This window comes from Salvelinus fontinalis, chromosome 27 (genome assembly GCF_029448725.1).
Source record: "Salvelinus fontinalis isolate EN_2023a chromosome 27, ASM2944872v1, whole genome shotgun sequence".
Taxonomy (NCBI): Eukaryota; Metazoa; Chordata; class Actinopteri; order Salmoniformes; family Salmonidae; genus Salvelinus; species Salvelinus fontinalis.
Window position 1 is genome coordinate 25874901 of NC_074691.1, and position 72089 is coordinate 25946989.

Consider the following 72089-nt stretch of genomic DNA (forward strand, 5'->3'; position numbering starts at 1 on the left):
TAGCAGTGTGGTTAGGTTTAAGGTTAGGGTTAGGTTTAAGGTTAGGGTTAGGTTCAAGGTTGGGGTTAGGTTTAAGGTTACGGTTAGGTTTAAGGTTAGGGTTAGGGTTAGGTTTAAGGTTAGGGTTAGGTTTAAGGTTACGGTTAGGTTTAAGGTTAGGGTTAGGTTTAAGGTTAGGGTTAGGTTAGGGTTAGGTTTAAGGTTAGGGTTTATGACTTTGTGGCTGTGGTAACTAGGGGCGATCCTGCTAAAGACAGAGGTTAACGTTCCAACTAGGGGTCAGAGGTTAAAGGTGCAAGGGGCTTCCATACCTTCAGATACAGTAAAAGTTACAGCTAGGTGTCAGGGGGTTTAAATACCTAAGATTGTCTCACGCTTGTCGCGTTAGAATGACACCATCTGACGGGAGACAATGCATATTCTACATACAAAAAGAGGCTACAGAGATCATAATCTGATCACAGACGGAGAGGATTATATTTGTTTTATTTACCTTTATTTCAACAGGGAAGTCATATTGAGACTAAAGTCTATTTGGCAAATGAGCCCTTCACAATACAAAAATGAACGCCTCAATAGGCAAGTATAGATAAAATATACACAATAAATACACATTGAGATATCAAACACAGTCAATTAAAACAAATTATAATTGACCATTAGGACCAAGATCAATCTGGGAGATAATCAATTAATTTGACATTGTTTATGTTTGAGTTATCAATTTCATTCAGCTTTACTGCTCGCTGGGATGGTTAGGCTTCAATTTACTCTAACGATCTGTTGGCTCATTCATCCCCCTCCTCTCCCCTGTAACTATTCCCCAGGTCGTTGCTGTAAATGAGAATGTGTCCTCAGTTAACTTACCTGGTAAAATAAATTGTCACAACAGATGGGGAAACTTTAGCTTTTTGAGATGGATCAACAGAGTTGATGATGTTCATTACCGTTTGGAGAACTGTTAGACTGGTTCTTCTGACCCCCTGGTCAAAAGTAGAGCACTATAAAGGGAATAGGGTGCCATTTGGAATCAGGGACAGACTCAATGCAGTGAGACAGACTTTCCACCAGGACAGGGAACCAACCGGCAGCCTGACTCCACTCCAGAGCTCCTCTCAGGTTTACAGCTACAGCGGAGGTATTGTATCTGTCTGTTGTAATAACATTACTGTCCCGGCACAGAGACCATGTCAGGGAGTTAGTTATTGTCTGTGAGACACAGTCTCATGACTGGCAATGAAGTCAACCACGTTACCAACAGCAGCCTCAGAGCCCATCACACTGTGTTTGTGAGGTTAGGAGTAGAGTTGAGTAGGAGTGAGACACATGGGACATGTCTTAACCCCCCCTGGTTTCCCCTTCTCACCTCTAACATTCACACACACTCACCTGGACGCACACACAAGTACACACACCCTCACCAACACACGCATGCACACACAAAACAACCATACACAGACAAGATGTCCTGGTTTCTATGGCAACATTTAAACCTTGTGTCATGTGTTGTGAGCACTCTCTCTCTCTTTGTCTGTGTCTCTCTCCTCCCTCTAACTGTGTTCTGGTGGAGGTGGAGAAAAAGGGTACATTCCAGCCACGCTCATGACAATCCTTAGATATTTTATATAGACCTTTTTCAGATTGAACTTCCATCATTCCTTTAAGTTTGTCCAAGTCAATTTATTAACCAACCAACAGTTCAACAATACTTCATCAGTCTGCTGGCCTACAACAGTATTTTGCTAAAGTATATTTTCACAACCTGTCACCAGTCTTTTATCCTACATCCGATTGATGGATTTTCATTTAAGACGGAACATTTATGTATGTTGATGTACTCTTATTAAGAATGAAGAACATTGTTTGATAAGGGAAATGTTGTGACAGGGAGTTTTTCCCTGGGTGTGGTTTTCCCAGTAGAGGATAGTTCATGCTATGTTGTTGTCTTAGGTCTCTCTTTATGTAGTGTTGTGGTGTCTCTCTTGTCGTGATGTGTGTTTTGTCCTATATTTTTATTTTATTTTTAATTCCAGCCCCCATCCCCGCAGGATGCCTTTTTGCCTTTTGGTCATTGTAAATAATAATTTGTCTTAACTGACTTGCCTAGTTAAATAAAGGTTACATTTAAAAACTAAAAAGGTTTCTGGAAATAAAGGAGTGGCCAAATAAAGAGGGGAATGTATAAAGGAGTACATCAAGTTCCTGCTATAGCTGTCTAGCTGTCACCTCAACATCACAACAACCCACTGGGTCTACAGTTACATCTGACGAGTGCAGCAAATAACAGGTAACATAACATTTTCTGAATTAATTAAACTTTTATTTATCAAGGTTAGTCCCGTTGAGATCCAGAAAATATGTATTGTCCCATTGGTTAGTTAGACATCTGTCAAGGGAGCTCTTACCTTATATTATTGATTTACTCTTAAGCGTGCATCAATTTTAAATAAAGTTGATTTGAATTACTTATACAAACTCAAGCGTTGTGGAATCTTATTCGATGTGACATAGGATATTCTAATTAAATGATGGCTGATCTCTGTGATGGGCTTGCCCCCCATAAAGTTGGTGCTAACTTTTATATTCAATTAGACAATGAAATATCCAGAGCGAAAGACTGAATTGTTGCTTCTCATAGTAGACCACGTGTACAGGTAATCAACTTATTTGGGCATGACTGTGTTTATGATTTGGAGGCCTATTATAAGATAGTATCTTATACTATGTATCCGTATCATAATTGCAGTCATGTTGTACTCTATCACAGGAGGTTGGTGGCACCTTAATTCGGGAGGACAGGCGTGTGGTAATGGCTGGATTGGAATGGTATCAAATACATCAAACACATGGTTTCCTTGTGTTTGATGTCATTCCATTCGCTCCTTTCCAGCCATTATTATGAGCCGTTCTCCCCTCAGCAGCCTCCACTGTACTCTATAAGGTAAAGACAATGCTTCCTCGTCTGAGGGCAGGTAATCAGGTATTTATTTTATTGGTGAGCAGCTATCTGTACAATCTGCTGTGCTAATCTGCTGTGCTACCCTAACCCTAACCCCCCCCAACATTCCGCAGCGCGCGAAATTCAAATTATTTTTTTGAAATATCTAACTTTCATACATTAACAAGTCCAATACAACAAATGAAAGATAAACATCTTGTTAATCTACCCATCGTGTCCGATTTTTAAAATGTTTTACAGTGAAAACACAACATATATTTATGTTAGATCACCACCAAATCCAAACAACACACAGCCATTTTTCCCAGCCAAAGATAGTCACACAAAAGCAGAAATAGAGATACAATTAATCACTAACCTTTGATAATCTTCATCAGATGACACTCATAGGACATCATGTTACACAATACATTTATGTTTTGTTCGATAATGTGCATATTTATATCCACAAATCTCGGTTTACATTGGCGCCTTGTTCAGAAAAGCCTCCAAAATATCTGGAGTAATTACAGAGAGCCACGTCAAATAACAGAAATACTCATCATAAACTTTGATGAAAGATACATGTTTTACATATAATTAAAGATACACTTGTTCTTAATGCAACCGCTGTGTCAGATTTTTTTTAAACTTTAGTAAAAAGCACACCATGCAATAATCTGAGACGGCGCTCAGATTTAACAAAATTTCTCCGCCATGTTGGAGTCAACAGAAATACGAAATTACATCATAAATATTCCCTTACCTTTGATTTTCTTCATCAGAATGCAATGCCAGGAATCCTAGTTCCACAATAAATCGTTGTTTAGTTCAATAATGTCCATGACTTATGTCCAATTAGCAACTTTAGCTAGCATGTGTAGTACACGTGTCCAAACGCTGGCGCTGATGTAGGCAAACGTCGGACGAAAACTTATAAAAGTTATATTACAAGTCGAATAAACTGGTCAAACTTAGTAGAGAATCAATCTTCAGGATGTTGTTATCATTTATATCCAATAACGTTCCAACCGGAGCATTTCTTCATGTCTGTATAAGTAATGGCACACATGGCCATTCCATGACTAGCACGCGTGACCAGGAACTAGCATTCTGCCAGACGACTGAATCAAATAGCTCCCATTCGGCCCCACATCACACTAGAGGCTTCATTCCACGTTCTACTGACTGTTGACATCTAGTGGAAGGCGTAGGAAGTGCAAACAGATCCATATATTACAGGGAATTGAATAGGCGATGACTTTCACATCGACCCTTCTCAGAATTCTCACTTCCTGTTTGGAAGTTTGCCTGCCATATGAGTTCCGTTATACTCACAGACATAACTCAAACAGTTTTAGAAACTTCAGAGTGTTTTATATCCAATAGTAATAATAATATGCATATATTATCATCTGGGACAAAGTAGGAGGGAGTTCACTATGGGCACCAATTCATCCAAAAGTGAAAATGCTGCCCCCTGTCTCAAAGAAGTTTTAAGCTTGTGTGAATTTTGCAGAATGATAACATGCAAAATATTCACTGTTTCATACATACTCCTTACTGAGGACTTTATGGTGCATCATGGACTTAGGGACTGGGGCCATCTGATAGTGGTGAGTTCCTAATGATACTTTTTTCAATTATAGCCTTGAATGATGCTTCCGTTTCTGATGAAGTTGAAAAATGGTAGTGATGCTGTCCTCTCGGTACTTACAGATACTATGGAAGTAAGTACCTCCCGTCCTCTAACCTCTACACGGGCAACTAGCAACTGAGAACTCAGCTCTATAGAAGGAACTGGCTCAGTATTCTTAAATTATTTCTGTTATTAAAGTATTCTGGGATACTTCTTGAATTCTTGAATGTCATGTCTGAATAGGCCTCTATGTATACGCACTGAATGTGTGTGTATGCCTGTTTTTCGTGTGTGTGTGTGTGTGTGTGTGTGTGTGTGTGTGTGTGTGTGTGTGTGTGTGTGTGTGTGTGTGTGTGTGTGTGTGTGTGTGTGTGTGTGTGTGTGTGTGTGTCTTACTGTGTATGTGTGTGTACTTATCTTGTCCCCCCCCCAGCTCTCTGATGCTCTGTGTGGCTGTCCGTCCTCTGGTTCCACCCCCCAGGGAAGCAACAGTATCTGGCCCAGTCAACAGCAACCAGGGGGTCCTGTCTGGCCGACACAGCCCAGCCAACAGCACACCCAACCCCAGTCCCCATCCTGCTGGTCTGAGCAGCCCAGCATCCCCTGCTGGCCTGGTCCTCAACCATCCCAACCATCCCCAGCTCCAGCCCAAAACTGGCCTGGTCTCCAACCACAACCACTCCAACCAGCCCCAGCCCATCCCTGCCAGCCATGCTGGCCTGGACCCCAGTACCAGGCCCAGGCTCTCCAGCCCCAGCCTGCACCCCAGTCTTCTCAATCTCCAGATCCAGCCCCCGCCCCTGCCCCGGGTTCTTCTGAAGTCCTCGACCAGTCTAGTGCCCTTAACCCAGGGTCTGGATGGCCGTTCTGCCCGGGTCAGTCTGGTTGGCCTGGTCAAAACCCAGGCCTTAACCCTGGCCTTAACCGAGGTGGGTCTGGATGGCCTTTCAGTCCTGGTCAGGACCCAGGTGGCTTCAAACCTGCTCCACAGTGGAACTCGACACCAACTCAACATCTGGTGAGAGACAACGAGAAGGATCTGGTGAAGCTGTAGTGTAGCCTCAGTGGAGAGAAAGCGGGAGGGCTGGATAGAGGGCTGGATGGTGAGCTGGATGGAGGGCTGGATAGAGGACTGGATGGTGGGCTGGATGGTGAGCTGCATGGAGGGCTGGATAGAGGGTTGGATGGAGGGATGGATGGAGGGCTGGATGGAGGGATGGATGGATGGAGGGCTGGATGGAGGGATGGATGGAGGGCTGGATGGAGGGCTGGATGGAGGGCTGGATGGAGGGCTGGATGGAGGGCTGGATGGAGGGATGAATGGAGGAATGAATGGAGGGCTGGATGGAGGGATGGATGGAGGGATGGATGGAGGGCTGGATGGAGGGCTGGATGGAGGGATGAATGGAGGGCTGGATAGAGGGCTGGATGGAGGGCTGGATGGAGGGATGAATGGAGGGCTGGATAGAGGGTTGGATGGAGGGATGGATGGAGAGATGAATGGAGGGATGAATGGAGGGCTGGATGGAGGGCTGGATAGAGGGTTGGATGGAGGGATGGATGGAGAGATGAATGGAGGGATGAATGGAGGAATGAATGGAGGGCTGGATGGAGGGCTGGATAGAGGGCTGGATGGAGGGCTGGATGGAGGGCTGGATGGAGGGATGAATGGAGGGCTGGATGGAGGGCTGGATGGAGGGCTGGATGGAGGGATGGATGGAGGGATGGATGGATGGAGGGCTGGATGGAGGGATGGATGGAGGGCTGGATGGAGGGATGGATGGAGGGATGGATGGATGGAGGGCTGGATGGAGGGATGGATGGAGGGCTGGATGGATGGTGGGCTGGATGGAGGAATGAATGGAGGAATGGATGGATGGATGGAGGGATGGAGGGATGGAGGGCTGGATGGAGGGCTGGATGGAGGGATGGATGGAGGGCTGGATGGATGGAGGGCTGGATGGATGGAGGGATGGATGGAGGGATGGATGGATGGAGGGATGGATGGAGGGCTGGATGGATGGAGGGCTGGATGGAGGGATGGATGGAGGGCTGGATGGAGGGCTGGAGGGATGGATGGATGGTGGGCTGGATGGAGGAATGAATGGAGGGATGGATGGATGGTGGGCTGGATGGAGGGATGGATGGAGGAATGGATGGATGGTGGGCTGGATGGAGGAATGAATGGAGGAATGGATGGAGGGATGGATGGAGGGCTGGATGGATGGAGGGATGGATGGATGGAGGGCTGGATGGAGGGATGGATGGAGGGATGGATGGATGGTGGGCTGGATGGAGGAATGAATGGAGGAATGGATGGAAGGCTGGATGGAGGGCTGGATGGAGAGATGGATGAAGGGCTGGATGGAGGGATGGATGGAGGGATGGATGGATGGAGGGGTGGATGGTGGGCTGGATGGAGGGATGAATGGAGGAATGGATGGAGGGCTGGATGGAGGGATGGATGGAGGGATGGATGGAGGGCTGGATGAAGAGATGGATGGAGGGATGGATGGATGGATGGAGGGATGAATGAAGGGCTGGATGCATGTTGGGATGGAGTTAGGGAGGGAGGGAAGAAAATGTCATAATCATTGTGTTGGTGTGAAGATAGTGCCATATACTAAATGTCTGTGTGTTGTGTTGGTGTATAGAATGTGCCCTACAAGCTGAACCTACAAAGAGGCCTCTACGACAAGATGATGCTCACCATCATGGGCCAGATCAAACCAAACGCTAAGCAGTGAGTTCATCAACCACCATAGTCTACTAGGGTCTTTATTGTCTACTGGGATGAAAACGATCCCTGAGATACCCAGTGGAAGCATTGGATGTACAGTACACATTACCAGTATGTTATTTGAATACAACTGATGTAATAAGTCATTTTACTATATTGAATGTCAGCTGCTTTCAATACATCACGTTCCTGGAAGACTGGGCCTATTAACCTGATGACTGTAGTTTTTCACTATCTAATGTCTTGACCTGTGTTTTTATCAACATGATCAATTAAACTGTTTTGATTGATCCTAACTTGTTTAGGTTCACGGTGAACTTCCTGCGAGGTAACGACATCGCCTTCCACCTCAACACTCGGTTCAATGAGGGGGGCAAGCAGGCAGTGGTGAGGAACCACAAGGTGGGAGAGCGTTGGGGGAAGGAGGAGAGGCACACACAGGGAGGCTTCCCCTTCATGGCCGGTCAGTCGTTCGAGGTCAGTGGGAACTTCCATTTAGACAGCGCTACTACTGCAGACTATACTGTCCTGACTAACAAATCAACTGTAATTGACCCTTTTCGGTGTCTGCGGCTAAATTACACTTTATTTCAATCCGCTCTCCCTCTCCTCCCCTCTCTCCTGTTCCCCCCTCTACTGTCTTGCAGATGAAGATTCTGATTATGTTTGAGGAGTATAAGGTGGCTGTAAACGGAGCTCAGGTGTTTGAGTTTAAACACTGTGTCAGAGAATTCAACCAGATCGATCGCATCAACATCCTCCATGATGTCATCCTCACCTCTGTCAACATAGACACGATACCATGACAACCACACACATGACATCCTTATATACATTAAACAACAACCATCATAGGCTACATACATAGAAGTAACTCTTTGGACCTATTTTATGATGATGCTGATGGAGATAAAGATGATGATGATGAGCTGCGCTCTTTCTCTGGTAAACACATAATACTGCATTAATTCCCACTTACTAAAATAACCACCCCATGTGCAAATCCGTGTGGTCTTAGCATGCACGTAGGACAAAAAATGAAGCAATGTTCTTTAATGTAACACATTGCTTTCATCAGAAGAGAGAAGGTTGCAATTTTATTTTTTTATTTTTTTTACGATGCAGAGAATAAAGTTAGGTTACTTCTAAGTAACATTGTGACCTTCCATTAGAGAGCTTTGCTTTTGTGTAGGTTGAGGCCTGTTCATTCATATCACTTGTGTTCCTCCTGTCATGATGTTGCCCTCTTTGGGTACAGCGAGCAACATCCCCCTCTCTATGTCTCCTACACTCAGGCTGCTGCGACCTCAGGTCGTAAATTCCTGGAGGAGATTATCTCCTCATGGCCACAGTATAGAGAGATAGTGAGTTTTCATAGAGAGAACAAATTCATTTCTTCCTCCTCACAGAACTGGAGTTCCGAACAGTATTTATGTCCTGGAGAACGTATAAAAGATCGGTGAAGAATCCAGCTACGAACTGGTCCATTTGGTACAATTTTGTGAAACTCATGAGAGACAATATGGCCACATTACCATAACGCTGTTTATACAATAGCCTCAGATATGAGGCTTACATCTAATTGTTGTATAAGATGAAAGAGTGAGGATGATACTGTTTGTGAAATTGTGTAATTTGATTTTGGACTGTTTAATGAAGGAAACTCCAATTCCCTTTGGAGTTTAACTAAATCTGAGGACCGCCCATGAGCCCAGTTATGGTCTGGCGCCATGGGACAGGCCCTTTTCTGCTCTTCCGAATAAAACCCCCACCCGGGTTTTCTATCACCAGACAAGCTTACCTCGATAACGAGAGGGCCAAGGTTTGAGAGGAAACCATAAACCTAAGGTTTGAGTAGATGGCTGAATCTTTTAACCATACCACGTGGTTAAACTCTTAGACTATTGATACTGACAGAATAAGAACAAGTCTTTGATATTAATTACTAGTCTGCAGCTAGGAATTTGGTATCATTGAACGCGAAGACCGACAACCGCCGAAACATCTATTCTATAACGACATGAATGAATGTCACTCTGAACTATCCATTCTAACCACGACAGAGAGAGAGAGCAGACTCTCCAACAGAAACAAACTTTTCAACAGAGATCCCGACGACACACTGAGAGTAAATATATATATTGATTGCAATTGTTCCCGAATGAGTGAGCGTTCATGTGCAAAGGATTAGCATTTCAATTGTTATAAATATCACTCTGTCTAACAAGCCGCCATACCGGTTTAGCCCACTAGGGCACATCCCCCTATCATTTCTTTGTAAACATATCTATTTTGTTTGTTTGTGTGATGCATTTCTGTGAATTACTTAGTTAGTAAATAAATGATTTTAAGACAATTGATGTATGGATGACTCATAGATGACTCATGGATGACTGGGTTCATGCAGATAACTAACCATTTACAATGTTTGGAATGAGACTAACATGAGGTAAATAATAATTCATTAATCAGAAGACTAAGTGATCAGATATCTAAATATCTGAAAGTTATATTAGGAAAATTATAACTTTATAATCTGAATATTTTCCTTGGTGCTCGACTTCCTAGTTAATTACAGTTACATGATTAATCAGTTTAATCGTGTAATAATAATTACAGAGAGTTATTTGATAAATAAGTCTTCAGTTTTAATGATGCCAAAGACACGACAGTCCTCTATTCACCTTTCCTCATTTCTATTGGGGATAGTTTTTCCACTTGCCGATGAAAGGCCTCCAGACACAGGAAGGACATTTAACTGAACAAACATTTCAGTCACTTCTTTTGTACAGTGATTAAGATCAGATAAGATATTGCTTTATTAATGCCCCAAAGGGGAAATTTGATTGCACCAGCCAATACATTCAACACCAATAGATTCACAATAAAACACAACAAAGGACACACTTATACTAAAACCAGCACCTCATCAGTTACTATAAAAACAAAGTGTTTTCTCTGTTTCATACTTGTAATTACTTTCAATATCACTGTTTAAATGAAGGTTAAATAAAAAATATTGCTGTATTCCATATTGCTTTTGCAGTGGCTCAATCCTACTAGGAGGTCTTTGACATCTAAGCCTAGCCTTGCAGTACACAGTAGGCCTTAGTATCTGACAGTAACGTGTTTGGTTAGTAGTTCCATAACTACCTGCTTGGTTGTGAGTACTTTAGACAGACTTTGTTTGATTTATGTTTGCTGTATTATAAAACATTTAAAACAGCATTACCATACACAGCATTTAACACGTAAATAATTCCAAACCATACATTTGATTTGACCTTTTAGTGAAATTCCTTCTGCTTTAGTATTTGGTCATAATTCAGAGAACAAGAATAGCTCACTTCTATAAGATGTTTGATTACCATCTCATACCATAGCATCTCATTTATTGATGGCTATAGTTAGTATTTTTGCAGCCATTATCAAATGTATAATATGATGACAAATTATACTGTTTTGATGGAGTCAGCTATTTTGTTACATGTATTCTAAGTTTTGTGGGTGTTTGTTTATTTAGCATTTTGGCAAATTATACTATTTTGAAAAAGTTATTTTATTTTGTGGTATGTATTTAAAGTTTTGATGGTGTTAGTGCATTTCGCAAGAAAAATGTGTTGAATGTACACTGAGTATACAAATGAACGCCTGCTCTTTCCATGACAGACTGACCAGGTGAATCCAGGTGAAAGCTATGATCCCTTATTGATGTAATTTGTTAAATCCACTTCAATCAGTGTAGGTGAAGGGGAGGAGACAGGTTAAAGAAGGATTTTTAAGCCTTCAGACAATTGAGACATTGATTGTATGTGTGCCATTCAGAGGGTGAATGGGGAAGACAAAATATTTAAGTGCCTTTGAACAGGGTATGGTAGTAGGTGCCAGGCGCACCGGTTTGAGTGTGTCAAGAACTGCAACTCTGTTGGGTTTCTCACGCTTAACAGTTTCCCGTGTGTATCAAGAATGCTCCACCACTCAAAGGACATCCAGCCAACTTGACTCAACTGTGGGAAACATTGGAGTCAACAAGGGCCAGCGTCCCTGTGGAAAAAGCGGTGCAACTCAATATTAGAAAGGTGTTCCTGATGTTTTGTACGCTCAGTGTTTATGTAATTAAACATATTTACTGTTGAAGGACTGACTGAAGACATCAGTAGATGAAGTGCTCTTATACAAACCTTTAAGTGCACTAATGGGCCCAATACCAAATCGACCCCGAGATCCTATACCCTACACCTCAAACTCAACTCTGGGCATCGAAGCCACGTCTTGCTTGTTTTCATTGTTCCCCTCTAATCAGGGACTGATTTACACCTGGCACACCAGGTGAGTGCAATTCATTATCAGGTAGAACAGAAAACCAGCAGGTTCCGGACCTCGTAGGGTAAGAGTTGAATAACCCTGCTGTATACAGTTGTGGAGCTCTAAGAGGAATTGACTGGTGTAACCAACTTGCTGTCTGATAGGCTAAGTGGAAGTTTCACCATGTTGCTAATAGCAATCAAATCGTCTCAGATGTCTCCAAGCACATAGGGCTTACAGTCTAGGGGTCAGTTTGGGACTGGCCGTCATTGTATTTCACTGAAGGTCTCCATATGACAGGATTTAGCGCCCTCCAGGGGTAGTCTTAAGAATCTAACCAGGTTGGTTAACTTTCATCACTATGAATAGGGAGTAAGTGTGCATGTTGGGATTGTGTGTTGGTTGTGTTGTTGTTACCATGGACATAGTAGAGAGTTAGTTTGACCATGACCCTCCCCCTAAACACCATATAATTTACAAGAATTAGGATTTGGATTAGGAAACACATTTTAGTCGACAGAGGTTAGGTGCAGGGGATATCCCAGATCTGTTTGTGCTGTCTTGCCAACTCCTATTGTCATTGTTTGGCGTGACAACATACGAGTGGCAAGACAGCACAAACAGATCTAGTACCAAGCTAGGTTTCCATATGTACAGGGGTTACAGCTAGAGATCAGGGGTTACAGTTAGAGGTCAGGGGTTACAGCTAGAGGTCAGAGGTTATAGGTGCAAGGAGTTTCGATACCTACAGATAATCTAATCATGGATGGAGAGAAGATTGAAGATAAGTGTTTCCAATGACATCATCAACCAATTAGTAGACAATTAGTTGGCAATGTCTACTCATAATTGGTTAAAATTACACAACGCACACCGATGATGTCATTGACATTTGTTTTTACTACAAAAAATAGAAACGCACAATTTTTACATATTTGATGTTGGGGTGGTGCTGAAGATAATGAATATGTAGTTGAACATATTAAATTAACATTGTTTACATTTGAAATCAAATCAAATTGTCTTTGTCACATGTGCCAAATAGAACAGGTGTAGACATTACCATGAAATGCTCACTTACAAGTCCTTAACCAACAATGCGTTTTTAAGAAAATAGAGTTAAGAAAATATTTACTAAATTAACTGAAGTAAAACATTTAAAGTAACACAATAAAATGACACTAATGAAGCTATATACAGGGGGTACCGGTACAGTCAATGTGTACAGCTTACAGGGGGTACCGGTACAGTCCATGTGTACAGGTTACAGGGGGTACCAATACCGAGTCAATGTGTACAGGTTACAGAGGGTACTGGTACAGTCAATGTGTACAGGTTACAGAGGGTACCGGTACCGAGTCAATGTGTACAGGTTACAGAGGGTACCAATACCGAGTCAATGTGTACAGGTTACAGGGGGTACCGGTACAGTCAATGTGTACAGGTTACAGGGGGTACCGGTACAGTCAATGTGTACAGGTTACAGAGGGTACCAATACCGAGTCAATGTGTACAGGTTACAGAGGGTACCGGTACAGAGTCAATGTGTACAGCTTACAGGGGGTACCGGTTACAGTCAATGTGTACAGGTTACAGAGGGTACCGGTACCGAGTCAATGTGTACAGGTTACAGAGGGTACCGGTACAGTCAATGTGTACAGGTTACAGGGGGTACCGGTACAGTCAATGTGTACAGGTTACAGGGGGTACCGGTACCGAGTCAATGTGTACAGGTTACAGAGGGTACCGGTACAGTCAATGTGTACAGGTTACAGAGGGTACCGGTACAGTCAATGTGTACAGGTTACAGGGGGGTACCGGTACAGTCAATGTGTACAGGTTACAGGGGGTACCGGTACAGAGTCAATGGATACAGGTTACAGGGGGGCTCAATGCAAATAGCCCGGGTGGCCATTGGATTAGTTGTAGTAGTCTTATGGCTTGGGGGTAGAAGCTGTTAAGGAGCTCCGGTACCACTTGCCATGCGGTAACAGTGAGAACAGTCTATGACTTAGGTGACTGTAGTCTTTGACAATTTTTTGGGGCCTTCCTCTGACACCGCCTAGTATATAGGTCCTGGATGGCAGGAAGCTTGGCGCCAGTGATGTACTGGGCTGTACGCACTACCCTCTGTAGCACCTTACGGACGGATGCCGAGCAGTTGCCATACCCGACCGTGATGCAACCGTTCAGGATCCTTTCGATGGTGCAGCTGTAGTACCTTTTGAGGCTCTGGGGATCCATGCCAAATCTTTTCATTTTCCTGAGGGGGAAAGGTGTTGTCGTGCTCTCTTCATGACTTTCTTGGTGAGTTTGGACCATGATAGTTTGTTGGTGATGTGGACACCAAGGAGTTTCAAACTCTCGACCCTTTCCACTACAGCCCCATTGATGTGAATTATGGCGTGTTCTGCCCTCCTTTTCCTGTAGTCCACGATCATCTCCTTTGTCTTCCTCACGTTGAGGGAAAGGTTGTTGTCCTGGCAGTGTGAGGTCTCTGACCTCCTCCCTATAGGCTGTCTCATTGTTGTCGCAGTCGTGGGTGAACAAGGAGTACAGGGGGGGACTAAGCACGCACCCCTGAGAGGCCCCTGTTTTGGGGGTCAGCTGGGCAGATGTGTTGTTACCTACCCTTATCACCTGGGGGCGACCCGTCAGGAAGTCCAGGATCCAGTTGCAGAGGGAGGTGTTTAGTCTCAGGGTCCTTAGCTTAGTGATGAGCTTTGTGGCCACTATGGTGTTGAACGCTAAGCTGTAGTCAATGAAAAGCATTCTCACATAGGTGTTCCTTTTGTCCAGGTGGGAAAGGGCAGTGTGGAGTGCGATTGAGATTGCGGCATTTGTGGATCTGTTGGGGTGGCATGCGAATTGGAGTGGGTGTAGGGTTTCCTGGATGATGGTGTTGATTTGAGCCATGACCGGCCTTTTAAGCACTTCATGGCTACCGACGTGAGTGCTACAGGGCTGTAGTCATTTATGCAGGTTACCTTCACTTTCTTGGGCACAGGGAAAGCTATTGATTTCAGCTAATGATTTCATTCAGTTATTAAAATAAACAATCTCCAGGAATAGCTTTACTGCTTGTTGGGAGGGTTAGGCTACACTTTACTCTAATGCTCTGTCATAAAGGCTACATAACACTGTCTTAACACTGTTATAACACTGTCATAACACTGTCATAGCAGATGGGGAAACTTTGACTTTGAGAGATGGATTAACAGAGTTGATGATGTTTATCACTGTTACCAGGTGAACTGTTAGACTGGCCCCTCTTATGGTGTGTTACAGACTCAATGTTGTGAGACAGACTTTCACCCTGACTGCCATGGGAACCAACCCCAGGTCTGACACAGCGAAGGTATCTGTCTGTTGTAATAACATTACTGTCCCGGCACAGAGACCATGTCAAGGAGTTAGTTATTGTCTGTGAGACACAGTCTCATGACTGGCTGCTGAGCAATGAAGTCAACCACGTTACCAACAGCAGCCCATCACACTGTGTTCGTTGTGTTTGGAAATGCCTGTACATACTCAAATGGGTTGCTTTCGTGCTAAATGAAAACCATGGCTGTCTTGAGAGACACTTTGGGCTTGAGAGTTAGGCACCACCTGGTTACCTCTTCTCACTTGTAACACCCACACACGTACGCATGTGCATACACACACACACACAACACAACCATACACAGACAAGATTCCCTGGTTTCTATGGCAACATTTAAATATTGTGTTTCTCTCACTGTTCTCTCCTCCTCTTCCATCTCTCTCTCTCCCTCTTCCATCTCTCTCTCTCTCTCCCATCTCTCTCTCTCCTCTCTCCCATCTCTCTCTCCCTGTCCCATCTCTCTCTCTCCCTCTTCCATCTCTCTCTCTCCCATCTCTCTCATCTCTCTCTCCCTGTCCCATCTCTCTCCCTTCCTGTTCCATCTGTCTCTCTTTCTCCCTGTCCCATCTCTCTCTCTCCCTGTCCCATCTCTCTCTCTCCTCTCTCCCATCTCTCTCTCCCTGTCCCATCTCTCTCTCTCCCTGTCCCATCTCTCTCTCCCTCTCCCATCTCTCCCATCTCTCCTCTCTCTCTTTCTTTCTCTCTCTCTCCCTCTCTCGTTCTCTCTCTCTCTCCCTCCCTCTCTCCCATTTCTCACTCTCCCTCCCATCTCTCTCTCTCTCTTTCTCTCTCTCTCTCTCCCATCTATCTCTCTCTCTTCCACCTCTCCCATCTCTCCCTCTCCCTCTTTCTCTCTCTCTATCTCTCTTTCAAGCTCTCTCTCGAAAAAAAACTGTTATTGCATTCCAGGAACACCCATGACAGTTTCAGAGCAGAAACACCAGGGAATATGTGTTTTGTTTATGTTATAGGGACAATGCTATATAATCCTCCCTTAGATATTGCAAACTTCCATAATTTGTTCAAGTATATCCAAGTCAATTTATGAACCAACCAACAGTTCAACAATACTACATCAGTCTGCTGGCCTACAACAGTATTTTGCTAAAGTACATTTTCACAACCTGTCACCAGTCTATTATCCTACATCCGATTGATGGATTTTCATTTAAGACGGAACATTTATGTATGTTGATGTACTCTTATTAAGAATGAAGAACATTGTTTGATAAGGGAAATGTTGTGACAGGGAGTTTTTCCCCTGGGTGTGGTTTTCCCAGTAGAGGATAGTTGGGAATAAAGGAGTGGCCAAATAAAGAAGGGAATGTATAAAGGAGTACATAAAGGAGTGTGTGTGAGTTCCTACTGTAGCTGTCTAGCTGTCACCTCAACAACACAACAACAACTGGTAATGTAACGATTTATTCATTTATATATCTCTCATTTATCCAGGTTAGTCCCTGAGATCCAGAAAATATGTATTGTCCCATTGGTGAGTTCGACTTTTCTTTGACAAGGGAGCTTTAACCTTATTTTATTGTTTTACTTTACTGTGTGTTGCAATTTTAAATGCACTTTAAAAAAAGTTCAATTTGATCTATCTAGCTCCAGCTGTCTGGTATCATAGTTGATGAAACATAGAATATTCAAATACAATTTTGGCTGATCTCTGTCATAGGCTTGCTGCTTCCCCCTCCAAAAGCTGGTACTTCCTCTGCTCTGTGGCAGGGCCAATTTAGTCCTGGGCTAAGGTTTGTGTTATGCACTTTAGAGTGTGAAAGTATTAAATGTTTCTTAGCTATGCTGCAGTCTAAAAGAGGTAATTTGGCAAACCAACATTTTGCAGTGTGAAAAGCCCTGGCTTATAGAGTGTATCTTCCACTAACCTACATTTTGGCTGAATAGGATAATTCATTGTACGATGATCCACCTACATTTTATATGAGACAGATTTGACATGTTATGCATACTGCTGGTCTATGGGATGTTCAAAAGTAGGCCACTTACTGAGGGAAAGCTAGATTCAATCCGATCACCACTTTTCGTTAGTCATGGCTAGAAGGGATGCAGCTAATGTCAAAGATGTCAAAAGTAGCATGTTTGAGTCACGTTGGGAGAATTTTACAATCTTAGTTAACCCTAATTATTTTCCTAACCTTAACCTAATTATCCTAATTTGCAACGTTAATTATAGTAACCTGGCATGTAAATTCTCCTAACCTGCTACGAAAAGTTGGTTGGTATGGCAACTGCTCGGCATTGGACCACAACGAGGAGCTACAGAACCTACAGAGGGTACATCACTGGGGCCGAGCTCCCTGCCATCCAGGACCGGTAGCCTGGTGGGTAGATGCGTTGGCCCAGTAACCGAATGGTTGGTGGATTGAATCCCCGAGCTGACAAGGAAAACAATCTGTTGTGGCGTTCTGTCCCTGAACAAGGCAGTTAATCCATTGTTCCCCGGGCGCTGATGACGTAGCTGTCGATTATCGCAGCCCCCGTACCTCTCTGATTCAGAGGGGTTGGGTTAAACGTGGAAGACACATTACAGTTGAATGCATTCAGTTGTACAACTGACTAGGTATCCCCCTTTACCTCTATACCAGGCAGTGTCAGAGGAAGGCCCTACAAATAGTCAAATACTCCAGCCACCCAAGTCATAGACTGTTCTCTCTGCTGGCTGCAATGCTACCTCACGACAAGCGGTACCGATGCACCATGTCTGGAACCAACAAGACCCTGAACAGCTTCTACCCCCAAACCATAAGACTGCTAAATAGTTGACCATATAGCTACCCGGACTATCTGCATTGACCCTTTTTGCACTCACTTTTTTTGACTCATCACACACTGTATGCTTCTGCTGCTGTTTACTCTCTGTCACTTTATTCATAGTTCTCCCTATATAGCCTACATCTCTGCCTCAATTACCCCTGCACATGGACTTGGTACTGGTATTCGTGGTATATAGCCAAGTTATCGTTGCTCATTGTGCCTGCTTTTATTATTACCTGTTTTACTTTTCTATTACGTCTATATTTTCTTTCTCTCTGCATAGTTGAGATGGGCCTGTAAGTAAGCATTTCACTGTTAGTCCACACTTGTTTACAAAGCATGTGACAAATAAAATTTGATTTGATTTGAAAGTCACTTCTGCCATTAGCTGCATCCCATCTAGTCAAACCCCTTTTGGGCTATGCACCTTTTGAAGGTTCTGTCTAGAAGGGATACAGCTTTTGTCAGAACTGACTTTTCTTAGCAGGTTTTAGGAGAACTTACGCAGCAGGTTGGAAGAATTAACATAGCAGGTTACTAGAATTAAATGAAGGTCAGGAAAATGGTTAGGTTTAGGGTTAGCTAAAATGCACACAAAAAACGTTGACAATTGTTGTTTAAGATGGCGCCGACAGATATGGAAGCTCTGCTTCTAGTTCCTAAGCAACTTTGCAGTATTTTCTTTACAAGCATTTCGCACACCCGCAATAACATCAGCTAAATATGTGTATGTGACCAATAACATTTGATTTGACGTTAAATTGGACAAAAGCTGTATCCCATCTAGACATCAACCCCCTTTTGAAGGCAATATTTCCGTGTTCCCGGATTCTGCAATCGAAAATTAGCTTTTAAATGTCAATCACACAACGCAAATCTACCGCAGACCGGACTTAATCTAGGCCTAAGAACTCTTAGACATTATGGCTTGAATATTCCATTCTGAATGACAAAGAAAGAAATATGCAGAGCAAATGTGTTACACCGAATTGTTGCTTTTAATAGTGGGTACTTAGAACATGTATGGTTTGGAGGCCCATTGCAGAGTCATCATGTACTGTCTATAAAGACCATGCACAACATATAGGCTATACAGACTGAGGGCAGGTAATCAGGTAATGATGTTATTGGTGAGTAGCTATCTGTACAATCTGCTGTGCTAAGAGAAGACAGTCACTTGTGTGACTGTGGCAGAATGATTAGACAACAGATTCACAGTTCCATACACATTCCTTACGAAGGGCTTTATTATGCATTATGTTCCATATGACATGGCCTTCTACCGTCTTACTCTGTGTATGAGTACTGAGTAGTGTCGGACTTGGTCTATAATAATCAAGGGAGTGAGCCGATTTTAATTGGCTGAGGTAATTCACTGTTCAGCTGTCCCTCTCTAATGTCCCTCAGTATCAGCTGGTATAATCAGGGATGAAACTGGAGCAAACAAGTTCCTAAAGTGAACAGTGGTGAGTTGCTATAGTGATTTGTGTTTTGTTAGGGGTTCTAATGCTTCCGTTTCTGATGAAGATGAAAAAGCGTAATGATGCTGTTCTCTCTTTACTTACAGATACAATGGAAGTAAGTACCTCCCCTCCTTCAACCTCTACACTGACAACTAGCAACTGAGAACTCAATGACAGGAACTTGCTCAGTAGTCTTGAAGTATTGCGTGGAAATTGACTCTGTATGTGTCTCATTCTGTGTTATTTGTCTGTGTCTGTGTGTATGGGAGTGTGTGCAAACGTGTCGGTGCCAGTGTGCATATATGAATGTGTGTATCTTTGACTGTATGTGTGTGTACTTATTTTGTCCCCCCAGCTCTCTGATGCTCTGTGTGGCTGTCCGTCCTCTGGTTCTACCCCCCAGGGAAGCAACAGTATCTGGCCCAGTCATCAGCAACCAGGGGGTCCTGTCTGGCCGACACAGCCCAGCCAACAGCCCACCCAACCCCAGTCCCCATCCTGCTGGCCTGAGCAGCCCAGCATCCCCTGCTGGCCTGGTCCTCAATCATCCCAACCAGCCCCAGCTCAACCTCAGCCCATGCCTTGCTTTCCTGGACACCCGAACACCCCCTGCTGGCCTGGGCAACAGCCATCCCAACAAGCCCCAGGTCCGGCCCAAAACTGGCCTGGGCCACAGCCATCACAACCATCCCCAGCTCCAGCCCAAAACTGGAACTGGCCTGGTCCTCAACCATTCAAACCATCCCCAGCTCCAGCCCAAAACTGGCCTGGTACTCAACCACAACATACCCAACATACCCAACCAGCCCCAACCCATCCCTGCCAGCCATGCTGGCCTGGACCCCAGCCCCCGCCTCCCCAATTACAGCCCCAGTCTGCACCCCAGCCTTATCAACCTCCAGCCCCAATTCAAGCCCAGGCCCAGGGCCCCAGCCAGCCCAGTCCCCCAGGGTGGCCAGTCCCAGGCTTTAACCCAGGCGTTAACCCAGGGTCTGGATGGCCATTCGGCCCTGGACAGGACCCAGGTGGACAGTCTAGTTGGCCTGATCAGGACCCAGGTGGCTTCACACCTGCTACACAGTGGAATCCGACACCAACTGGACAGGTGAGAGACAGGGAGGGAAGGAGGGTAAGTGGATGGAAGAAATGAATTGGCATAATCATTGTGTTTGTGTGAAGATACTGCCATATACTAAATGTCTGTGTGTTGTGTTGGTGTATAGAATGTGCCCTACAACCTGAACCTACAAAGAGGCCTCTACGACAAGATGATGCTCACCATCATGTGCCAGATCAAACCAAACGCTAAGCAGTGAGTTCATCAACCACCATAGTCTACTAGGGTCTTCATTGTCTACTGGGATGAAAACGATCCCTGAGATACCCAGTGGAAGCATTGGATGTACAGTACACATTACCAGTATGCTATTTGAATACAACTGATGTAATAAGTCATTTTACTATATTGAATGTCAACTGCATTCAATACATCACGTTCCTCGAAGACTGGGCCAATTAACCTGATGACTGTAGTTTGTCACTATCTAATGTCTTGACCTGTGTTTTTATCAACATGATCAATTACACTGTTTTTATCCTAACTTGTTTAGGTTCACGGTGAACTTCCTGCGAGGTAATGACATCGCCTTCCACCTCAACACTCGGTTCAATGAGGGGGGCAAGCAGGCAGTGGTGAGGAACCACAAGGTGGGAGAGCGTTGGGGGAAAGAGGAGAGGCACACACAGGGAGGCTTCCCCTTCATGGCCGGACAGTCCTTCGAGGTCAGTGGGAAAATTCTTTATAGCAGTGCAACTCTAACCTATACTGTACTGACTAGCAACTCTAAACTATACTGTACTGACTAACAACCTATACTGTACTGACTAACAACCTATACTGTACTGACTAACAACCTATATTGTACTGACTAACAACCTATATTGTACTGACTAACAACTCTAAACTATACTGTACTGACTAACAACCTATACTGTACTGACTAACAACCTATACTGTACTGACTAACAACCTATACTGTACTGACTAACAACCTATATTGTACTGACTAACAACCTATATTGTACTGACTAACAACCTATATTGTACTGACTAACAACTCTAAACTATACTGTACTGACTAACAACCTATATTGTACTGACTAACAACCTATATTGTACTGACTAACAACCAATACTGTACTGACTAACAACCTATACTGTACTGACTAACAACTCTAAACTATACTGTACTGACTAACAACCTATACTGTACTGACTAACAACCTATATTGTACTGACTAACAACCTATATTGTACTGACTAACAACCTATATTGTACTGACTAACAACAAATACTGTACTGACTAACAACCTATACTGTATTGACTAACAACTCTAACCTATACTGTATTGACTAACAACCTATACTGTATTGACTAACAACTCTAACCTATACTGTACTGACTAACAACCTATACTGTACTGACTAACAACCTATACTCTACTGACTAACAACTCTAACCTATACTGTATTGACTAACAACTCTAACCTGTACTGACTAAGAACTCTAACCTATACTGTACTGATTAACAACCTATACTGTACTGACTAACAACCTATACTGTATTGACTAACAACTCTAACCTATACTGTACTGACTAACATCTCTAACCTATACTGTACTGACTAACAACCTATATTGTACTGACTAACAACCTATACTGTACTGACTAACAACTCTAACCTATACTCTACTGACTAACAACTCTAACCTATACTGTACTTGCTAACAACCTATACTGTACTGACTAACAACCTATACTGTACTGACTAACAACCTATATTGTACTGACTAACAACCTATACTGTACTGACTAACAACTCTAACCTATACTGTACTGACTAACAACTCTAACCTATACTGTACTGACTAACAACTTTAACCTATACTGTACTGACTAACAACCTATACTGTACTGACTAACAACCTATACTGTACTGACTAACAACTCTAACCTATACTGTACTGACTAACAACTCTAACCTATACTCTACTGACTAACAACTCTAACCTATACTCTACTGACTAACAACTCTAACCTATACTGTACTGACTAACAACCTATACTGTATTGACTTTACAACCTATACTATACTGACTAACAACTCTAACCTATACTGTACTGACTAACAACCTATACTGTATTGACTAACAACTCTAACCTATACTGTACTGACTAGCAACTCTAACCTATACTGTACTGACTAACAACCTATACTGTACTGACTAACAACCTATACTGTACTGACTAACAACATATATTGTACTGACTAGCAATTCTAACCTATACTGTACTGACTAACATCTCTAACCTATACTGTACTGACTAACAACCTATATTGTACTGACTAGCAACTCTAACCTATACTGTACTGACTAGCAACTCTAACCTATACTGTACTGACTAGCAACCTATACTGTACTGACTAACAACCTATAATGGACTGAATAACAACCTTTACTGTACTGACTAACAACTCTAACCTATACTGTACTGACTAACATCTCTAACCTATACTCTACTGACTAACAACCTATATTGTACTGACTAACAACCTATACTGTATTGACTAACAACTCTAACCTATACTGTACTGACTAACATCTCTAACCTATACTGTACTGACTAACAACCTATATTGTACTGACTAACAACCTATACTGTACTGACTAACAACTCTAACCTATACTCTACTGACTAACAACTCTAACCTATATTGTACTGACTAACAACCTATACTGTACTGACTAGCAACCTATACTGTACTGACTAACAACCTATACTATACTGACTAACAACTCTAACCTATACTGTACTGACTAACAACTCTAACCTATATTGTACTGACTAACAACCTATACTGTACTGACTAGCAACCTATACTGTACTGACTAACAACCTATACTGTACTGACTAACAACTCTAACCTATACTTTCCTGACTAGCACCTCTAACCTATACTGTACTGACTAACAACCTATACTGTACTGACTAACAACCTATAATGGACTGAATAACAACCTTTACTGTACTGACTAACAACTCTAACCTATACTGTACTGACTAACAACTCTAACCTATAATGTACTGACTAACAACTCTAACCTATACTGTACTGACTAACAACCTATACTGTACTGACTAACAACCTATATTGTACTGACTAACAACCTATACTGTACTGACTAACAACCTATACTGTACTGACTAACAACCTATACTGTACTGACTAACAACCTATACTGTACTGACTAACAACCTATACTGGTTGGTTTGTGGTCCCGTGTGGCTCAGTTGGTAGAGCATGGCGCTTGCAACGCCAGGGTTGTGGGTTCATTTCCCACGGGGGGACCAGGGTTCAATTCCCACGGGGGGACCAGGATGAAAATGTATGAACTTTCCAATTTGTAAGTCGCTCTGGATAAGAGCGTCTGCTAAATGACTTAAATGTACTGTACTGACTAACAACCTATACTGTACTGAATAACAACCTATATTGTACTGACTAACAACTCTAACCTATACTGTACTGACTAACAACCTATACTGTACTGACTAACAACCTGTACTGACTAACAACCTATATTGGACTGACTAGCAACTCTAACCTAAACTCTACTGACTAACAACTCTAACCTATACTGTACTGACTAACAACCTATACTGTACTGACTAACAACCTGTACTGACTAACAACCTATATTGGACTGACTAGCAACTCTAACCTAAACTCTACTGACTAACATCTCTAACCTATACTGTGCTGACTAACAACCTATATTGTACTGACTAACAATCTATACTGTACTGACTAGCAACTCTAACCTATACTGTACTGACTAACAACTCTAACCTATACTGTACTGACTAACAACCTATACTGTACTGACTAACAACCTGTACTGACTAACAACCTATATTGGACTGACTAGCAACTCTAACCTAAACTCTACTGACTAACATCTCTAACCTATACTGTGCTGACTAACAACCTATACAGTACTGACTAACAACCTATACTGTACTGACTAACAACTCTAACCTATACTGTACTGACTAACAACTTTAACCTATACTGTACTGACTAACAACTCTAACCTATACTGTACTGACTAACAACCTATATTGTACTGACTAACAACTCTAACCTATACTGTATTGACTAACAACTCTAACCTATACTGTACTGACTAACAACTTTAACCTATACTGTACTGACTAACAACTCTAACCTATACTGTACTGGCTAACAACCTATACTGTACTGACTAACAACTCTAACCTATACTGTACTGACTAACAACCTATATTGTACTGACTAACAACTCTAACCTATACTCTACTGACTAACATATCTAACCTATACTGTACTGACTAACAACCTATACTGTACTGACTAAAACCTATACTGTACTGACTAACAACTCTAACCTATACTGTACTGACTAACAGCTCTAACCTATACTGTACTGGCTAACAACCTATACTGTACTGACTAAAACCTATACTGTACTGACTAACAACTCTAACCTATACTGTACTGACTAACAACTCTAACCTATACTGTACTGACTAACAACCTATACTGTACTGACTAAAACCTATACTGTACTGACTAACAACTCTAACCTATACTGTACTGACTAACAACTTTAGCCTATACTGTACTGACTAACAACTTTAACCTGTACTGTACTGACTAACAACTCTAACCTATACTGTACTGACTAACAACTTTAACCTATACTGTACTGACTAACAACTCTAACCTATACTCTACTGACTAACAACCTATACTGTACTGACTAACAACTCTAACCTATACTCTACTGACTAACAACTCTAACCTATACTGTACTGACTAACAACCTATACTGTACTGACCAGCACCTCTAACCTATATTGTACTGACTAAAAACTCTAAACTATACTGTACTGACTAACAACCTATACTGTACCTACTAACAACCTATACTGTACTGACTAACAACCTATACTGTACTGACTAACAACTCTAACCTATACTGTACTGACTAACAACCTATACTGTATTGACTAACAACTCTAACCTATACTGTACTGACTAACATCTCTAACCTATACTGTACTGACTAACAACCTATATTGTACTGACTAACAACCTATACTGTACTGACTAACAACTCTAACCTATACTCTACTGACTAACAACTCTAACCTATACTCTACTGACTAACAACTCTAACCTATACTGTACTGACTAGCAACCTATACTGTACTGACTAACAACCTATACTATACTGACTAACAACTCTAACCTATACTGTACTGACTAACAACTCTAACCTATATTGTACTGACTAACAACCTATTCTGTACTGACTAGCAACCTATACTGTACTGACTAACAACCTATACTGTACTGACTAACAACTCTAACCTATACTTTACTGACTAGCACCTCTAACCTATACTGTACTGACTAACAACCTATACTGTACTGACTAACAACCTATATTGTACTGACTAACAACCTATACTGTACTGACTAACAACCTATACTATACTGACTAACAACCTATACTGTACTGACTAACAACCTATACTGTACTGACTAACAACCTATACTGTACTGACTAACAACCTATACTGGTTGGTTTGTGGTCCCGTGTGGCTCAGTTGGTAGAGCATGGCGCTTGCAACGCCAGGGTTGTGGGTTAATTTCCCACGGGGGGACCAGGGTTCAATTCCCACGGGGGGACCAGGATGAATATGTATGAACTTTCCAATTTGTAAGTCGCTCTGGATAAGAGCGTCTGCTAAATGACTTAAATGTACTGTACTGACTAACAACCTATACTGTACTGAATAACAACCTATATTGTACTGACTAACAACTCTAACCTATGCTGTACTGACTAACAACCTATACTGTACTGACTAACAACCTATATTGTACTGACTAACAACTCTAACCTGTACTGACTAACAACCTATACTTTACTGACTAACAACCTATACTGTACTGACTAGCAACTCTAACCTATACTGTACTAACAACTCTAACCTATACTGTACTGACTAACAACCTATACTGTACTGACTAACAACCTGTACTGACTAACAACCTATATTGGACTGACTAGCAACTCTAACCTAAACTCTACTGACTAACATCTCTAACCTATACTGTGCTGACTAACAACCTATACAGTACTGACTAACAACCTATACTGTACCGACTAACAACTCTAACCTATACTGTACTGACTAACAACTTTAACCTATACTGTACTGACTAACAACTCTAACCTATACTGTACTGACTAACAACCTATATTGTACTGACTAACAACTCTAACCTATACTGTATTGACTAACAACTCTAACCTATACTGTACTGACTAACAACTTTAACCTATACTGTACTGACTAACAACTCTAACCTATACTGTACTGGCTAACAACCTATACTGTACTGACTAACAACTCTAACCTATACTGTACTGACTAACAACCTATATTGTACTGACTAACAACTCTAACCTATACTCTACTGACTAACAAATCTAACCTATACTGTACTGACTAACAACCTATACTGTACTGACTAAAACCTATACTGTACTGACTAACTTCTCTAACCTATACTGTACTGACTAACAGCTCTAACCTATACTGTACTGGCTAACAACCTATGCTGTACTGACTAAAACCTATACTGTACTGACTAACAACTCTAACCTATACTGTACTGACTAACAACTCTAACCTATACTGTACTGACTAACAACCTATACTGTACTGACTAAAACCTATACTGTACTGACTAACAACTCTAACCTATACTGTACTGACTAACAACTCTAACCTATACTGTACTGACTAACAACTTTAACCTGTACTGTACTGACTAACAACTCTAACCTATACTGTACTGACTAACAACTTTAACCTATACTGTACTGACTAACAACTCTAACCTATACTCTACTGACTAACAACCTATACTGTACTGACTAACAACTCTAACCTATACGCTACTGACTAACAACTCTAACCTATACTGTACTGACTAACAACCTATACTGTACTGACTAGCACCTCTAACCTATATTGTACTGACTAACATCTCTAAACTATACTGTACTGACTAACAACCTATACTGTACCTACTAACAACCTATACTGTACTGACTAACAACCTATACTGTACTGACTAACAACCTATACTGTACTGACTAACAACCTATACTGTATTGACTAGCAACTCTAACCTATACTGTACTGACTAACAACCTATACTGTACTGAGTAACAACCTATACTGTACTGACTAACAACTCTAACCTATACTGTACTGACTAACAACTCTAACCTATACTCTCCTGACTAACAACCCTAACCTATACTGTACTGACTAACAACTCTAACCTATACTCTACTGACTAGCAACTCTAACCTATACTTTACTGACTAACAACCTATACTGTACTGACTAACAACCTATACTGTACTGACTAACAACCTATATTGTACTGACTAACAACTCTAACCTATACTGTACTGACTAACAACCTATACTGTACTGACTAACAACCTATATTGTACTGATTAACAACTCTAACCTATACTGTACTGACTAACAACTCTAACCTATACTGTACTGACTAACATCTCTAACCTATATTGTACTGACTAACAACCTATACTGTACTGACTAACAACTCCAACCTATACTGTACTGACTAACAACTTTAACCTATACTGTACTGACTAACAACCTATACTGTACTGACTAACAACCTATACTGTACTGACTAACAACCTATACTGTACTGACTAACAACCTATACTGTACTGACTAACAACTCTAACCTATTCTGTACTGACTAACAACTTTAACCTATACTGTACTGACTAACAACTCTAACCTATACTGTACTGACTAACAACCTATACTGTACTGACTAACAACCTATACTGTACTGACTAACAACCTATACTGTACTGACTAACAACCTATACTGTACTGACTAACAACCTATATTGTACTGACTAACAACCTATATTGTACTGACTAACAACCTATATTGTACTGACTAACAACTCTAAACTATACTGTACTGACTAACAACCTATATTGTACTGACTAACAACCTATATTGTACTGACTAACAACCAATACTGTACTGACTAACAACCTATACTGTACTGACTAACAACTCTAAACTATACTGTACTGACTAACAACCTATACTGTACTGACTAACAACCTATATTGTACTGACTAACAACCTATATTGTACTGACTAACAACCTATATTGTACTGACTAACAACAAATACTGTACTGACTAACAACCTATACTGTATTGACTAACAACTCTAACCTATACTGTATTGACTAACAACCTATACTGTATTGACTAACAACTCTAACCTATACTGTACTGACTAACAACCTATACTGTACTGACTAACAACCTATACTCTACTGACTAACAACTCTAACCTATACTGTATTGACTAACAACTCTAACCTGTACTGACTAAGAACTCTAACCTATACTGTACTGATTAACAACCTATACTGTACTGACTAACAACCTATACTGTATTGACTAACAACTCTAACCTATACTGTACTGACTAACATCTCTAACCTATACTGTACTGACTAACAACCTATATTGTACTGACTAACAACCTATACTGTACTGACTAACAACTCTAACCTATACTCTACTGACTAACAACTCTAACCTATACTGTACTTGCTAACAACCTATACTGTACTGACTAACAACCTATACTGTACTGACTAACAACCTATATTGTACTGACTAACAACCTATACTGTACTGACTAACAACTCTAACCTATACTGTACTGACTAACAACCTATTTTGTACTGACTAACAACCTATATTGTACTGACTAACAAGCTATATTGTACTGACTAACAACCTATACTGTACTGACTAACAACCTATACTGTACTGACTAACAACTCTAACCTATACTGTACTGACTAACAACTCTAACCTATACTGTACTGACTAACAACTTTAACCTATACTGTACTGACTAACAACCTATACTGTACTGACTAACAACCTATACTGTACTGACTAACAACTCTAACCTATACTGTACTGACTAACAACTCTAACCTATACTCTACTGACTAACAACTCTAACCTATACTCTACTGACTAACAACTCTAACCTATACTGTACTGACTAACAACCTATACTGTATTGACTTTACAACCTATACTATACTGACTAACAACTCTAACCTATACTGTACTGACTAACAACCTATACTGTATTGACTAACAACTCTAACCTATACTGTACTGACTAGCAACTCTAACCTATACTGTACTGACTAACAACCTATACTGTACTGACTAACAACCTATACTGTACTGACTAACAACATATATTGTACTGACTAGCAATTCTAACCTATACTGTACTGACTAACATCTCTAACCTATACTGTACTGACTAACAACCTATATTGTACTGACTAGCAACTCTAACCTATACTGTACTGACTAGCAACTCTAACCTATACTGTACTGACTAGCAACCTATACTGTACTGACTAACAACCTATAATGGACTGAATAACAACCTTTACTGTACTGACTAACAACTCTAACCTATACTGTACTGACTAACATCTCTAACCTATACTCTACTGACTAACAACCTATATTGTACTGACTAACAACCTATACTGTATTGACTAACAACTCTAACCTATACTGTACTGACTAACATCTCTAACCTATACTGTACTGACTAACAACCTATATTGTACTGACTAACAACCTATACTGTACTGACTAACAACTCTAACCTATACTCTACTGACTAACAACTCTAACCTATATTGTACTGACTAACAACCTATACTGTACTGACTAGCAACCTATACTGTACTGACTAACAACCTATACTATACTGACTAACAACTCTAACCTATACTGTACTGACTAACAACTCTAACCTATATTGTACTGACTAACAACCTATACTGTACTGACTAGCAACCTATACTGTACTGACTAACAACCTATACTGTACTGACTAACAACTCTAACCTATACTTTCCTGACTAGCACCTCTAACCTATACTGTACTGACTAACAACCTATACTGTACTGACTAACAACCTATAATGGACTGAATAACAACCTTTACTGTACTGACTAACAACTCTAACCTATACTGTACTGACTAACAACTCTAACCTATAATGTACTGACTAACAACTCTAACCTATACTGTACTGACTAACAACCTATACTGTACTGACTAACAACCTATATTGTACTGACTAACAACCTATACTGTACTGACTAACAACCTATACTGTACTGACTAACAACCTATACTGTACTGACTAACAACCTATACTGTACTGACTAACAACCTATACTGGTTGGTTTGTGGTCCCGTGTGGCTCAGTTGGTAGAGCATGGCGCTTGCAACGCCAGGGTTGTGGGTTCATTTCCCACGGGGGGACCAGGGTTCAATTCCCACGGGGGGACCAGGATGAAAATGTATGAACTTTCCAATTTGTAAGTCGCTCTGGATAAGAGCGTCTGCTAAATGACTTAAATGTACTGTACTGACTAACAACCTATACTGTACTGAATAACAACCTATATTGTACTGACTAACAACTCTAACCTATACTGTACTGACTAACAACCTATACTGTACTGACTAACAACCTGTACTGACTAACAACCTATATTGGACTGACTAGCAACTCTAACCTAAACTCTACTGACTAACAACTCTAACCTATACTGTACTGACTAACAACCTATACTGTACTGACTAACAACCTGTACTGACTAACAACCTATATTGGACTGACTAGCAACTCTAACCTAAACTCTACTGACTAACATCTCTAACCTATACTGTGCTGACTAACAACCTATATTGTACTGACTAACAATCTATACTGTACTGACTAGCAACTCTAACCTATACTGTACTGACTAACAACTCTAACCTATACTGTACTGACTAACAACCTATACTGTACTGACTAACAACCTGTACTGACTAACAACCTATATTGGACTGACTAGCAACTCTAACCTAAACTCTACTGACTAACATCTCTAACCTATACTGTGCTGACTAACAACCTATACAGTACTGACTAACAACCTATACTGTACTGACTAACAACTCTAACCTATACTGTACTGACTAACAACTTTAACCTATACTGTACTGACTAACAACTCTAACCTATACTGTACTGACTAACAACCTATATTGTACTGACTAACAACTCTAACCTATACTGTATTGACTAACAACTCTAACCTATACTGTACTGACTAACAACTTTAACCTATACTGTACTGACTAACAACTCTAACCTATACTGTACTGGCTAACAACCTATACTGTACTGACTAACAACTCTAACCTATACTGTACTGACTAACAACCTATATTGTACTGACTAACAACTCTAACCTATACTCTACTGACTAACATATCTAACCTATACTGTACTGACTAACAACCTATACTGTACTGACTAAAACCTATACTGTACTGACTAACAACTCTAACCTATACTGTACTGACTAACAGCTCTAACCTATACTGTACTGGCTAACAACCTATACTGTACTGACTAAAACCTATACTGTACTGACTAACAACTCTAACCTATACTGTACTGACTAACAACTCTAACCTATACTGTACTGACTAACAACCTATACTGTACTGACTAAAACCTATACTGTACTGACTAACAACTCTAACCTATACTGTACTGACTAACAACTTTAGCCTATACTGTACTGACTAACAACTTTAACCTGTACTGTACTGACTAACAACTCTAACCTATACTGTACTGACTAACAACTTTAACCTATACTGTACTGACTAACAACTCTAACCTATACTCTACTGACTAACAACCTATACTGTACTGACTAACAACTCTAACCTATACTCTACTGACTAACAACTCTAACCTATACTGTACTGACTAACAACCTATACTGTACTGACCAGCACCTCTAACCTATATTGTACTGACTAAAAACTCTAAACTATACTGTACTGACTAACAACCTATACTGTACCTACTAACAACCTATACTGTACTGACTAACAACCTATACTGTACTGACTAACAACTCTAACCTATACTGTACTGACTAACAACCTATACTGTATTGACTAACAACTCTAACCTATACTGTACTGACTAACATCTCTAACCTATACTGTACTGACTAACAACCTATATTGTACTGACTAACAACCTATACTGTACTGACTAACAACTCTAACCTATACTCTACTGACTAACAACTCTAACCTATACTCTACTGACTAACAACTCTAACCTATACTGTACTGACTAGCAACCTATACTGTACTGACTAACAACCTATACTATACTGACTAACAACTCTAACCTATACTGTACTGACTAACAACTCTAACCTATATTGTACTGACTAACAACCTATTCTGTACTGACTAGCAACCTATACTGTACTGACTAACAACCTATACTGTACTGACTAACAACTCTAACCTATACTTTACTGACTAGCACCTCTAACCTATACTGTACTGACTAACAACCTATACTGTACTGACTAACAACCTATATTGTACTGACTAACAACCTATACTGTACTGACTAACAACCTATACTATACTGACTAACAACCTATACTGTACTGACTAACAACCTATACTGTACTGACTAACAACCTATACTGTACTGACTAACAACCTATACTGGTTGGTTTGTGGTCCCGTGTGGCTCAGTTGGTAGAGCATGGCGCTTGCAACGCCAGGGTTGTGGGTTAATTTCCCACGGGGGGACCAGGGTTCAATTCCCACGGGGGGACCAGGATGAATATGTATGAACTTTCCAATTTGTAAGTCGCTCTGGATAAGAGCGTCTGCTAAATGACTTAAATGTACTGTACTGACTAACAACCTATACTGTACTGAATAACAACCTATATTGTACTGACTAACAACTCTAACCTATGCTGTACTGACTAACAACCTATACTGTACTGACTAACAACCTATATTGTACTGACTAACAACTCTAACCTGTACTGACTAACAACCTATACTGTACTGACTAACAACCTATACTGTACTGACTAGCAACTCTAACCTATACTGTACTAACAACTCTAACCTATACTGTACTGACTAACAACCTATACTGTACTGACTAACAACCTGTACTGACTAACAACCTATATTGGACTGACTAACAACTCTAACCTAAACTCTACTGACTAACATCTCTAACCTATACTGTGCTGACTAACAACCTATACAGTACTGACTAACAACCTATACTGTACCGACTAACAACTCTAACCTATACTGTACTGACTAACAACTTTAACCTATACTGTACTGACTAACAACTCTAACCTATACTGTACTGACTAACAACCTATATTGTACTGACTAACAACTCTAACCTATACTGTATTGACTAACAACTCTAACCTATACTGTACTGACTAACAACTTTAACCTATACTGTACTGACTAACAACTCTAACCTATACTGTACTGGCTAACAACCTATACTGTACTGACTAACAACTCTAACCTATACTGTACTGACTAACAACCTATATTGTACTGACTAACAACTCTAACCTATACTCTACTGACTAACAAATCTAACCTATACTGTACTGACTAACAACCTATACTGTACTGACTAAAACCTATACTGTACTGACTAACTTCTCTAACCTATACTGTACTGACTAACAGCTCTAACCTATACTGTACTGGCTAACAACCTATGCTGTACTGACTAAAACCTATACTGTACTGACTAACAACTCTAACCTATACTGTACTGACTAACAACTCTAACCTATACTGTACTGACTAACAACCTATACTGTACTGACTAAAACCTATACTGTACTGACTAACAACTCTAACCTATACTGTACTGACTAACAACTCTAACCTATACTGTACTGACTAACAACTTTAACCTGTACTGTACTGACTAACAACTCTAACCTATACTGTACTGACTAACAACTTTAACCTATACTGTACTGACTAACAACTCTAACCTATACTCTACTGACTAACAACCTATACTGTACTGACTAACAACTCTAACCTATACGCTACTGACTAACAACTCTAACCTATACTGTACTGACTAACAACCTATACTGTACTGACTAGCACCTCTAACCTATATTGTACTGACTAACAACTCTAAACTATACTGTACTGACTAACAACCTATACTGTACCTACTAACAACCTATACTGTACTGACTAACAACCTATACTGTACTGACTAACAACCTATACTGTACTGACTAACAACCTATACTGTATTGACTAGCAACTCTAACCTATACTGTACTGACTAACAACCTATACTGTACTGAGTAACAACCTATACTGTACTGACTAACAACTCTAACCTATACTGTACTGACTAACAACTCTAACCTATACTCTCCTGACTAACAACCCTAACCTATACTGTACTGACTAACAACTCTAACCTATACTCTACTGACTAGCAACTCTAACCTATACTTTACTGACTAACAACCTATACTGTACTGACTAACAACCTATACTGTACTGACTAACAACCTATATTGTACTGACTAACAACTCTAACCTATACTGTACTGACTAACAACCTATACTGTACTGACTAACAACCTATATTGTACTGATTAACAACTCTAACCTATACTGTACTGACTAACAACTCTAACCTATACTGTACTGACTAACATCTCTAACCTATATTGTACTGACTAACAACCTATACTGTACTGACTAACAACTCCAACCTATACTGTACTGACTAACAACTTTAACCTATACTGTACTGACTAACAACCTATACTGTACTGACTAACAACCTATACTGTACTGACTAACAACCTATACTGTACTGACTAACAACCTATACTGTACTGACTAACAACTCTAACCTATTCTGTACTGACTAACAACTTTAACCTATACTGTACTGACTAACAACTCTAACCTATACTGTACTGACTAACAACCTATACTGTACTGACTAACAACCTATACTGTACTGACTAACAACCTATATTGTACTGACTAACAACTCTAACCTATACTGTACTGGCTAACAACCTATACTGTACTGACTAACAACTCTAACCTATACTGTACTGACTAACAACCTATATTGTACTGACTAACAACTCTAACCTATACTCTATTGACTAACAAATCTAACCTATACTGTACTGACTAACAACCTATACTGTACTGACTAAAACCTATACTGTACTGACTAACTTCTCTAACCTATACTGTACTGACTAACAGCTCTAACCTATACTGTACTGGCTAACAACCTATGCTGTACTGACTAAAACCTATACTGTACTGACTAACAACTCTAACCTATACTGTACTGACTAACAACTCTAACCTATACTGTACTGACTAACAACCTATACTGTACTGACTAAAACCTATACTGTACTGACTAACAACTCTAACCTATACTGTACTGACTAACAACTCTAACCTATACTGTACTGACTAACAACTTTAACCTGTACTGTACTGACTAACAACTCTAACCTATACTGTACTGACTAACAACTTTAACCTATACTGTACTGACTAACAACTCTAACCTATACTCTACTGACTAACAACCTATACTGTACTGACTAACAACTCTAACCTATACGCTACTGACTAACAACTCTAACCTATACTGTACTGACTAACAACCTATACTGTACTGACTAGCACCTCTAACCTATATTGTACTGACTAACAACTCTAAACTATACTGTACTGACTAACAACCTATACTGTACCTACTAACAACCTATACTGTACTGACTAACAACCTATACTGTACTGACTAACAACCTATACTGTACTGACTAACAACCTATACTGTATTGACTAGCAACTCTAACCTATACTGTACTGACTAACAACCTATACTGTACTGAGTAACAACCTATACTGTACTGACTAACAACTCTAACCTATACTGTACTGACTAACAACTCTAACCTATACTCTCCTGACTAACAACCCTAACCTATACTGTACTGACTAACAACTCTAACCTATACTCTACTGACTAGCAACTCTAACCTATACTTTACTGACTAACAACCTATACTGTACTGACTAACAACCTATACTGTACTGACTAACAACCTATATTGTACTGACTAACAACTCTAACCTATACTGTACTGACTAACAACCTATACTGTACTGACTAACAACCTATATTGTACTGATTAACAACTCTAACCTATACTGTACTGACTAACAACTCTAACCTATACTGTACTGACTAACATCTCTAACCTATATTGTACTGACTAACAACCTATACTGTACTGACTAACAACTCCAACCTATACTGTACTGACTAACAACTTTAACCTATACTGTACTGACTAACAACCTATACTGTACTGACTAACAACCTATACTGTACTGACTAACAACCTATACTGTACTGACTAACAACCTATACTGTACTGACTAACAACTCTAACCTATTCTGTACTGACTAACAACTTTAACCTATACTGTACTGACTAACAACTCTAACCTATACTGTACTGACTAACAACCTATACTGTACTGACTAACAACCTATACTGTACTGACTAACAACCTATATTGTACTGACTAACAACTCTAACCTATACTGTACTGACTAACAACCTATATTGTACTGACTAACAACTCTAACCTATACTGTCCTGACTAGCACCTCTAACCTATACTGTACTGACTAACAACTCAAACCTATACTGTACTGACTAACAACCTATACTGTACTGACTAACAACTCTAACCTATACTGTACTGGCTAACAACCTAAACTGTACTGACTAACAACTTATACTGTACTGACTAACAACCTATACTGTACTGACTAACAACCTATACTGTACTGACTAACAACCTATACTGTACTGACTAACAACCTATACTGTATTGACTAACAACTCTAACCTATACTGTACTGACTAACAACCTATACTGTACTGACTAACAACCTATACTGTACTGACTAACAACCTATACTGTACTGACTAACAACTCTAACCTATACTGTACTGACTAACAACTCTAACCTATACTCTACTGACTAACAACTTTAACCTATACTGTACTGACTAACAACTCTAACCTATACTGTACTGACTAACATCTCTAACCTATACTCTACTGACTAACAACTTTAACCTATACTGTACTGACTAACAACTCTAACCTATACTCTACTGACTAACAACTCTAACCTATACTGTACTGACTAACAACTCTAACCTATACTCTACTGACTAGCAACTCTAACCTATACTGTACTGACTAACAACCTATACTGTACTGACTAACAACCTATACTGTACTGACTAACAACCTATATTGTACTGACTAACAACTCTAACCTATACTGTACTGACTAACAACCTATACTATACTGACTAACAACTCTAACCTATACTGTACTGACTAACAACCTATATTGTACTGACTAACAACCTATACTGTACTGACTAACAACTCTAACCTATACTGTACTGACTATCAATCTATATTGTACTGAGTAACAACTCTAACTTATACTGTACTGACTAACAACCTATACTGTACTGACTAACAAACTATACTGTACTGACTAACAACCTATATTGTACTGACTAACAACTCTAACCTATACTGTACTGACTAAAAACCTGTATTGTACTGACTAACAACTCTAACCTATACTGTACTGACTAACAACTCTAACCTATACTGTACTGACTAACAACTCTAACCTATACTGTACTGACTAACAACCTATACTGTACTGACTAACAACTCTAACCTATACTGTACTGACTAACAACCTATACTGTACTGACTAGCAACCTATACTATACTGACTAACAACTCTAACCTATACTTTACTGACTAACAACCTATATTGTACTGACTAGCAACCTATACTGTACTGACTAACAACCTATACTGTACTGACTAACAACCTATATTGTACTGACTAACAACCTATACTGTACTGACTAAGAACCTATACTGTACTGACTAACAACCTATACTGTACTGACTAACAACTCTAACCTATACTGTACTGACTAACAACCTATACTGTACTGACTAACAACCTATACTGTACTGACTAGCAACCTATACTATACTGACTAACAACTCTAACCTATACTGTACTGACTAACAACTCTAACCTATACTGTACTGACTAACAACTCTAACCTATACTGTACTGACTAACAACCTATACTGTACTGACTAACAACTCTAAACTATACTGTACTGACTAGCAACTCTAACCTATACTGTACTGACTAACAACCTATATTGTACTGACTAACAACCTATACTGTACTGACTAACAACCTATACTGTACTGACTAACAACCTATATTGTACTGACTAACAACCTAAACTGTACTGACTAACAACCTATACTGTACTGACTAACAACCTATACTGTACTGACTAACAACTCTAACCTATACTGTACTGACTAACAACATATATTGTACTGACTAACAACCTATACTGTACTGATTAACAACTCTAACCTATACTGTACTGACTAACAACTCTAACCTATACTGTACTGACTAACAACCTATACTGTACTGACTAACAACCTATACTGTACTGACTAACAACCTATACTGTACTGACTAACATCTCTGACCTATATTGTACTGACTAGCAACTCTAACCTATACTGTACTGACTAACAACCTATACTGTACTGACTAGCAACTCTAAACTATACTGTACTGACTAACAACTCTAACCTATACTGTACTGACTAACAACCTATATTGTACTGACTAACAACTCTAACCTATACTGTACTGACTAACAACTCTAACCTATACTGTACTGACTAACAACCTATATTGTACTGACTAACAACCTATACTGTACTGACTAACAACTCTAACCTATACTGTACTGACTAGCAACTCTAACCTATACTGTACTGACTAACAACCTATACTGTACTGACTAACAACCTATACTGTACTGACTAACAACTCTAACCTATACTGTACTGACTAGCAACTCTAACCTATACTGTACTGACTAACAACCTATACTGTACTGACTAACAACTCTAACCTATACTGTACTGACTAACAACTCTAACCTATACTGTACTGACTAACAACCTATACTGTACTGACTAACAACCTATACTGTACTGACTAACAACCTATACTGTACTGACTAACAACTCTAACCTATACTGTACTGACTAACAACTCTAACCTATACTCTACTGACTAACAACTTTAACCTATACTGTACTGACTAACAACTCTAACCTATACTGTACTGACTAACATCTCTAACCTATACTCTACTGACTAACAACTTTAACCTATACTGTACTGACTAACAACTCTAACCTATACTCTACTGACTAACAACTCTAACCTATACTGTACTGACTAACAACTCTAACCTATACTCTACTGACTAGCAACTCTAACCTATACTGTACTGACTAACAACCTATACTGTACTGACTAACAACCTATACTGTACTGACTAACAACCTATATTGTACTGACTAACAACTCTAACCTATACTGTACTGACTAACAACCTATACTATACTGACTAACAACTCTAACCTATACTGTACTGACTAACAACCTATATTGTACTGACTAACAACCTATACTGTACTGACTAACAACTCTAACCTATACTGTACTGACTATCAATCTATATTGTACTGAGTAACAACTCTAACTTATACTGTACTGACTAACAACCTATACTGTACTGACTAACAAACTATACTGTACTGACTAACAACCTATATTGTACTGACTAACAACTCTAACCTATACTGTACTGACTAAAAACCTGTATTGTACTGACTAACAACTCTAACCTATACTGTACTGACTAACAACTCTAACCTATACTGTACTGACTAACAACTCTAACCTATACTGTACTGACTAACAACCTATACTGTACTGACTAACAACTCTAACCTATACTGTACTGACTAACAACCTATACTGTACTGACTAGCAACCTATACTATACTGACTAACAACTCTAACCTATACTTTACTGACTAACAACCTATATTGTACTGACTAGCAACCTATACTGTACTGACTAACAACCTATACTGTACTGACTAACAACCTATATTGTACTGACTAACAACCTATACTGTACTGACTAAGAACCTATACTGTACTGACTAACAACCTATACTGTACTGACTAACAACTCTAACCTATACTGTACTGACTAACAACCTATACTGTACTGACTAACAACCTATACTGTACTGACTAGCAACCTATACTATACTGACTAACAACTCTAACCTATACTGTACTGACTAACAACTCTAACCTATACTGTACTGACTAACAACTCTAACCTATACTGTACTGACTAACAACCTATACTGTACTGACTAACAACTCTAAACTATACTGTACTGACTAGCAACTCTAACCTATACTGTACTGACTAACAACCTATATTGTACTGACTAACAACCTATACTGTACTGACTAACAACCTATACTGTACTGACTAACAACCTATATTGTACTGACTAACAACCTAAACTGTACTGACTAACAACCTATACTGTACTGACTAACAACCTATACTGTACTGACTAACAACTCTAACCTATACTGTACTGACTAACAACATATATTGTACTGACTAACAACCTATACTGTACTGATTAACAACTCTAACCTATACTGTACTGACTAACAACTCTAACCTATACTGTACTGACTAACAACCTATACTGTACTGACTAACAACCTATACTGTACTGACTAACAACCTATACTGTACTGACTAACATCTCTGACCTATATTGTACTGACTAGCAACTCTAACCTATACTGTACTGACTAACAACCTATACTGTACTGACTAGCAACTCTAAACTATACTGTACTGACTAACAACTCTAACCTATACTGTACTGACTAACAACCTATATTGTACTGACTAACAACTCTAACCTATACTGTACTGACTAACAACTCTAACCTATACTGTACTGACTAACAACCTATATTGTACTGACTAACAACCTATACTGTACTGACTAACAACTCTAACCTATACTGTACTGACTAGCAACTCTAACCTATACTGTACTGACTAACAACCTATACTGTACTGACTAACAACCTATACTGTACTGACTAACAACTCTAACCTATACTGTACTGACTAGCAACTCTAACCTATACTGTACTGACTAACAACCTATACTGTACTGACTAACAACTCTAACCTATACTGTACTGACTAACAACTCTAACCTATACTGTACTGACTAACAACTCTAACCTATACTGTACTGACTAACAACCTATACTGTACTGACTAACAACCTATATTGTACTGACTAACAACCTATACTGTACTGACTAACAACCTATACTATACTGACTAACAACCTATACTGTACTGACTAACAACCTATACTGTACTGACTAACAACCTATACTGTACTGACTAACAACCTATACTGGTTGGTTTGTGGTCCCGTGTGGCTCAGTTGGTAGAGCATGGCGCTTGCAACGCCAGGGTTGTGGGTTAATTTCCCACGGGGGGACCAGGGTTCAATTCCCACGGGGGGACCAGGATGAATATGTATGAACTTTCCAATTTGTAAGTCGCTCTGGATAAGAGCGTCTGCTAAATGACTTAAATGTACTGTACTGACTAACAACCTATACTGTACTGAATAACAACCTATATTGTACTGACTAACAACTCTAACCTATGCTGTACTGACTAACAACCTATACTGTACTGACTAACAACCTATATTGTACTGACTAACAACTCTAACCTGTACTGACTAACAACCTATACTGTACTGACTAACAACCTATACTGTACTGACTAGCAACTCTAACCTATACTGTACTAACAACTCTAACCTATACTGTACTGACTAACAACCTATACTGTACTGACTAACAACCTGTACTGACTAACAACCTATATTGGACTGACTAGCAACTCTAACCTAAACTCTACTGACTAACATCTCTAACCTATACTGTGCTGACTAACAACCTATACAGTACTGACTAACAACCTATACTGTACCGACTAACAACTCTAACCTATACTGTACTGACTAACAACTTTAACCTATACTGTACTGACTAACAACTCTAACCTATACTGTACTGACTAACAACCTATATTGTACTGACTAACAACTCTAACCTATACTGTATTGACTAACAACTCTAACCTATACTGTACTGACTAACAACTTTAACCTATACTGTACTGACTAACAACTCTAACCTATACTGTACTGGCTAACAACCTATACTGTACTGACTAACAACTCTAACCTATACTGTACTGACTAACAACCTATATTGTACTGACTAACAACTCTAACCTATACTCTACTGACTAACAAATCTAACCTATACTGTACTGACTAACAACCTATACTGTACTGACTAAAACCTATACTGTACTGACTAACTTCTCTAACCTATACTGTACTGACTAACAGCTCTAACCTATACTGTACTGGCTAACAACCTATGCTGTACTGACTAAAACCTATACTGTACTGACTAACAACTCTAACCTATACTGTACTGACTAACAACTCTAACCTATACTGTACTGACTAACAACCTATACTGTACTGACTAAAACCTATACTGTACTGACTAACAACTCTAACCTATACGCTACTGACTAACAACTCTAACCTATACTGTACTGACTAACAACCTATACTGTACTGACTAGCACCTCTAACCTATATTGTACTGACTAACAACTCTAAACTATACTGTACTGACTAACAACCTATACTGTACCTACTAACAACCTATACTGTACTGACTAACAACCTATACTGTACTGACTAACAACCTATACTGTACTGACTAACAACCTATACTGTATTGACTAGCAACTCTAACCTATACTGTACTGACTAACAACCTATACTGTACTGAGTAACAACCTATACTGTACTGACTAACAACTCTAACCTATACTGTACTGACTAACAACTCTAACCTATACTCTCCTGACTAACAACCCTAACCTATACTGTACTGACTAACAACTCTAACCTATACTCTACTGACTAGCAACTCTAACCTATACTGTACTGACTAACAACCTATACTGTACTGACTAACAACCTATATTGTACTGACTAACAACTCTAACCTATACTGTACTGACTAACAACCTATACTGTACTGACTAACAACCTATATTGTACTGATTAACAACTCTAACCTATACTGTACTGACTAACAACTCTAACCTATACTGTACTGACTAACATCTCTAACCTATATTGTACTGACTAACAACCTATACTGTACTGACTAACAACTCCAACCTATACTGTACTGACTAACAACTTTAACCTATACTGTACTGACTAACAACCTATACTGTACTGACTAACAACCTATACTGTACTGACTAACAACCTATACTGTACTGACTAACAACCTATACTGTACTGACTAACAACTCTAACCTATTCTGTACTGACTAACAACTTTAACCTATACTGTACTGACTAACAACTCTAACCTATACTGTACTGACTAACAACCTATACTGTACTGACTAACAACCTATACTGTACTGACTAACAACCTATATTGTACTGACTAACAACTCTAACCTATACTGTACTGACTAACAACCTATATTGTACTGACTAACAACTCTAACCTATACTGTCCTGACTAGCACCTCTAACCTATACTGTACTGACTAACAACTCAAACCTATACTGTACTGACTAACAACCTATACTGTACTGACTAACAACTCTAACCTATACTGTACTGGCTAACAACCTAAACTGTACTGACTAACAACTTATACTGTACTGACTAACAACCTATACTGTACTGACTAACAACCTATACTGTACTGACTAACAACCTATACTGTACTGACTAACAACCTATACTGTATTGACTAACAACTCTAACCTATACTGTACTGACTAACAACCTATACTGTACTGACTAACAACCTATACTGTACTGACTAACAACCTATACTGTACTGACTAACAACTCTAACCTATACTGTACTGACTAACAACTCTAACCTATACTCTACTGACTAACAACTTTAACCTATACTGTACTGACTAACAACTCTAACCTATACTGTACTGACTAACAACTCTAACCTATACTGTACTGGCTAACAACCTATACTGTACTGACTAACAACCTATACTGTACTGACTAACAACCTATACTGTACTGACTAACAACTCTAACCTATACTGTACTGACTAGCAACTCTAACCTATACTGTACTGACTAACAACCTATATTGTACTGACTAACAACCTATACTGTACTGACTAACAACTCTAACCTATACTGTACTGACTAGCAACTCTAACCTATACTGTACTGACTAACAACCTATACTGTACTGACTAACAACTCTAACCTATACTGTACTGACTAACAACTCTAACCTATACTGTACTGACTAACAACTCTAACCTATACTGTACTGACTAACAACTCTAACCTATACTGTACTGACTAGCAACTCTAACCTATACTGTACTGACTAACAACCTATACTGTACTGACTAACAACTCTAACCTATATTGTACTGACTAACAACCTATACTGTACTGACTAACAACCTATACTGTACTGACTAACAACCTATATTGTACTGACTAACAACTCTAACCTATACTGTACTGACTAACAACCTATACTGTACTGACTAACAACCTATACTGTACTGACTAACAACCTATATTGTACTGACTAACAACTCTAACCTATACTGTACTGACTAACAACCTATACTATACTGACTAACAACTCTAACCTATACTGTACTGACTAACAACCTATATTGTACTGACTAACAACCTATACTGTACTGACTAACAACTTTAACCTATATTGTACTGACTAACAATCTATATTGTACTGAGTAACAACTCTAACCTATACTGTACTGACTAACAACCTATACTGTACTGACTAACAAACTATACTGTACTGACTAACAACCTATATTGTACTGACTAACAACTCTAACCTATACTGTACTGACTAACAACCTGTATTGTACTGACTAACAACTCTAACCTATACTGTACTGACTAACAACTCTAACCTATACTGTACTGACTAACAACTCTAACCTATACTGTACTGACTAACAACCTATACTGTACTGACTAACAACTCTAACCTATACTGTACTGACTAGCAACTCTAACCTATACTGTACTGACTAACAACCTATATTGTACTGACTAACAACCTATACTGTACTGACTAACAACCTATACTGTACTGACTAACAACCTATATTGTACTGACTAACAACCTATACTGTACTGACTAAGAACCTATACTGTACTGACTAACAACCTATACTGTACTGACTAACAACCTGTACTGACTAACAACCTATATTGGACTGACTAGCAACTCTAACCTAAACTCTACTGACTAACATCTCTAACCTATACTGTGCTGACTAACAACCTATACAGTACTGACTAACAACCTATACTGTACCGACTAACAACTCTAACCTATACTGTACTGACTAACAACTTTAACCTATACTGTACTGACTAACAACTCTAACCTATACTGTACTGACTAACAACCTATATTGTACTGACTAACAACTCTAACCTATACTGTATTGACTAACAACTCTAACCTATACTGTACTGACTAACAACTTTAACCTATACTGTACTGACTAACAACTCTAACCTATACTGTACTGGCTAACAACCTATACTGTACTGACTAACAACTCTAACCTATACTGTACTGACTAACAACCTATATTGTACTGACTAACAACTCTAACCTATACTCTACTGACTAACAAATCTAACCTATACTGTACTGACTAACAACCTATACTGTACTGACTAAAACCTATACTGTACTGACTAACTTCTCTAACCTATACTGTACTGACTAACAGCTCTAACCTATACTGTACTGGCTAACAACCTATGCTGTACTGACTAAAACCTATACTGTACTGACTAACAACTCTAACCTATACTGTACTGACTAACAACTCTAACCTATACTGTACTGACTAACAACCTATACTGTACTGACTAAAACCTATACTGTACTGACTAACAACTCTAACCTATACTGTACTGACTAACAACTCTAACCTATACTGTACTGACTAACAACTTTAACCTGTACTGTACTGACTAACAACTCTAACCTATACTGTACTGACTAACAACTTTAACCTATACTGTACTGACTAACAACTCTAACCTATACTCTACTGACTAACAACCTATACTGTACTGACTAACAACTCTAACCTATACGCTACTGACTAACAACTCTAACCTATACTGTACTGACTAACAACCTATACTGTACTGACTAGCACCTCTAACCTATATTGTACTGACTAACAACTCTAAACTATACTGTACTGACTAACAACCTATACTGTACCTACTAACAACCTATACTGTACTGACTAACAACCTATACTGTACTGACTAACAACCTATACTGTACTGACTAACAACCTATACTGTATTGACTAGCAACTCTAACCTATACTGTACTGACTAACAACCTATACTGTACTGAGTAACAACCTATACTGTACTGACTAACAACTCTAACCTATACTGTACTGACTAACAACTCTAACCTATACTCTCCTGACTAACAACCCTAACCTATACTGTACTGACTAACAACTCTAACCTATACTCTACTGACTAGCAACTCTAACCTATACTGTACTGACTAACAACCTATACTGTACTGACTAACAACCTATATTGTACTGACTAACAACTCTAACCTATACTGTACTGACTAACAACCTATACTGTACTGACTAACAACCTATATTGTACTGATTAACAACTCTAACCTATACTGTACTGACTAACAACTCTAACCTATACTGTACTGACTAACATCTCTAACCTATATTGTACTGACTAACAACCTATACTGTACTGACTAACAACTCCAACCTATACTGTACTGACTAACAACTTTAACCTATACTGTACTGACTAACAACCTATACTGTACTGACTAACAACCTATACTGTACTGACTAACAACCTATACTGTACTGACTAACAACCTATACTGTACTGACTAACAACTCTAACCTATTCTGTACTGACTAACAACTTTAACCTATACTGTACTGACTAACAACTCTAACCTATACTGTACTGACTAACAACCTATACTGTACTGACTAACAACCTATACTGTACTGACTAACAACCTATATTGTACTGACTAACAACTCTAACCTATACTGTACTGACTAACAACCTATATTGTACTGACTAACAACTCTAACCTATACTGTCCTGACTAGCACCTCTAACCTATACTGTACTGACTAACAACTCAAACCTATACTGTACTGACTAACAACCTATACTGTACTGACTAACAACTCTAACCTATACTGTACTGGCTAACAACCTAAACTGTACTGACTAACAACTTATACTGTACTGACTAACAACCTATACTGTACTGACTAACAACCTATACTGTACTGACTAACAACCTATACTGTACTGACTAACAACCTATACTGTATTGACTAACAACTCTAACCTATACTGTACTGACTAACAACCTATACTGTACTGACTAACAACCTATACTGTACTGACTAACAACCTATACTGTACTGACTAACAACTCTAACCTATACTGTACTGACTAACAACTCTAACCTATACTCTACTGACTAACAACTTTAACCTATACTGTACTGACTAACAACTCTAACCTATACTGTACTGACTAACAACTCTAACCTATACTGTACTGGCTAACAACCTATACTGTACTGACTAACAACCTATACTGTACTGACTAACAACCTATACTGTACTGACTAACAACTCTAACCTATACTGTACTGACTAGCAACTCTAACCTATACTGTACTGACTAACAACCTATATTGTACTGACTAACAACCTATACTGTACTGACTAACAACTCTAACCTATACTGTACTGACTAGCAACTCTAACCTATACTGTACTGACTAACAACCTATACTGTACTGACTAACAACTCTAACCTATACTGTACTGACTAACAACTCTAACCTATACTGTACTGACTAACAACTCTAACCTATACTGTACTGACTAACAACTCTAACCTATACTGTACTGACTAGCAACTCTAACCTATACTGTACTGACTAACAACCTATACTGTACTGACTAACAACTCTAACCTATATTGTACTGACTAACAACCTATACTGTACTGACTAACAACCTATACTGTACTGACTAACAACCTATATTGTACTGACTAACAACTCTAACCTATACTGTACTGACTAACAACCTATACTGTACTGACTAACAACCTATACTGTACTGACTAACAACCTATATTGTACTGACTAACAACTCTAACCTATACTGTACTGACTAACAACCTATACTATACTGACTAACAACTCTAACCTATACTGTACTGACTAACAACCTATATTGTACTGACTAACAACCTATACTGTACTGACTAACAACTCTAACCTATATTGTACTGACTAACAATCTATATTGTACTGAGTAACAACTCTAACCTATACTGTACTGACTAACAACCTATACTGTACTGACTAACAAACTATACTGTACTGACTAACAACCTATATTGTACTGACTAACAACTCTAACCTATACTGTACTGACTAACAACCTGTATTGTACTGACTAACAACTCTAACCTATACTGTACTGACTAACAACTCTAACCTATACTGTACTGACTAACAACTCTAACCTATACTGTACTGACTAACAACCTATACTGTACTGACTAACAACTCTAACCTATACTGTACTGACTAGCAACTCTAACCTATACTGTACTGACTAACAACCTATATTGTACTGACTAACAACCTATACTGTACTGACTAACAACCTATACTGTACTGACTAACAACCTATATTGTACTGACTAACAACCTATACTGTACTGACTAAGAACCTATACTGTACTGACTAACAACCTATACTGTACTGACTAACAACTCTAACCTATACTGTACTGACTAACAACCTATACTGTACTGACTAACAACCTATACTGTACTGACTAGCAACCTATACTATACTGACTAACAACTCTAACCTATACTGTACTGACTAACAACTCTAACCTATACTGTACTGACTAACAACTCTAACCTATACTGTACTGACTAACAACCTATACTGTACTGACTAACAACTCTAAACTATACTGTACTGACTAGCAACTCTAACCTATACTGTACTGACTAACAACCTATATTGTACTGACTAACAACCTATACTGTACTGACTAACAACCTATACTGTACTGACTAACAACCTATACTGTACTGACTAACAACTCTAACCTATACTGTACTGACTAACAACATATATTGTACTGACTAACAACCTATACTGTACTGATTAACAACTCTAACCTATACTGTACTGACTAACAACTCTAACCTATACTGTACTGACTAACAACCTATACTGTACTGACTAACAACCTATACTGTACTGACTAACAACCTATACTGTACTGACTAACATCTCTGACCTATACTGTACTGACTAGCAACTCTAACCTATACTGTACTGACTAACAACCTATACTGTACTGACTAGCAACTCTAAACTATACTGTACTGACTAACAACTCTAACCTATACTGTACTGACTAACAACCTATATTGTACTGACTAACAACTCTAACCTATACTGTACTGACTAACAACTCTAACCTATACTGTACTGGCTAACAACCTATACTGTACTGACTAACAACCTATACTGTACTGACTAACAACCTATACTGTACTGACTAACAACTCTAACCTATACTGTACTGACTAGCAACTCTAACCTATACTGTACTGACTAACAACCTATATTGTACTGACTAACAACCTATACTGTACTGACTAACAACTCTAACCTATACTGTACTGACTAGCAACTCTAACCTATACTGTACTGACTAACAACCTATACTGTACTGACTAACAACTCTAACCTATACTGTACTGACTAACAACTCTAACCTATACTGTACTGACTAACAACTCTAACCTATACTGTACTGACTAACAACTCTAACCTATACTGTACTGACTAGCAACTCTAACCTATACTGTACTGACTAACAACCTATACTGTACTGACTAACAACTCTAACCTATATTGTACTGACTAACAACCTATACTGTACTGATTAACAACTCTAACCTATACTGTACTGACTAACAACCTATACTGTACTGACTAACAACTCTAACCTATACTGTACTGACTAGCAACTCTAAACTATACTGTACTGACTAACAACTCTAACCTATACTGTACTGACTAACAACCTATATTGTACTGACTAACAACCTATACTGTACTGACTAACAACCTATATTGTACTGACTAACAACCTATACTGTACTGACTAACAACTCTAACCTATACTGTACTGACTAACAACCTATTTTGTACTGACTAACAACCTATATTGTACTGACTAACAAGCTATATTGTACTGACTAACAACCTATACTGTACTGACTAACAACCTATACTGTACTGACTAACAACTCTAACCTATACTGTACTGACTAACAACTCTAACCTATACTGTACTGACTAACAACCTATACTATACTGACTAACAACTCTAACCTATACTGTACTGACTAACAACCTATATTGTACTGACTAACAACCTATACTGTACTGACTAACAACTCTAACCTATACTGTACTGACTAACAATCTATATTGTACTGAGTAACAACTCTAACCTATACTGTACTGACTAACAACCTATACTGTACTGACTAACAAACTATACTGTACTGACTAACAACCTATATTGTACTGACTAACAACTCTAACCTATACTGTACTGACTAACAACCTGTATTGTACTGACTAACAACTCTAACCTATACTGTACTGACTAACAACTCTAACCTATACTGTACTGACTAACAACTCTAACCTATACTGTACTGACTAACAACCTATACTGTACTGACTAACAACTCTAACCTATACTGTACTGACTAGCAACTCTAACCTATACTGTACTGACTAACAACCTATATTGTACTGACTAACAACCTATACTGTACTGACTAACAACCTATACTGTACTGACTAACAACCTATATTGTACTGACTAACAACCTATACTGTACTGACTAAGAACCTATACTGTACTGACTAACAACCTATACTGTACTGACTAACAACTCTAACCTATACTGTACTGACTAACAACCTATACTGTACTGACTAACAACCTATACTGTACTGACTAGCAACCTATACTATACTGACTAACAACTCTAACCTATACTGTACTGACTAACAACTCTAACCTATACTGTACTGACTAACAACTCTAACCTATACTGTACTGACTAACAACCTATACTGTACTGACTAACAACTCTAAACTATACTGTACTGACTAGCAACTCTAACCTATACTGTACTGACTAACAACCTATATTGTACTAACTAACAACCTATACTGTACTGACTAACAACCTATACTGTATTGACTAACAACTCTAACCTATACTGTACTGACTAACAACTTATTCTGTACTGACTAACAACTCTATTATTAATGTTACCAATGGCCAGTTGTCTTTTTCATTATCTCTACTAGTAATGGTGAATACAGGGATAAAGTAGTTGAATTGGGTTTTTGATCAGCACTGTCGGATATCCTCTACATCAAGCTTTTGTATTTTTCTGATGAAAGCTTTTGTTGAGTCCATGTACATTTGAGTGCCCAAGAGGTGGTCAGATGTAGCTTTCACAGACCTTTATCTAACCAGGTTATTTTGCAAAGACAATCTGGCCACCAGTGTTTGTCTGTCCTGTGTTTCAGATTAAGATTTTGGTTACGTCCGGCGAGTTTAAGGTGGCTGTGAACGGAACTCAGCTGTTTCAGTTTAAACACCGCATCAGAGAACTCAACCAGATCGATCGCATCAATATCCTCCATGATGTCATCCTCACCTCTGTCAACGTAGACACGATACCATGACAACCATACACATGACATCCCTATATTATACAACACTGAGCATAGGCTACATGCATAACATGGTATCAATCTGCAGTTAAAGTCTTTGCAACTTTTTTATGATGATGGTGATAATGGTGATGATGATTATGATAGTGACGAGCTGCAAACATAATACTGCATTAATGCCCACTAACTCCACAAAAAAAACAATCCTTTTGCAAATGTGTGTAATTTACAAGGTATGAAGGACTAAGAACTAAGCAATGCCATTTAATTTAAATGTGTATAATATTTTATATCTATTTTCTGTTGAACGTCTGTGTAAATAAACATACTTTATGTTTATGATGCCTTTCTGACTCAAGGTATCAGTAGATACCGTGCATTACACTGATTCACTGAAGGTCTCCATATGAGGGCATTCAGTGCCCTACAAGGGTAGTAAATAACAAAAATTGAATGAAATAAAATCATTAAATTGAATGAAGTTTTACATCTTTTATTGTATCAGACCTCAATATCAGCAATATCAAGACTGACTTGACCGTCAGGATTCAATGCACACAACTAACATCCCATTACAATCAGAGGGCTAATATTAATACTATGCATACCAGTCTCTCTTGGCTAAGAGTTGAGGAGACTGATCGCGTCACTACTTGTTTTTATAAGAAACATTGTTTTGTAAATTCCTAATTGTTTGCGTAGCCAACTTACACACAGTACTGACATGCACACTTACTCCACCAGACATGCCACCACGGGTCTTCATAGTCCCCAGGTCCAGGACAAATTCAAGGAAATACAATAGTATTATTCAGAGCCATGAGCGCACAGAACTCCGATCTTATATAGCGCAAGTGAACAGCAAACCTGGTTTCAAAAAACAAATAAAGCAACACCTCACGACACAACGCCTGACAGGTATGTGTAACTGGCACACACGCACATACATACGCACGCACGCACGCACGCACACTAATGGCAGGTATGTGTAACTGGTAGATGCACACACACCACATGTTAATGTTTTTACGTTTATGTAAATTGTAGTCTTTTGTCTGTAATGTCTTTTTATTTATGTGTCAGACCTCAGTAAGACTAGCTGTTGCCATTTGCGTTGGCTAATAGGGATCCTAGTAAATCAAATCAGTAAAATCAGGAGAAATAGAAATTCAGCATCCATTCTGAAACACAAGTAGAGTAAGGAAAATAGTACGATCAGTTGAGAAAAGTATCAGTACTCCATTGCACAAAGGTGTCAGTTAATGTAAACTTTCTCCTCTATCACTGGAGGGGTTGGGGGAGCGGGGAGCTACGGGTGTGAGGGGGGAGTCATTGAGAAAGTACAAATACACTGGCTAGATAGAAGTACAATGACTTTACTGCTTACTGTCAATTAAAAAAGGAGTACTGATACTTTTGATACCTTGGAGAAGAGGACCAAGGTGCAGCGTGGTAAGTATTCATAATACTTTTAATAAATACGAAAACACTTGAACAAAAACAACAAAACGACAAACGAACAGTTCTGCAAGGTGCAATACACAAAACAGAAAACAACTACCCACCAAGCACAGGTGGGAATGAGGCTACCTAAGTATGGTTCTCAATCAGAGACAACGAAAGACAGCTGCCTCTGATTGAGAACCACACCAGGCCAAACACCTAGAAATACAAAACATAGAACTAAGCATAGAATGCCCACCCCAACTCACGCCCTGACCAAACAAAAATAGAGACATAAAAAAGGAACTAAGGTCAGGGCGTGACAGTACCCCCCCAAAGTTGCGGACTCCGGCCGCAAAACCTGAACCTATAGGGGAGGGTCTGGGTGGGCATTTTACCGCGGTGGCGGCTCTGGTGCGGGACGTAGACCCCGCTCCACCTCTGGCTTGGCCCACTTAGGTGGCGCCTCTAGAGCAGGGACCCTCGCCACCGACCCCGGACTGGGGACCCTAGCAGCGGGTCCCAGACAGGAGGGCGACTCTGGCAGCTCCGGACAGGAGGGCGACTCTGGCAGCTCCGGACAGGAGGGCGACTCTGGCAGCTCCGGACAGGAGGGCGACTCTGGCAGCTCCGGACAGGAGGGCGACTCTGGCAGCTCCGGACAGGAGGGCGACTCTGGCAGCTCCGGACAGGAGGGCGACTCTGGCAGCTCCGGACAGGAGGGCGACTCTGGCAGCTCCGGACAGGAGGGCGACTCTGGCAGCTCCGGACAGGAGGGCGACTCTGGCAGCTCCGGACAGGAGGGCGACTCTGGCAGCTCCGGACAGGAGGGCGACTCTGGCAGCTCCGGACAGGAGGGCGACTCTGGCAGCTCCGGACAGGAGGGAGACTCTGGCAGCTCCGGACAGGAGGGAGACTCTGGCAGCTCCGGACAGGAGGGAGACTCTGGCAGCTCCGGACAGGAGGGACACTCTGGCTTCCCATGGATGGATCATCACTGGAGGCTTCGTCCCAGGGATCATCACTGGAGGCTTCGTGCCATGGTTCATCACTGGAGGCTTCGTGCCATGGATCATCACTGGAGGCTTCGTGCCATGGATCACCACTGGAGGCTTCGTGCCATGGATCATCACTGGAGGCTTCTTGCAATGGATGATCACTGGAGGCTTCATGCCATGGATCATCACTGGAGGCTTTGTGCCATGGATTATCACTGGAGGTTTTGTGCCATGGATCACCACTTGAGGCTTCTTGCCATGGATCATCACTGGAGGCTTTGTGCCATGGATCATCACTGGAGGCTTCTTGCCATTGATCATCACTGGAGGCTTCTTGCCATGGATCAGCACTGGAGGCTTCGTGCCAGGGATCATCACTGGAGGTTTCGTGCCATGGATCATCACTGGAGGCTTCTTGCCATGGATCATCACTGGAGGCTTCGTGCCATGGATCATCACTGGAGTGGAGAGACACACAGGAGGCCTGGCTCTGGGAGAAGGCACAGTACTTACCAGGCTGGGGAGACATGCAGGAGTGTTAGGGCTTAGCACAGGCACAGGACTCACCAGGCTGGGGAGACATGCAGGAGGCCTTGTCCTTGGCCGAGGCACCGGATACACTGGGCTGTGGAGGCGCACTGGAGGTCTTGAGCAAAGAGCCTGCACAACCCGTCCTGGCTGTATGATGACTTTGGCCCTGCACCTGCGGGGCGCAGGCACAGGACGCACTGGGCTGTGCAGACGCACTGGAGACACAGTGCGCAGAGCTGGTGCAGGATAACCCGGGCCGAGGAGACGCACTGGAGGCCTGGAGAGCAGGGCTGGCACACTCCGTCCTGGCTCGATGCCCACTCTCGCCCGGCCGATGCGAGGAGCTGCGATGTAACGTACCGGGCTGTGAACGTGCACTGGAGACACCGTGCGCTCTGTGCAGACTGGGACTTCTGTAGTCCACGTTTTCTCGGTTCAGAAAGGCTGGAGCTCTGTCCAGGGGGCTTGACATCCTCCACAGGTGAGCCCTAAGAGGCCTCTTCTTCTGGGGTTGGGAACGCAGCATAGGGCCCCTCTCTGGAGTACACACCTCCAGCCTGACACATGGAGGGAAGCTTAAACAATCCATTGTTGTAAATTGCTATTGTTGTTGTTTTAATTGCATTGAGTGCATGTGTGGTGTCGGTCTTGCCCTCCTGTCATCTTGCTGAAAAATGAGAACCACAATGGAAATAAGCCTTTATTGTGTTTTTATCCTAGATAAATTTTATGTATCCAGCTGGAGCAGCTTACTATTTTTAAATATCCAATAAATTCAGTCAATCAAGCAATCAATCACATTTCCTTTGTATAATGCTTTTTTTACAAATATATTATACCTTTTTTACAACAAAACAAATAACCTGTGTAAAGAGTATTTTATCCTCTCTATAGATACTTATTTTCTCCCCTTCTGTCTTCTCCCTGGGGACATGGACCTCTCTCCCTGTCTTCGTGGCCCTTCCCCTGTGCCCCCTCGATCAGGGGCCTCACCTTGGACACCAAAGGCAAACAGAGGAATTCTCCTGTAGAGAGTAGAACATCACCTGGTTACAGTGTACAGTTCTGTACTAGGCAGTGTGAACGCAACTCAAGACAATGAAAAAAAGCATTGTTGGTGTGAAAGTGAAAGTATAAACGCACTTCAAGAAGTATGTGTGATAAAGTCTTAATGTGACACAGCGCATTTTACCCTATCAGTAGACTTCCAGTCACTGCGCTAATGCTAGTTAGCATTGGCTCACGAATCTACCTCTAAATTCCTTCATACTGGACGCAGAGACATAAAAATGTCATCCACGAGTTCATCTGACTCTGGGTAAGTAGGAAAATGCCAGAATCTCGCAGTCTCCCTTTAAAAGATCCCTTGTCTGTCCCATTACATGTTGTTTGAGCTTCTGGCCAGGAATGGTGCTGACATACTGCTACTGAGAGCTCTGCTTTGCTCCGCTGGGGAGGGCGTCAAATCATTTGAACGTTCCCATACAACAGTTTAAGGGGTAAAATATCACCTCTACGTACAACATTTGAGTGTGTGCCTGTGTCCTCTCTTACCCATATTGCTGGGCTCAGCCAGTTTTTCAAAGTGCTGTTTAAGGAAGGCCTCATGGTGACTGTCATCTAGTGGGTCATAGACTTTCCTCATCGCCTCGTCGTTACTAGACACTTCCATCTTCCTCTGTAGGGTAGCACCATGGTGTAGGTAGCCAGAGGACAGCTAGCTGTCCTGAGTACAATGACTTCAATACAAAACCTAGGAAGCTCATAGTTCTCACCCCTTCCATAGACGTAGAGTCATTATGACGTCCTCCAGCCTATCAGAGATCCTGCAGCATGAACTCACATGTTGTCCACCCAATCAAAAGATCAGAGAATAAATCTAGTACTGAAAGAGTAAGCTATAGCTAGCTAGCACTGCATCAAATGTGGTGTGTAGCTCACTCAAGGAGAGAGCAAGACAATAGTTAAACAGCAAGACAGAGAGAGAGAAAGAGAGAGATAGCTATATTTGGTTGTATACATTTTTTAAACGTATCTAGCGAATAAGGCTAGTTAGTTTAGCCTACTCAAACACCCAGCTCAAACAGAGAGGGATGCTATGTTAGCTAGCTGGCTATGGCTATCCAATACTGGAACTCTTCCAAGGCAAGGTAAGCTTTTGGTTTTATTCATTTATTGCCACCGGGGCAGCCGGTGTAACTGATAAACCGCTTTCTGACTGTACACTGTACTGCATGATTGTAGCGGGTTAACTAACGCAATAGTTCTAGTAGCTATGTTGACTATGATGTGACAACAACGTAGGCTTTGCGTAGCAGTTAGCGGTCATGATATGAAGGTTTGGAAAGTTTTTTTCCGCCTGGTCACAGACAGCTGATGTGTTGTGTACTGAAGTCCACAAGCAAAATTATTTCAGCTTAGATCAGCTAGATGCAGGCAAGAGTGTGCAAGGCGGCTGTAACGATGAGAGTCGGGAAGCAAGTTCAGGGAGTGAGTGTTTTAAATAATAAATTAAACATGATACAAAACAAGAGCAGCCTGGTGACCTAGAGGCTGGAGAGGGAGCACACGTGACAGTACCCCCTCCCGACGCATGGCTCCAGCAGCAGGACGCCGACCAAAATGACGATCCCGGGGATCAGGAGCGGACCGGTCACCTCTGCTAAGGTGCGGGAACCTGTCGGTCCGGCTGAGATGCGGGAGCATGACAACCTAGAGCGCTGGAGAGAGAATACGTGACAGTACCCCCTCCCCGGCACCCGGCTCCTGCCGCGGGACGCCTACCACAGGTACAATCCAGGGGATCAGGAGCGGACCGGTCGCCTCCGCTGAGGCGCAGAATCCTGACAAACCGGCTGAGGCGTGAAAGCCAGATGAGCCGGCTGAGACCTCCCCGGTTGCCTCGGTTGAGGTACGGGAGCCTGTCGAGCACGCTGAGGCATGGGAGCCTATCAAAGCCGCTGAGGCATGGGAACCTATCGAACCCGCTGAAGAATGGGAGCCTATCAAACCAGCTGAGGCATTGGAGCCTAGCGAAACCAGCTGAGGCATGGGAGCCTATCAATCCCGCTGAAGTATGGAAACCCCGTCGAGCCAGCTAAGGCAGGGTAACCCGTCGAACCCAGCGAGGCATGGGAATCCGACAAACCGACTGAGGCCTCCCAGGTAGCTCCGGTTCTGATACCGGACCCGGCATCACCTCCAACACAAAAACAAACAAAAAACTTCCTGATGCTTCACTTTGGTGAGTCATCATTCTGTAACGATGTGCGCTGAGAGTCGGGAAGCAAGTTCAGAACGCAAGGGTTTTAATAAATAAATGAAACATAATACAAAACAACAAACACGAACAACACACAGACAGGAAACTGAAACAGAAACAATGACACCGGGGGAAGGAACCTGTAACGGCAGCCTTCCTCCTCTTCACGAGAAGAGTAGGTGTAGCAGGGATCGGACCAACACGCAGCATAGCCAGTGCTCAACATGTTTAATAAACGAAACTGTGAACACTTACAACAATACAAAAATAACAAACGTGGCAAACCGAAACAGTCCTCTCTGGTGAAACGAACACAAAGACAGGAAACAACCACCCACAAACCCCAACACAAAACAAGCCATCTAAATATGATTCCCAATCAGAGACAACACAAAACACCTGCCTTTGATTGAGAACCATATTAGGCCAAACATAGAAACAGACAAACTAGACACACAACATAGAATGCCCACCCAGCTCACGTCCTGACCAACACTAAAACAAGTAAAACACACAAGAACTATGGTCAGAACGTGACAGAACCAAAGGGAGTGACATATATACAGTATATATATATATATATATATATATATATATATATATATATATATATATATATATATATTTCACCTTTATTTAACCAGGTAGGCCATTTGAGAACAAGTTCTCATTTACAACTGTGACCTGGCCAAGATAAAGCAAAGCAGTGCGGCACAAACACAGAGTTACACATGGGATAAACAAACATACAGTCAATAACACAATAGAAAAATCTATATACAGGGTGTGCAAATGTAGTAAGATTAGGGAGGTAAGGCAATAAATAGGCCAAAGTTGCAAAATAATTACAATTTAGCAATTAAACACTGGAGTGATGGTTAGTGCAGAAAATAAATGTGCAAGTAGAGATACTGGGGTGCAAAGGAGCAAAAAAATAAATAACATGGGGATGAGGTAGTTGGGTGGGCTATTTACAGATGGGCTGTGTACATGTCACGCTCGTCGTAACGTTGAAGAGAGGAGGACCAAGGCGCAGCGTGAAATGAATACATTCTTGATTTATTTAACGAAGACGAAAATGAAGAACACTTTACAAACTAATACAAAACAATAAAAGACGAACGTGAAGCTAATGAAAACTGGTGCTGACACAAACACTACACATAGACAATAACCCACAACCCACAATACAAAACAGGCTTCCTAAATATGGTCCCAATCAGAGACAACGCAAAACACCTGTCTCTGATTGAGAACCATATCAGGCCAAACACATAGAAATAGACAAACCAGACATACAACATAGAATGCCCACACAGATCACACCCTGACCAACCAAAACATAAAACATACAAAGCAAACTATGGTCAGGGCGTGACAGTACAGGTGCAATGATCGGTAAGCTGCTCTAACAGCTAATGCTTAAAAGTGAGGGAGATATAAGACTCCAGCTTCAGTGATTTTTGCAATTCGTTCCAGTCATTGGCAGCAGAGAACTGGAAGGAAAGGCGACCAAATGAGAAGTTGGTGTCACGCTCGTGATTAAAGACGGACCAAGGCGCAGCGTGTGTAGAGTTCCACATCTTTATTTCGGTGAAACTTCAAAACAAAACAATAAACCAACAACGAAACGTGAAAGTAGTAGTGCACATGCACAAACACAAAACAATATCCCACAAACACAGGTGGGAAAAATGGCTACCTAAATATGATCCCCAACTAGCGGCAACGATTACCAGCTGCCTCTAATTGGGAACCATACAAAACACCAACATAGAAATATTGAGCTAGAACACCCCCTAGTCACACCCTGACCTACTACACCATAGAGAACCAAGGGCTCTCTATGGTCAGGGTGTGACAGTACCACCCCAGTGTCGGCTCGTGCAGGTCATAGCCCCCCCCCCAGACCCCGGATCCGACCATGGGGCCGGGCTGAACGCCGTGCCTGGACTGGGCACCGGTGCAGAGGAAGGCTCCGGCCTTGGAGCTGGGCTGGCCGCCATGCCTGGACTGGACATCGGCGCAGAGGAAGGCTCAGGCCTTGGAGCGGGACTGGACGGGACTGGACGCCGTGCTTGGACTGGGCATCGGCGCAGAGGAAGGCTCAGGCCTTGGAGCGGGACTGGATGGGACTGGACGCCGTGCTTGGACTGGGCATCGGCGCAGAGGAAGGCTCCGGCCTAGGAGCTGGTTCTGTATGTTCTTCTTGAGGTTTAGCAGAACCACCACACAGCTACAGATCAACACACACACACACACACACACACACACACACACACACACACACACACACACACACACACACACACACACACACACACACACACACACACACACACACATTGACACACACAGTAGTCTTTTCTACTGTAATTACTACACTGTTAACTTTATTCAACCAGAACTTGCCCATGCAGTGTCATTTTCAAAAATTGCCTCACGTGCCTTGTCTAGAATAACTACATGACATAAAGGCAATTTGCATTTCCAAAAAGGCTGTGATTTGGTATTTTATGAATACAGAATGGACAGGACAGTTGGGCTATGTCTGAAGTAACACTAGCAACCCAACAGGTGTGTTAGTTAACTAACAGGATTCCAAAGGGCTGTTTATTCTACTGTTCTGATTCCTGCAACAATGCTTCTCTTAATCCTTAATATGTAATATGTAAAGTAGTATTAATACTTCAAAGCTTCCATTGATCCTAAACAGAATCGCTAAGCCAGGCTGATAATCGTATGAACCTCTTTGAGCTTCTACCTGCCTGCCATTCAAATCTGATACCTGAGTCCCCATCATAATGTATGTCTATCACTCCTTGATATCACCAATTCCTGGTCACAGTTATTGTGGGGTTGCAGACACCCTGGCAGCTCTGAATATTGTAACACAGCGCTACGTGAACCAGGTCCCTGGACTATTAAGTGTACCAGGAGCATGCAGTACACACACACACTCACACAGACACAGACTCACACACACATACAGTCCTTGGCACAGAGCTAGTCCAAGGACCTAATGATCTTGTTGTTCCAGGCATTGGCATGATAATACGGTTATGACAGAGGTTTTAAGGAAGGAGAGCCTACTTACTGCATTTCTGCCTCTGTTTAATGTTTCTGCTTACAGGCAGCGTTAACAGCAACCCTGAGAAACTCTGATTATCCACTAAATACTTAATTTGTCCATCCCTCTAACCCCAGCCAATCTTAGTGTGGACTCATATAACACTGCTACTGTTGAGCCAGGACCTTGCATAGTCTGCATGAGGCAACAGCAACTTTGTGCAGAACACAGCTAAGCAAAACCTCAGAACAGAGGAACAAATGTAGGGAATGAGTCCCGGGATGAAGTCAGAGAATTACAGAGCCATCTTGATGGGTTTAAACATCCGATGAGCACTGTCAGAACAGAGAAGAAAAACTTGGTTCGTCCATGATAGCACACAACACACACAGTTACCACAAACAGTGCACTGTTTCATTGTACAGTGACAGCAATCTCTCTTTTGTTGTTTACAAATACAAGCACGGATCTCTCTCTCAGTCTCATCTCACCCAGCAGGATAGGCCACCAAACCAGAGTGGGGGTCACAGGCCAGACAACTGTTGTCAGATGCTGTAATTCCCAGGACCCTCTCCAGAGTCACATACAGGGGGAGACAGAGAGTTGCCATTTTAACAAACATTTTTTCCATTCCCAAATCGACCCCTAGCCCCCGACCCCTGGCCCCTAGCCTGTAATCATTATGCACTGGTGGAGTTCTGAGAGGGTTTTATAGGTAGGTATTGCATGTTTGTTTATGAACCCAGGAAGATTAGTCCTGGTGGACAAATTGTGATTCTTTAAACAGATGTTGGGGTCTTGACAGGTAAAAAAAACACTTTAATACCTCACTGGAACATTTGGACATTGAATTGCATCTATTATCGATACAGTATGAGAGGAGGCTTGATTGATTAGTTAGCACGCTGTTAGTGTGTGCTGTTCTGTTCTTGATTTTCTGAACAATAGATCACATGATCAGATGGAGGATCCACTGATTCAACCTCATGCAATGGAAAAGAGTCAGCCATGTATCTTTAACACTGAGCTGAGGAAAGATGCGTAAATGCCTAAAAAATATATTTTTATATTTTTTAAGCCTAAAGCCACCTTTCTGAATTGGTGTTTTGTAATGTTCATCTGTCAGAGATCAACAAACTGAGATAAAGTGTATTGAACAGATTTAACCCCTCCAAGCCCTTTAGGTCAGGGACGGTAGCCAGGGAAGGAGACCTGACACTGTCCAGGCTTGGTTTGGCATGTCAAACTGAGATAAAGTGTATTGAACAGATTTAACCCCTCCAAGCCCTTTAGGTCAGGGACGGCAGCCAGGGAAGGAGACCTGACACTGTCCAGGCTTGGTTTGGCAGTTAGTGTCTTCTTTCCTAATAGGCTATGTGATATTCAGCACAAAGGTGAGCAATATATTCAAAGACATATAGACTACAGTACACAATAGACATTTGTATTGTATTAATGGCAAAATAAAACACTAATATATCTTGATTAGATACGTATTCAACCCTCTAAGCCAATACATGTTAGAATCACTTTTGGCAGCGATTACAGCTGTGAGTCTTTCTGGGTACGTTTCTAAGAGCTTTGCACGCCTGGATTGTACAATATTTGCCCAATATTCATTTTCAAGCTCTATCAAGTTGGTTGTTGATCATTGCTAGACAGCCATTTTCGAGTCTTGCCACAAAGTGTCAAGCCGATTTAAGTCAAAACTGTAACTAGGCCACTCAGGAACATGTATATTTGGCCTTGTGTTTAGGGTAATTGTCCTGCTGAAAGGTGAATTTGTCTCCATGTGTCTGTTGGAAAGCAGACTGAACCAAGTTTTCCTCTAGGAGTTTACCTGTGCTTAACTCTTTTCCATTTCTTTCTACCCAAGCATACCCATAACACGATGCAGCCACCACCAAGCTTGAAAAGATGAAGAGTGTTACTCAGTAATGTGTTGTGTTGGATTTGCCCCAAACATTCAGGACAAAAATATAATTTATTTGCCACACTTCTTGCAGTAATGCCTTATTGCAAACAAATGCATGTTTTTGAATATTTGTATTCTGTACAGGCTTCCTTCTTTTCACTCTGTCATTAAGGTTAGTATTGTGGAGTAACTACAATGTTGTTGATCAATTTTCAGTTATTTCCAATCACAGCCATTGTTTCTTGCTTACCAAGAAGACAGTGAATGTTCCTGAGTGGCCGAGTTATACTTTTGACTTAAATCTGCTTGATAATCGATGGCAAGACCTGAACATGGTTGTCTAGCAATGATCAACAATCAATTATCAGACAGAGCTTGAATCTTTTTTAAATAATAATGGACAAATATTGTACAATCCAGATGTGCAAAGTTCTTAGAGACTTACCCAGAAAGACACAGCTGTAATCACTGCAAATGTGATTCTAACATGTATTGACTCAGGGGTGTGAATACTTATTTAAATTCGAAATGTCGGTATTTTATTTTCAGTAAATGTGCATGTTTTCTAATGATGGTGTATATGTCATTATGGGGCATATTGTGTAGACGGTTGAGAAAACAAATCAATCAAATGTATTTATATAGCCCTTCTTACATCAGCTGATATCTCAAAGTCCTGTACAGAAACCCAGCCTAAAACCCCAAACAGAAAGCAATGCAGGTGTAGAAGCACGGTGGCTAGGAAAAACTCCCTAGAAAGAACCTAGGAAGAAACCTAGAGAGGAACCAGGCTATGAGGGGTGACCAGTCTTCTTCTGGCTGTGCCGGGTGGAGATTATAACAGAATACGGCCAAGATGTTCAAATGTTCATAAATGACCAGCAGGGTCAAATAATAATAATCACAGTGGTTGTAGAGGGTGCAACAGGTCAGCACCTCAGGAGTAAATATCATTTGGCTTTTCATAGCCGATCATTGAGAGTATCTCTACCGCTCCTGCTGTCTCTAGAGAGTTGAAAACAGCAGGTCTGGGACAGGTAGGACATCCGGTGAACAGGTCAGGGTTCCACAGCCACATGCAGAACAGTTGAAACTGTAACAGCAGCACGACCAGGTGGACTAGGGACAGCAAGGAGTCTTCAGGCCAGGTAGTCCTGAGGCATGGTCCTTGGGCTCAGGTCCTCCGAGAGAAAGAAAGAAAGAATTAGAGAGAGCAGAATCATAAAACACGGGACGAGATGTTAAAACTGTCCATTGTGCCAATAGATGGTATGCACTCACATGAGATTTGCCGTGATATTGACAGAGTGGCATGGGAGGTTTATTTCTTAGACTGGGTTAAGATGTCAATTTTGGACACATCCTCAGTAGTGTGCCTTCGAATCAGTGGGTGTTTCGGCCTTTAATCACTAAACACCCTCATCAAAGGTGGCCAGCTAAAGGGTGATCAAGCCTTAGCTTGTGTCCCATGCCCAATTAAGATTTCCCACGGGACTATGCAAGGCAGGGGTGTCCTCTTCCCTGAGCCAGCCCTACAGCTGACCACATACCTCATATGCCCTCCTCAAGTTGGATGGATCTGAATTGGGTTCTCAGGTGGGGGTGGGGGGTCATGAAGTTATAGCCCAGCAAGGGTCCTTCCGTTTGATCCAGATCCACTGGCTGCCTCTTTCAGCTGCTTGAGAAACTGCTCTGACGGTCTGCCGCAGAGCCTGTCCATGGATTCCAAGTTCTTTCAGCAACCTGATGGTGGAAGAAGCCACGAATCCTCTGCATCCCACTTCAACTGGCCAGACTTTTGCATTCCAGACACGCTGAGTTGCGTCTGCTGCCAACTCTGTGTAACGCAGTTTCTTACGCTCGTAGGCCTCTTCAACAGAGTTTTCCCACGGGACTGTGAGCTCTATGATGTACACAGCCTTTCGTGAAGGGGACCAGAGTACCATGTCTGGCCTAAGGTTGGTAGAAGCAATCTCAGGTGGAAAAATTAGTTGCCTGCCAATATCGACAAGCATCTTCCAGTCCCGGGCCATGCCTAGGTGTCCAGTTTCTGGCTTTGTAGGAGGATGCTTGGGCCTTTTCTGTCCCTCCCGGATGAATGTTGTTGTTTTGGCGGGATTGCTTGTTTTTGGAGGTAATGAATTGGTTGCACAACTCTTGGTCTCAAGTGCTGCAGCCAGGCTCTTGAGGACCTGATTGTGCCTCCAGGTGTAGCGGCCTTGTGAGAGGCTGGTCTTGCAACCTGTCATTATATGCCTGTGAGTCGCTGGAGCTGGGCAGAGGGGGCAGGTCAGGTCCTCGCCATACCATTGATGTAGGTTTTTTGGTGATGGAAGCACATCGTAAACAGCTCTTATGATGAAGCTGATGTTGCTTGCCTCCATTTGCCAAAGCTCACTACAGTTGATCTTTCTCCTCTCCAGGCCTTCCCACCGCGTCCATTGCCCTTGTTTAGCAAGAGAGACAGCCTTTGCACTTCTTGCAGACTCCTCCTGTCTGCGCACCTCCTCGACCACCAGCTTCCTGCATTCAGATGTTGTTGCCTTATGGAACGTTGGTTTGCTTGCTGCCAGGCCAAAGCCTCCTCTTCCATGCTGGATATTCCCCACAATGTCTTGGTGTCTCAGGGCTGATGTTGCTTGCTGCACAGCCTTGGATGATGTCCATTTCCGTCTAGTTTGTAGGGGAGGTGCAGCCTTGCTAATGGTCTGGTCTTTGGAGTCCTTCAATGTCATTTGAAGTCTTACTTTAGAGCACTTGTACTCCTCCGTTAGACTTGTAAGAGGTAGTTCAAGGACCCCTTTGCCATAGAGGCCGATGTTACTCAGGCATCGTGGGACACCCAGCCATTTCTTCACGTATGAGGTAATGGTTCGCTCCATCTTCTCCACTGTTGTTATTGGGACCTCATAGACGGTGAGTGGCCACATTACCCGGGGGAGAAGTCCAAACTGTAGGCACCAAAGCTTGACCTTCCCAGGCAGTAGGGTCTTGTTGATGTTCTCAAGACTGTCGGCGATGTCCTGTCTTACTTGCTGCACTTGATCTTTATCCCGGAGGCTTTCGTTGTACCATCTACCCAGGCTCTTGACGGGTTGCTCAGACACCGTTGGTATCGGGTCATCTCCAATGCAGAACCTCACATCTTAAAGCTGTCCCTTGACTATGGAGATGCTTCGAGATTTGCTTGGCTTGATTTTCATCCGGGCCCACTTGATGTTATCCTGCAGTTTTGCAAGTAGCCGCCTGGTGCATGCTGCAGTGGTGGTCAGTGTAGTCATGTCATCCATGTATGCTCGGATAGGTGGGAGACGGAGCCCTTCCTTAGTTCTCTCACCGCCGACCACCCATCTCGATGCCCTGATGATGACTTCCATGGCCATAGTGAAGGCCAGAGGTGAAATTGTACAGCCGGCCATTATGCCCACTTCCAAGCGCTGCCATGTTGTTGTGAAGTCAGGTGTTGTGAAACACAATTGCAGGTCTTGGAAATAGGCCTTTACCTGTGTAGTGATGGGTTCTGGTACGTGGAAAAAGTTGAATGATTCCCAGAGGAGTTCATGGGGAACTGAGCCAAAGGCATTGGCCAGGTCGAGGAGGATGACATAGAGGTCTCTCTTGTCCTTCTTAGCTGTTTGGATCTGGTGCCAAATCATACTAGTATGTTCCAGGCAACCAGGGAAACCAGGAATGCCTGCTTTCTGTACAGATGTATCAATGTACTTGTTCCTTTCCAGGTAAGTGGACAGCCTCTGTGCTATTATACTGAAAAAGATCTTCCCTTCGACGTTAAGAAGGGAGATTGGTCGGAATTGACTGATGTCTGTCGCATCCTTCTCTTTCGGGATTAGCACACCACCAGCCCTTTGCCATGCCTTTGGTATTATTTCCCTCTGCCACACTATCCTCATGAGCCTCCAAAGAAAGCGTAGAACATCCGGGCGTTCTTGTAGAGGTTATATGGTACTCCATTAGGCCCAGGAGCCGAGGCCGCTCTTGCTCGTCGGACAACGTTCTCTACTTCCTTCCATTTTGGAGGGTCAGTGTCCAGATTGAATTCTGGTGGTTGAATAGGTGGGATGTCATGTGGGATGATTATCTGCTCATGCCTTTTCGTGTCCTGGTGGACCTTTTCCAGATGTTCTTCCAGTTCTGGCTTTGGAGTTTTAAGGATTCCGCACTTTTCCTTTGCGAAGAGGTCTTTGACAAACTTAAAGGGGTTTTTATAGAACTGTGTTCTTGAGTGTTCCTTCTTCCTACGAAGTTTCCTTAAGTTTTCCGCTCTTCGCAAGGTTGCCAGCCGACATTTGATGTCTGCTTGGAGTAGCATGAGACCTTCTCTCTCTGCATCAGAGGCCTTCTTCCACTGCTTTTTCAGCTGCCTTCTCTCTCTGACAAGTATCTCGATCTCTTGCTGCCTCCTAGATTTGGCTGGCGCGGGTGGTGTCTTGCCACTTCTCCTTTCGTTTACTCCAAAGCGCTCTTCTCCGTAGTGTTAGATAATGTCTCACATCCTTTCAAGCTTTTTCTCTGCTGTTCCTACCTGTTGTTCCAAGATTTTTGTCAGGTCGTTGTTGATTGTTTCCCACTCTCTCTTTTCAACAGGTTTGGGCCACTTCACACTCGGTCTGTGCCCTTTGACCTTTTCCTCTTTTAGAGGTCTCTGTGGTTGGGTGAGTTCATCCACCGGCATTTCTGTGCTTGTGTTATCCTCCTCCGTTACAGGGGTGCTGATGCTCTGCGAACTTTGGTTTGCGTCCCGTCGCTGTGCTTCATTTGACTGATTTGACTGGCTGCTTCGTAAGAAGTACTGGTCAATGCGAGGTCCCTGTCTCTGCTCTCCCAAGCACCTTTTCCTCCCTTGATGGATCCTTAACCCCCTTGCCGATGTTACTCTCTCCCAACCACAGCTGCACACCTGAAGTGTGTGTCCTGCTGCTGTTATGGTTGTCTCATGTGCTGTGTTCCTACTCGTAGTCGTTTCCATTCCTGGGTCCGTAGCCGTGTGATCAGTCGTTGATCAGTATGTTCCTTTGTTGACTTTCAGTAGGTGTCTCCAACATACTGAAGCAGCGTCGGAGACTGCCAACATGGGTAGCTAGCCCATTACAGCCCCATTGGGGTCTATTCCCTCCGGTCAGCTGTCTCTCCAAGCTGTCACACAGACTTTCCTATGTTGTCAGCTGTCCTTTCACAGCAGTCACTGGACTAGTCACTGCATACTTAAATTCACACAGGACACCGGATAAGACAGGAGAAATACTCCAGATATAACAGACTGACCCTAGCCCCCCGATACATAAACTATTGTGCATAAATACTGGAGGCTGAGACAGGAGGGGTCGGGAGACACTGTGGCCCTATCCGATGATACCCCCGGACAGGGCCAAACAGGCAGGATATAACCCCACCCACTTTACCAAAGCACAGCCCCCACACCACTAGAGGGATACCTTCAACCCCCAACTTACAATCCTGAGACAAGGCCGAGTATAGCCCACGAAGATCTCCCCCATGGCACAACCCAAGGGGGGGCGCCAACCCGGACAGGAAGATCACGTCAGTGACTCAACCCACTCAAATGACGCAGCCCTCCTAGGGACGGCATGGAAGAGCACCAGCAAGCCAGTGACTTAGCCCCTTTAATAGGGTTTGAGGCAGAAAATCCCAGTGGAGAGATGCCGGCCAGGCAGAGACAGCAAGGGCAGTTCGTTGCTCCAGTGCCTTTCCATTCACCTTCACACTCCTGGGCCAGACTACACTCAATCATAGGACCTACTGAAGAGATGAGTCTTCAATAAAGACTTAAAGGTTGAGACCGAGTCTGCGTCTGTCACATGGATAGGCAGACCATTCCATAAAAATGGAGCTCTGCAGGAGAAAGCCCTGCCTCCAGCTGTTTGCTTAGAAATTCTACGGACAGTAAGGAGGCCTGTGTCTTGTGACCGTAGCATACGTGTAAAGAAAGATAGGTAGGAGCAAGCCCATGTAATGCTTGTAGGTTAGCAGTAAAACCTTGAAATCAGCCTTTGCCTTAACAGGAAGCCAGTGTAGAGAGGCTAGCACTGGAGTAATATGATCAAATTTTGGGGTTCTAGTCTAGATTCTAGCAGCCGTGTTTAGCACTAACTAAAGTTTATTTAGTGCTTTATCTGTGTAGCTGGAAAGTAGAGCATTGCAGTAGTCTAACCTAGAAGTGACAAAAGCGTGGATTAATTTGTCTGCATCATTTTTGGACAGAACGTTTCAGATTTTTGGAATGTTACGTAGATGGAAAAAAGCTGTCCTTGAAACAGTCTTGATATGTTCGTCAAAAGAGAGATCAGGATCCAGTATAACGCAGAGGTCCTTCACAGTTTTATTTGAGACGACTGTACAACCATCATGATTAATTGTCAGATCCAACAGAAGATCTCTTTGTTTCTTGGGACCTAGAACAAGCATCTCTGTTTTGTCCGAGTTTAAAAGTAGAACATTTACCGCCATCCACTTCCTTATGTCTGAAACACAGGCTTCCAGGGAGGGCAATTTTGGGGCTTCACCATGTTTCGTCGAAATGTACAGCTGTGTGTTGTCCGCATAGCAGTGAAAGTTAACATTATGTTTCCAAATGACATCACCAAGAGGTAAAATATATAGTGAAACAATAGTGGTCCTAAAATGGAGCCTTGAGGAACACCACAATTTACAGTTGATTTGTCAGAGGACAAACCATCCACAAAGACAAACTGATATCTTTCTGACAGATAAGATCTAAACCAGGCCAGAACTTGTCCGTGTAGACCAATTTGGGTTTCCAATCTCTCCAAAAGAATGTGGTGATCAATGGTATCAAAAGCAGCACTAAGGTCTAGGAGCACGAGGACAGATGCAGAGCCTCGGTCTGACGCCATTTAAAGGTAATTTACCACCTTCACAAGTGCAGTCTCAGTGCTACGATGGGGTCTAAAACCAGACTGAAGCGTTTCGTATACATTGTTTGTCTTCAGGAAGGCAGTGAGTTGCTGCTCAAGAGCTTTTTTAAAATATTTTAAGAGGAATGGGAGATTCGATATAGGCCAATAGTTTTTTAGATTTTTGGGGTCAAGGTTTGGCTTTTTCAAGAGAGGCTTTATTACTGCCACTTTTAGTGCGTATGGCACACATCCGGTGGATAGAGAGCCGTTTATTATGTTCAACATAGGAGGGCCAAGCACAGGAAGCAGCTCTTTCAGTAGTTTAGTTGGAATAGGGTCCAGTATGCAGCTTGAAGGTTTAGAGGCCATGATTATTTTCATCAATGTGTCAAGAGATATAGTATTAAAAAGGTCCTGGCAGTGTTGTGCAGACTCTGGACAACTGAGCTTTGGAGGAATACGCAGATTGATAGAGTCCGAAATTTGCTTTCTAATGATCATGATCTTTTCATCAAAGAAGTTCATGAATTTATCACTGCTGAAGTGAAAGCCATCCTCTCTTGGGGAATGCTGCTTTTTAGTTAGCTTTACGACAGTATCAAAAATACATTTTGGATTGTTCTTATTTTCCTCAATTAAGTTGGAAAAATAGGATGATCGAGCCGCAGTGAGGGCTCTTCGATACTGCACGGTACTGTCTTTCCAAGCTAGTCGGAAGACTTCCAGTTTGGTGTGGCGCCATTTCCGTTCCAATTTTCTGGAAGCTTGCTTCAGCGCTTGGGTATTTTCTGTATACCAGGGAGCTAGTTTCTTATGACAAATGTTTTTTGTTTTTAGGGGTGCGACTGCATCTAGGGTATTGCGCAAGGTTAAATTGAGTTCCTCAGTTAAGTGGTTAAGGAGGGAGTCTGGAAGGGCATCTAGGAATCTTTGGGTTGTCCGAGAATTTATAGCACGCTTTTGATGATCCTTAGTTGGGGTCTGAGCAGATTGTTTGTTGCGATTGCAAATGTAATAAAATGGTGGTCCGATATTCCAGGATTATGAGGAAAAACATAAAAATCCACAACATTTATTCCACGGGACAAAACTAGGTCCAGAGTATGACTGTGGCAGTGAGTAGGTCCGGAGACATGTTGGACTAGGGTGACCAGACGTCCCCGTTTTCCGGGGACAGTCCCCATTTTTGGTGGCCTGTCCCCGGCTTATTCTTGAGAATGACCGGGCAGTGGAGCCTACCGGTTGACGTCTCAATCGCGTTGTGCTTGTTTTGGCCAAGAGAGGGGGCTGAGGGGGGAGGCTCGCTATAGCAGCTTCATTCACTCTTCTTCTTCTACTAACTACTTGCTCGCGTTAGTTTTAGAGAAAACTGCTGTGGAAAACTCTGCCAGAAGCTA

General features: G+C 41.2%; 3 protein-coding genes across 3 annotated transcripts; 2 read left to right on the forward strand and 1 right to left on the reverse strand.

Moving 5' to 3' along the window:
* Positions 1 to 4662: 4662 nt before the first annotated feature.
* On the forward strand, positions 4663 to 8436 carry LOC129825658 (galectin-3-like). Its single transcript, XM_055885849.1, has 5 exons — positions 4663 to 4668; positions 5011 to 5595; positions 7232 to 7320; positions 7623 to 7794; positions 7965 to 8436. Exons 1-5 carry the CDS (start codon positions 4663 to 4665, stop codon positions 8121 to 8123), a joined length of 1011 nt encoding a protein of 336 aa, XP_055741824.1. The 3' UTR covers positions 8124 to 8436.
* Positions 8437 to 19354: 10918 nt separating this feature from the next.
* LOC129825659 (galectin-3-like) lies at positions 19355 to 52834 on the forward strand. The gene is made up of 5 exons (XM_055885851.1): positions 19355 to 19360; positions 19601 to 20350; positions 20469 to 20557; positions 20856 to 21027; positions 52431 to 52834. The coding sequence occupies exons 1-5, from the start codon at positions 19355 to 19357 to the stop codon at positions 52587 to 52589; spliced, it is 1176 nt and encodes a 391-aa protein (XP_055741826.1). The 3' UTR covers positions 52590 to 52834.
* A 12128-nt stretch (positions 52835 to 64962) lies between these two features.
* On the reverse strand, positions 64963 to 66726 carry LOC129825661 (uncharacterized). Its single transcript, XM_055885852.1, has one exon. It carries the CDS (start codon positions 66724 to 66726, stop codon positions 65407 to 65409), a length of 1320 nt encoding a protein of 439 aa, XP_055741827.1. The 3' UTR covers positions 64963 to 65406.
* Between the last annotated feature and the right edge of the window lie 5363 nt (positions 66727 to 72089).

Bases quoted from the DNA above. Each gene is read 5' to 3' on its own strand.
- LOC129825658 (XM_055885849.1), top strand. The intron at 5,596-7,231 runs GTGAGAGACAAC...GTTGGTGTATAG, and splicing joins CGACACCAACTCAACATCTG to AATGTGCCCTACAAGCTGAA. The intron at 7,321-7,622 runs GTGAGTTCATCA...TAACTTGTTTAG, and splicing joins ATCAAACCAAACGCTAAGCA to GTTCACGGTGAACTTCCTGC.
- LOC129825661 (XM_055885852.1), bottom strand. From the start codon at position 66,726: ATGTGGCCACTCACCGTCTATGAGGTCCCAATAACAACAGTGGAGAAG.
- LOC129825659 (XM_055885851.1), top strand. The intron at 20,558-20,855 runs GTGAGTTCATCA...TAACTTGTTTAG, and splicing joins ATCAAACCAAACGCTAAGCA to GTTCACGGTGAACTTCCTGC. The intron at 21,028-52,430 runs GTCAGTGGGAAA...CCTGTGTTTCAG, and splicing joins TGGCCGGACAGTCCTTCGAG to ATTAAGATTTTGGTTACGTC.